At 38.1% G+C, this 72,089-nt stretch overlaps 1 protein-coding gene across 1 annotated transcript; it reads left to right on the top strand.

The window, feature by feature from the left end:
• Positions 1–20,008: 20,008 nt before the first annotated feature.
• On the top strand, positions 20,009–66,241 carry LOC131586067 (1-phosphatidylinositol 4,5-bisphosphate phosphodiesterase zeta-1-like). The gene is made up of 13 exons (XM_058852804.1): positions 20,009–20,163; positions 21,178–21,328; positions 25,639–25,873; positions 32,374–32,575; positions 34,139–34,283; positions 36,021–36,176; positions 43,392–43,619; positions 45,771–45,927; positions 47,854–47,970; positions 56,902–57,074; positions 59,973–60,105; positions 61,655–61,804; positions 65,230–66,241. Exons 1-13 carry the CDS (start codon positions 20,009–20,011, stop codon positions 65,313–65,315), a joined length of 2,088 nt encoding a protein of 695 aa, XP_058708787.1. The 3' UTR covers positions 65,316–66,241.
• The last annotated feature ends 5,848 nt before the right edge of the window (positions 66,242–72,089 follow it).

The raw sequence follows: 72,089 nt of genomic DNA, 5'->3' as shown, positions 1-72,089 counted from the left end.
TGGGATGGCCCTGCTGGAGCTGGGAGGTGGCACCAGATGACCACTGTGGGCCCTTCCAGCCTGACCCCTTCCATGATTCCATGAAACAAGAAGGGGTGGAGGAAAGTGAACAGTACTCACAAGTTCATTGTAAGTAGGGTCAGAGCCTCTTGGAGCTGTTCTTGTTTTCCTTCGACTGACCTCATAAGGATCTGGCAGAAGATAAAATTCAGCGTGTGCACTTGGGGCAGAGCCATCTGGGAGGTGCTGGAAAACAAGAAGGTCATAAATATGAGTGTCCATGTTCTAGCAAAGAAAACAAATAAAAAGTACCAAATGAAATCTGTGTTTTTAGCAGACATAAAAACATGTTGCATTTTCAGTATTCTCTGGGCTAAACTGGAGTGCCAGTGGAATAACAAGCATTAGTAGAATTCAGCTTAAAATGGAATCAGGAAAATAAAAATTAAATAACACAGAGACAAGGTAAAATTATCTGTCTTTAATATTTTCATTCTGATGGAAAAAATCCTTAAGCCTCAATCTACTCTAACTCATCTTAATCTGATACAAAGTCTGGCCTTTCCACTTTCCAGAGCAAGGCATAGGAACTGGATTTTAGATGGCAAGCTCCTACTGATTTTAACCCCCAAGTATCTGTGCTGATATTGGGGAGACCGATGGTTTCTAAGGGTGTTTTGTAAAACATATTGCTATAGAAGAGCCAGGAGCATTTCCTGCAGCAATATGGGCAGAACAGGATTCTTACAGCAGCCTTTCTGATCTCACCCATCACACAGCTGCAATCTCTAATTTTCCAGTTCAGGTTACTGAATGATATTCCAGATATTCCATCTTATACGGCAGCAACTCGAGATCAGAGACAATCTATTAACCAGGCTCAGTCATCAACACCAGCCAGTGCTGGTGGGTGGAGAATTTTCTGATAACTTCTGAGGAGCTGTAAAGTCATTCCTAAAGCAGATTACAATTACTCAGGAAACACATTCTATTACTTGAGGCTTCAAAAGAACACACAAGAAACATAAAAATTAAAAACTACGGAGCAGGCACGTGTCACTTAATGCTTGGCTTATAATTAAATACAAACCCTTGTGTTGGTTACACAGTATACAGTCAGAAAGCACAAAATGGAGTGTATCAAAATATCAATAATTTTGATCATATAATCAGCATTTTAGACAGGAAGTTTGCCTGTCAGCAGCCAAGCAATGCAGTGACATGATGCAAATGAGAATACAGGCAAAAAGAAGAGAACTTAAAACATTTGGAGCCAATGAACCCAAAGGATTATACAGGCACTTGCATTTCTATCTCCTGTTGTAGTTTTACACCTGGCTCAGGATGAAGAAATTTCTCAGATTTTGATTATTCACAGTATGTGTCTGGAAATGTGGGGCTTTCTACAGCATTACCAACATCATATCCCTGGGACAGAAGAAACTGCTGTCTCCTAGCAATAAATAATTTCTCTGTTGGGAAGGAAAACAGTGCTTGTGTGTGTGAACAACCAGTTCTTGCACAACAAACCTCTGGTTTTTGTTATCTGAAGTGATCCTTCAAGGCAAATGATGTGGTCTACTGCAAAGCTGATTCTTGCTACCATTAACATCATACAGCATCAAAGGATGCCCCACTCAAACCATTACATATTGTCAGCACTATGGGAGTGATTAATATTGCTATTGCTAAGTTCCCCAAAGCACATCTGATTTAAAATTCCCATGGGATTTAGATAGATGGGATTCAATAGCCAACATAAGAGAGCCATTAAAGGGCAATGGAACTAAAGGGTATTTTCCAATGTGGCCACATTGTTAATGCAGGATTTATAATTTACACTGTCCACTTGAAAACCCACCTCTGTTGATTTAGGACTGTACTAAAACTTCATTGAGGATTACAAGTAACAGTAAACAGAGCATCTCTTAAAAATCAGGAGGGAGAATGAAACACAGCCCTAAGTCCCAGTCCAAGGAACCAGGATCCTAAGTGCAATCTAGATCTGCACTTCTCAATGAATAGGTAAACATCACTGTAACTTGAAGGTCAACTGATTTTAGTTGTTTCAGACAAAGGAAGGAACCAGGCTGAGGTGACAGGCTCCAAAGGTAATGTAGTTTAACAGGACATGGGTGTCCAGAAGTGGATGTGATTAACTGAAAAGGAGTCAGGTAAAACTGTCACTGTGCTTTTGAACTGCTCTTTCTCATGTTACCTTGCCTTCAGCCAAATAACCTTCCTCTGTCAGCTGATTCCTCCCAAAATTTAAGGGAGGCACTTTGCAGCAGTGTTTTGGCTGTATGAGATGGACTGAAAACTACTTCCTCACTATCTCTTTGAATGTATTTAAATCTGTGTTCAAAGAGGTGAGTGGGAGGAGAGGGTCAAGAGAGAAAATTAAAAGAGAGAACATTTTAGAGATTCAGACGGGAAAACTCGACGGGGGAGCTGTTGCTCTGGATTATTTCAGAACTAAAATAAAGCCCCTTTTCATGAATAGTAGCAATCAGCAGTCAGACTGTTAGAGGTAACTTGATGTGCAGCCACCTGAATTCCAAGTAGACATTGTAGTTCTGATTATTGTTTCTTTTCTCCCCCACTTTAGAGGTGACATTTCCCTCCTTCCTCCTCCCTTGCTGAGGAAAGGCAAACAGGCTGCTCCAAATCCCACTATTGTCCCAGTTTTCCATCTGCAGAGGCACTGTTATGCCACCAAACAATCAAAAAAGCTCATATGATGAGTTTATGTCGGTTTCTCTTTTGATTGGCACAAGAGCTGAATTTCTCTTCTTGTGAAGAGCCTGTTTAACCATAGGATTTCTTGAGGCAAGACTTGCAATGGAAAGAGTTGTACTTTGCTAGACACTTCCTAGCAGGAACAAGGAGTGATAGTGGCAGTTTGACTGTAATAGTGCAAAAACAAGGCTTGGATTAACGTGGCAAAAAATCTCTTTTAAAATCATGAGTAGGTGGAATTTGAAGTAAACTGTTTTATTAAGACAACAGACATAGCAGGCAAAAAACCCCCAAGTTTTGGGCAAACTAATCCTCTCCTAGGGTTTCTGAGTTATAAATAAAGGAGAATGGAGAATAAAGGAAAAATGGAGGAAACATCAGAAATATTTTTCTTACTAAGGATTATGACTTCTGTCATATTACAGTATCACATTTAGTGATCACTTCTAACTCAGTCTGCCCTGGCTTATTTATAAATTTAGGTTAACATGAGGAATACCTGACCAAAACCACAGAATCCCAGATGGGGTCAGGCTGGAAGGGCCCACAGCGGTCATCTGGCCCCACTTCCCTGCTCCAGCAGGGTCATCCCAGAGCATATGGCACAGCATTGCATCCAGATGGTTCTGGAACATCTCCAGTGAGGGATTCTCCACACCCTCTCTGGGCAATCTGTTCCAGACTCTGGTCACCCACACAGGAAAGAAATTCTTCCTCATATTCAGGTGGAACTTCTCTCTTTGCAGCAAAGAGTACCTGCTCTGATAGTTCATGACAGAAACAGAGTAAGATTTCTAGCAGACTCATAAGTAGTTCTGAAATCCAGCAAATTCCCTCTTATTAAAAGTTTTTAAAAAATCAATTATTTTTGTCCATAGTCCAGGGCAGATGGAAAATCAAAGGGTACCTTGGGAAAGTAATTTTGCACTTTACAAAACCTTTATGGCTTGAATGGACTTGTGATCAAGGTAACAGAAAAATCCTAAAGTTTTAAAATGAATTCTATTTGTGTTTAATTCTGAAGTAATTTCATTAACCCAAAAATAAAGGCTTTTACTTCCTTAAGGAGAAGTTATTCCCAATTTAAATTACTGTCTTAAAACTTTCATTGTGTTAGTTTGCAAATAAATCCAAGCTATAAAAATCTGCAAGACTGTAAAGGTGTAACACCAAGCTCCCACCAAAAATGCCATAGGTTCTCTTGATATGCTTAGGGACAAAACTCCCACAAAACTGATGATTTTGATCTGCCAATAAAAAAACCTGAATTTAGAAGTTGGCTCAAATTGAATTTAGAAACTGACTGTATTTTCTTTCTTCAACAGCCAGGTGATGATTGAACTGTCTTCTCAGAGAATGACCAGCCTACTTGACCTTGATAATGACAGATGTTTTTTAAGGAACTCAGTTACAATTGCCTGTATTTATGTGAAAAAACGAATTTACTTTGGAAACATTATTTTCTTCTAAAGTCAGGCAGAAGGTGCTGAAAATCTTTAAGAATGAGGGAGAATGAGGGAGAGAAAATAATACTCTGGATTTGCTTCTTTTCATATGTCTAATTCAATACTGAAAACCTAAAATACAGAGCCTGCATCTGTTATGACTGTTCCATTTTCCACTCCAGTTTTATTTTCCAAAACCAAAAAATGTTGATATTTGCTTACAGAAATCCACACAGATAGGTTACATCCTATATAACTTAATTTTAAAAATAGTAGCTGTGGCTGGGATATAATGGATGAAATTCAATTAATTTTTCCACAAGAAATATTTTATCCTAATGACTTTTCTCCCATGATCATTACTAATGATCCTCAGCTCTCCTAACATAAGCATTCTTTGTTAGCATTACTATAGGCATAACTACTGAAAAATTTGCCACATATTCAACTATTAAGTGATTTAGCACCCAATATGAATATTGAGCCATACTCACATGATTTTTAAAATATGCATTTTAAGGATTATTTATTGTAAAACTTTTTAAAACTCACGTCTTCCTAAGCAACGTAAAATTTTCTTTTTAGGAGACTTTTGCCTCAAATTTAAACCATGTCATCAGTTTCTGTTAGTGTTAGACATGCAGATCACCTTTTGTCCTAGAGATTGATGGCTCCTGAACATTTGATAGTTCCAGCTGCTGTTCTCTTTTTCCCATTTTTCATTTTCAACAATTTTGACAGTAAAAACAAATGATCAACTTGTATTAACCAATGACATCTTTCCTCCTCTATAAATAACTACTTTTCTTCCCTGAAAAATTAATTTCCTTGACATTTTTAAATCTCAGTTTCTCTCTTCCTTTTCTTCAATGGAAAAAGAAATAATATATATCTATATAAAGATATATATATATATATATGGATATATATATCCAGACATTAGAAAGACTCCCATTTCAGCTCCTGTCCTCAAATAAAAATAATTCACTGTGTTCAGTAGTTCTCTTAGTCTTCCTATCCTTTACCATCCTTATGTTCTTCTCTTACATACACTGCTGTAAGACTTTATTTACATAGCGAAGAAAGGACTACAAAATATTTCTTAATTTTTAATATCAAGATATTCATACACCTTTTGAAAGCAAATCAATATAGTAAGTGGTTAGGAAAAAACCTTCAACAAGACAAAATATCTATATATTATATACAGACATTAGTTGGATTTGATTATTATCCAATAAAGGAGGATTAGGAAAAAAAATCCACAGAAGAAATCATCCTTGCACTGCAGCAACCTCTGTAAATTACTGGCTGCCTCTAGACTAAATTAAAACCAGTAAGGAACGTGGAAGAACCATCACTGCTGCTGCTTTTCACTTCCTCTGAGTCCCTGTGTAACTGAGCAGAGGAAGGCTAAACCCTGTCTGTCAAAGCTGCAGCTTAATTAGCAAATATAGCCTCTGCCTCAGGAAAAAGAGAACATCCTCTGGGCTACTTCTAAGCTTGCAGAGCTGAGAAATTAGTATTACAAAGCAAGAGGCTCCTTCAAAAGCAGGATATATAAACTTTAGGAAAAATGGGTGGTTATGGTTGCTTCCCAAATACTAATGTGGTACCAAGACCCTTCCTTCTTCTTCCTTTGAGCATATACCAAGGCATGAACACCTCTCTTCTACCCTGCTACTTTCATTTTCCTCTTGCAGAATAGACCCAAATTGCTTCGAAGAAAATTAAAAATAAAATCCCAATCGCAGTAATTCAATAATAATTACAAAAGAAGATAACCCACTCTGTCACTACGGTACACCCTGCACTGTCTGCTATCGGCAAGACAAAACTAGAAGGCAACTGGCCAAAAGTGATTGCAGAAATATGGCATTTTTCTTCCCCCAAACAACTGCCTTTTTTACCTAAAATTTGAAAATATTTAACTGCTTCTCTTCAGCAGCAGTTTCTTTTTTTGTTACATTTCCTGATCCAATTTTTTTTGGGTTATCTGGGTATCTGCATGAAGACAGAAGACACACTGACAGAGATCACTGCCATGGAGGTCAGTGGCAAGGCAACCAAAGAAGAAATTGCATTTATCTCAACTTAATGCAGGACAATAGAAATATTTTGCTGTCACGGAAATTCTGGAGAGCATTTTTTTGAGCAGGCATTTTCTACCTTTCAGAAATCTGACAGCGTCTGTGGAGCGAGCCTCCAGATGGCTTTGTCATTTACCATGCTAAAAATGTAAAGATGCTCTATGCACGTTATTGATGTGAATATCCAAATATAGCTTATGTCCAATACCTTCAGCATCCTCATCAACCTGCCCTCAGCAGAGTGGCCAGGACTGGAGCAGCCTGGCTGGAACAGCTGCTTATGCAGCATTCCTGAGGGGGAACAATTGTGCTGGCAAAAATAGGGTTAGAGCTGTCCTGAGACACAAAATTTCTAAAAAGTCAACCAACAATTTCCAAGGGGTCCTGGCTGTCAAATGGGGAAAAAGTAGCCCTGTCAAGGGGGAAACCAGCAAGAGGTTCACTCTGTCATATTGGGGACATCTCCTGGCTTGGCTTGGTTGAATTGCCCCCACATTGGTGCCTGGCCCCAGCTGGTTTGTGCTGATCCTGCTGCTTTGTATCATCACCAGTGACAAAATGTGTGTATGGAACCAGAAACTGGAGGGAAAATGGTCCATTCTGGGGTGACCACTGGAGGTTAGGCAAGATAATTCATGGTGTTCAAAACAGCTGTGGTCAGGCAGGTGATCCATCACAATGAGATGGAAATGTGATTCCAGCGCATCTCAGTTTCAAACTGAGCCCAAGGCACAGAGATACTGGGATTTTCAAAATGAGCAGGAATTATTTGTTAAATATTTTAAAAAAACAAATTTTTGGTTTTGTTTTTTTAATTTTTTTAAAGGAGATGGTTCTGGAAAATGGACTGGATCCCAAAAGACCCAGAGTTTTATAAGAATTATGCAAAATGCTTCTCATCTGCTTCAGTCATTTATAGAGGACAGCCCATCTACCTCTGCTTAAATGAATTATATAAAATGAAAGCTGGCCTAGGATACCCAGAAGCTCACATGGGTTTCTCTCCCTTTATTCAAGCCTTTATTTCTATGGTGCTCTGAAACCAGAAAGTTGAAGAAATGCACTGAAATGTATCTCTGATGACCCATTTAAAAAGAATAATTTATTGTCCTGATGATCCACAAAGAGATAAGGAGAGACACAACCCCAACTTGATATAATGTCAATAAAATATAAATATAAATATAAATATAAATATATATAAAATAATATAATGGAATGGAATGGGGAAGAGTCTGTACATCCACAGGATCTTCACTGATGCCTGGGACTCGATCACTGTGTGCTCCACGTGGCACCATGAGGGCATTAAAAAGTTACCAAGGCTGAAAAAAAGAATATAAAACAGAAGTGGGAATGTATGGAATAAACGTACAACTCCCAGTGAAAGAGCTGAGTGAGAATCACATAGATTTTTTTTTTCCTGAAAGAAAAGGCAATGTGTTTGCATTGCTATCTTTGAGACAATTAACTCCACTGGTTTGGGTTTTTTTCTAATAGGTGAGAGAAATCAAGAATCAAGGCTCAGTCATGCTCTATTATCCTGTGGATCAGCAATGTTGGTGCAGGGTGAAGAATGCAGAGAGTAGATTTCATAAAGAAGTCTTAGAAGCTTTTATTTCAGAATCACCACCAAGCCCATAAGGAAACTAAATTCCACTGCTTTCAGCCTTGTATTACTGCTGTGCTTGGAACATGTTACTTTCAGATGAACATTTAGTCACAAAGTCTATGACACTGGCTGAGATAAGAATGATCTTGTTTTGACCCTTAGAAACATAGATCCCAGAATTTCTTCTTTTGAATAAAACACAAAGGAGAACAAATACTTTAGACAAATCCCCGTTTCACTTTCTTTTTGAAATCACTCAGGATTAAGAGCACTGCTGCCTGTTAGAGGGCATGAAAATAAATTAGCCTTTGAGAAAAGAAACACAAGCAGAGGCTGTTGTTCTGTTTCTATCTCTCTGCCACATACAAATTCTTTTCTCTCCTTGCCTGGGCCCAGATAGTAAGTGAATATAAAAATGTGTAAAGAAACAGTGAGATTGTGATCTGTGTCTTCATTCTGCACTATTTTTCTTCTCAATTTCTTAATTAGTTACAAAAGTCTGTATGTGCCTATCTTTAATTTCTCCAACTGTACAATCTCTCTGCACTTTTCCTTCAATTATTCTACAGCATGCCATCTCCCTGTGTAAGAAAGCATTTCATTATATGAGGCTTGCAATTTCTGCTCCTTAATTAGCTCTCATTACTTCTACTTACACTCTTGCTCAATGTTCTAAATAATTCCTCTTGAACCTTCCTGTCTTCTCCCTTAAATATTTGCACAATTGACTCGTGTCCTTGTTAGTCTGTCCTTAACTAAGTTTTAGTAACAATAAATCACTCCTGAAGAATCAATCACTCCCCAGCAACCCTACTGAGAACTGTTCTTTGAACTTGTATTCTAGTTAAGAAAACATCCTGAGAGAAATAGTTTATTATCAAAGCCTTATAAAGATGAACTACTTCATTTCTGCCCCATGACACCAGGATCTGGCCTTTCTCATTGGCATCTCTTGTAGCAACCTCATGTCTCACCATGGGCTTGTTTTATCTTCCCATTTCTCTGGGATATAGATCTCTCCCTCCCTGAGGAAATATTTTTCATTTGTCTAAGCCGGTCGTAGGGTTCTGGAAATTATTTTTATTCTCTTGATCTTGCTCTGTCTGCACTATTATTTTTAATGTTTTCTTCATTTGCAACCAGTGGCAAATCTAATTTTTGTTCACCTTCATCTCCCAGATCACTCCTATCATTAAACAGAACTCACTGTTTGTTGTCTTGTCTTTTTTTTTTTTTTTTCTTATTCAACACATATCAACTATGTAGGGAATTACTTATTTAAAAATGAGCAGTTAGAATTTAGAGCTGAGGCAGTACTGTGACTGTGACAGATTAAAGTGTTTAACAAGAAATAATAACAGAACTTTCTGTACAACATATTTGTCAAACACCTTTCAAAACAAATATGTTTGAATCCAACAGTAATCCCTGTGCCACAAGAACAGACCTCATCTCTTTCCAATTTAAACTACTGCTGAGTTGTAGTACCCTTTGTTTAGAGGTGTTCAGCTAATTTTGAGTCTCAAGGAGAACATAGCTTATCAGAGCTAATTTCCTTTCACTTCAAAAGAATTTTCTATGAATATAAAATTAAATACAAATGCTTTATAAGCTATAGTTAGTATGAGAGCTTTTTTCCTATGGCTTTTTGTTTTGTTTTCCTGTGCCAGACTAAGGAGAACTTCACCTGAATGTTACCTCCCCTCTGTCAGCCAAGCTGCTGATTTAATTCTGCTACTGATACTCTCTGGATAACTTTGTTCAGCTCAAAGTGATATTTTTCCCACTTGTTTTCCATCCCTGCCTTGCCTACCTGTGCACCTCCATTCCCATCCCTGTTGGCTGCAGTAAGGAAAGCAGTACACATTCATAATATTCTGAAAGGATAATGTGGCTTTTTATTTCACTGGCAGGCACTGCGTTGTTGGCAGGTATTCTATATTTTCCATTTAAATCTATATCAGGATAATCATAAAGTGTAAAAGTTAGGGAGCCCATGAGAGGAACGATGGGAACCAGCTAAGACTGAACAACGATCTCCAACCCTTTCCCAGCTCAAGCTGAAAGAAATGCCAGAAAAGGCAGCAGAGAATCCACCTGTACTGTAGGTGGGAACATCCCTATAGCCCTGTGCTGCAGGCTTAGACTTCATCCCTTTGGATTGGGGAAAGACTGGCTTCCACCTTTCGTCCCAGCACATTTAAACCATCGCATCTCACAAACATTTTTGAAAGCAATTTGTACTCTCACGGCATAGGACACGAAATGGAAAGAGGCTGGATGTCTGTGTAAGCCTAAAGCTGATTACTCATTTGTCACCCACATATCAGCTATCCCAGAATCATTAATCACCAGGAGTGGTACATGACAGCTTCAGAGCTTTTATAAAAGGAAAGCTGGAAGTACTTTTGCACAGAACTGTAGGAGTTTCTTTTTCTTGCAGCAAATTTTCCCCCTGTAAAATTGGTTCTGAATTCATCGCCCACGCACGCTTTCCTGAATTCTAGTAATATTTTACATTTACTGGCATGACGTTCAGGATAACTTGGCTTTGTTTCTCCTCCCCTCTACCCCTGAGGAGTTACTCTGTCCACAAGAAGTAATGGGCAAAAATGTTTATCAGTGAGGATTGAAAGTTTAGCTGCTTATCTAGGAAAACAGGGCATGCCTGAAGTCATGGCAATGAAGTCAGTGGCAAAAACAGGCTTCCTCCTGAGCCAATGCTGAGCCACTGTTCCCTTTTCTTCTCCGTGAAGCAGGCAAGGAAATATGCTAGAAACCTCTCTCTGGATGTCAGCAATGGCTGTTTCTCTTGTCTCTGGTATTTTTTGAGGAGTGAGCAAGCCCAGCAGTAGGAAGCCTGGCTGTTTCTGCCTGTGAGGAGCTAAACCAGCCCATAGCCAGCCCTGTGTGAGACCTGGTGGGCTCTGGATAGCTCCCACTCTCTGTGTTGGTTAATGAAGGTGAACAGAACTGGACTTGTTCAAGTTCAAAACCTACATGTATTTCAGTGTTCAGAAATTCATCTCCACATCTGCACAAGCCTACATTTTTACAGTAGAGCAGCATTCCCCCTGTGTTCTGTTCCTGCCTACTGCTGCTTTTCTGGGTATTGTGCTGCCACAGTCGGACTATTCTTGTTCTAAGCTAACAAATTCTTTCAGAGGCAAAAAAAAACCTCCTCTGGGGCTCCTTTATATTCCTCCTAAGACCATTCAGTGCACTTTGCCAGGTACTGTGCTATTGTCTTTAAAAAATAAACCTGCCCTGTCTCACCCCTCCACCTGCCACATCCTCCATGACTCCAGAGGCAAAATCTCCAGGCCTCCAGGGTTTTCACCCCTACACAAATGTTTCCTTCTAGCCCAGCCTCACTTTATTAAGGCAATATTGACTGTAAACCCTATGCATAAAGTGCCCAGTGTTGCACTGTTTGTATTTGAGAGGAGCGAGCAGTGCCCCAATAAGCTGACTTCAAGTTATGTAATACACGCTTGGAAAATTGCATTTTATTGGCATCATGGCTTTTCTATATTTGAAAATGGAATTTAAAGTTATTTTCCTCAGCAATCGTGGTGATGCCATTCAAATCATAAGCAGAAGCAGTGAGCCATCTGACTTACAGAATCTCAGGATTCAAATGAACCTATGAATTACTGAGGGAAATCTTGAGACTGAAACATTTTTAGTATCTTCTAAATATCTGTTTAACAGAACTTGTCTTCATTGTGCACCCACAGCCTTAAACTGTAGGCAAACATTTAACATCTTAACATCTCTGTGTTCAAACAGTTTCCTTGGCTGCAAGTATTGCCTTAGTGAAAAAATACAGCTCTTACTTTGCAGAGGGTTAGATCAGATTAATGGTCCTTTCCAGTCACAAAATCCATAGGGCTGTTCTCCGTTGTTTGTCTTTGCAGAAATTTTGGTAGAGTTTCCCTCAGTCAGGACTGGCTTTTTTCACACATGACTGAAATGTTGCAGCAGTGAGGGAGAGGACACTCTGAAGCTGATCCAGGGGTGAGAGTTGTGCATCAGCAGCAAATCTGGCACGTGTGGATGTGACGGATCCAAAGGTTTTTTCTCTAGGACACCCCACGTGAATGGGCAAATTCCCTTCAGGGAATTCCCTCTACAAGGGACGTGGATCTCCCAACAGAGTCAGCAGAGGAGCCAAAGCCTTGGGTGTAAATACAAGGGCTTAGTTTACTGCGGTTGCAAGCCTGCGCTGTGGGCTCGTCACTTGACCGCTTGCTCTGACCGGTGTCTGGATCAGTGCCGCAAGTTGACTGACTCGAGGTTTCCAGGCTGCGGTGCCTTTTTGTTGGGCTTCGCCCTCTCCCTTTTCCAGGGACGGGTTTGTCCCCTCCCTTTCTCCGCCTTCCTTCCAGCGGGCTCTTTTCCTTACTAGGAGACACTCTAGAGCATGCTCTCCGGTTGGACCGTGAGCTCTCCTCCCCTTCACTCTCGGCGCTGTCCGCCCGCCTCCCCTTAGACTCCCGATCGCGTATGTCCGCGTGTGTTAGGCACCCTTCGCTCCGCCCCTTGCTCGTGTCCCCGGCGCCATTTCGCGGCGCATATGGCGGGGGCCTTTCCCCGACATCTCCAGGGCCCGCGGTGTCGGGTCCGCCCCGTGGCTCCGTGGCATCGGTACGCCCCGGCGGCAAAGTGTGTTCCGCGGCCAAACCTGCATTAGGACCGGGCAGGCGGGACGGCGACTTGGGTCGGCCGTCATCATTAGATGGCTCGTTAAAATCGGTGGGGTAATCAATACACGTGGTCTGAGTGGCAGCTCCTACCCCCACCCGTGGTGTAACCCTTAAACAGCTTTGAGCTGCCTTGCAAACTTTCTGCTCGTGAAGCGCTTTTCTCAGCGCTTGCGTAACTCTCACCCAGCTTTTAAGGCACTTGCTGGACTTAATGCGCAAGACGTCATTTGTGAGCGCCTCGGAACACCTATCCCAGCAATCTGGGAGAATAATATCTACGGGATCATCGGTAACACGATTCTAACAATCTGACAACCACGCATTCAAAATTCCTTGATTTTTTGCAGTCTATACCGCTCTGCTTATGCAGCTGCGAATCTACCTTGCTGATCGACTGCATCTCGGCGGTACGGGAGCGTCCTCCCCGCTGGAGTCGGTCCTGCCGCTCCAGCCGTCACTCAGCGTCCGGCGAGACTCCTGAACTCCGGCCGCTCGAACCCGCGTGTATCGGGGAGCGGTCCCGGGTTTCGGCACCACTTGTCGCCTCGGGGTGAGGCGTAGCGACCCGGTTCGTGGGTGACACGACGGCTGAACTTACAGGCCTGTCTGGCAAATCACGCGCTAACACCAATCTGGTGGACGGTGAAAAAGCCGTTATTTCCGGTGAGCTAGGTTTTTATAGCACCGAGATATGATGACGTAATCACCGTAGTATTATGGGTTATAGAACATTGTAGAAGGAGGGGCCCTATCTTCGCGTACAACGCGAGATCTTCCGATCGGCTTTCCCTGTCTATCCACAGCACCCTTTCCATAATGAAGTGAACTGAACCCTGGATTTTATGTTTGCACTACACAGCTATCTATGCTGTAATTTACTTTCATTTAATTAAATGACCAGAACTTCCTAAGAACACAGTTAGGAACCTACACATTTACAAAGATGGAAACAAGGAGAAACAAAGACTAATTCCAACACCTGCAAATTGTGTGCATCTCCACACCACCTGCTTGAAATCTCAATGATATCATCAGCATGGCAATCACTTTGATATGCCCCTCTCACCAATTAGAACTTTATCAGAAGTTTATCAAAGTCACTTAGATTTAGAAAGCTCAACACAAAAAATAAAGAGGGTCTTATGCTACATCCTGAAGGTAAAGTTTGTATAAATTGGGCCTGTCAGCAGAGGCTGATCTCACCTGTCAAAGTGACACACAGGACACAGAAAACAAGCCTCAGGACAGAGAAGTATTGAATGTTACAGACCAGAATGGAGATGCTTGAATTGCAAATGAGAAGCCAGAGTGGCCAGCAGAAAACAGTCAGAGCTATGTAAGCCTCATGTGCTTCATCCCACTAATTAAACCATCAGCCTCATTTTATTTCTGGCTGGTGCCCACATAAGCCCCTCAATCTGGCCCCATTTAGGAAAAGGATTGTAATCCAGTTTGGGATGGAGGTGGAATAGAGTATGCACTGAGAACCCACAATAGCTCATAACTGCTCTAATCCCCAGGCTAGACAAGTAAAGGCTCTCTTGCCACAGATATTGCTGGAGACGTGAGCCATGGGAATTCGAGAGCACATCTAGGCAGGGAATTCATTATGGAGCAGCTGACACGCTCCTGCACCGAGAGATCACACTTCACACACAGCCCCAGCTCCATCTCTGAAGTCACCCTCAGCAGCCAATTCCACCTGCAGGAATTCTGTGCTGCAGGAGCACTGCCAGCTTCCCCTCCCGTAGCCTGGCTCCAGGAGCACTCAACATTTACCTCTCAGCCTCCTGACAGTGTTACAAAGCTGAGCATCACACCTCCAAATGACATTGCTCCTTAAAATTCACCACTGCTCCCTCTGCTGAGCTCTTCCCTCTTCATAGACAGGCTGGACTAGAAAGCAATGTCTGGATAATCAACCCAGAGCTCCAGGCTGAGGTGCTGCAAAAAGTCATGCTGCTGCACCATGCCTTATGTCTGACTGCTATCAAAATGTGTCTGCTGAGAGGGCCAAAACAGTATCAAAATTGGTTTTCTTGGAAAAGGCCATTACCAGCCATTAAGGAAACCCAGTTTCTGTATCTGTCTCACACCTGTAACCATACTGAGTGAGCTCAAAGGGAAAAACCAATTGTTAAATCATGACAGAGCAGCACTATCACTACTTTGAGTTGAAATTAGTTCTCCCAGAAAGGCTGTTTGAAGATTAATGTTTTCACAGTACTCTGCAAATGCAAGGACTTACAGGTTACACATTCTGATAAAAATACTCACAAGGTTCCTCATGTGTTTCAGCATTATTGTCAGACGGCTGTTCTCATAGGATATGACCAATTGTACTCCAGGATTGTGACCAGCTGACTGAGGACCTAAAAAAGGCCAGACAGCTTGATTTTTTTTAGTTAACAACTTAGAGGAAGCAGATCTGTAAAATATTGAAATACATGTTAGCTAACATATTAAAACCTGCTCCATGCTTAAATCAGGGATGAAATTAAAAAACACAGATAAGGAGTGTGATGGAAGAAAGTGGTCTGACATGCAGTGCTCATTTTCCTTCCTGTTTGTTAACTGCCAGTGAGATTTTCTGTTTACTAATTGCCATCAGTCTGAAATTCAGTGGCAAATTAATGCTTGAGTGACAAATAATTGGGGTGGTTTTTTTTTGGCAGTCACTGATGACACTATTCACTATTGTTGCAGTTCTGTCTGGTCAAAAACACTGGATTTTATTTTTTTTTTCCTCCAGTTTCCAAGAGAAAGGGAAAAATAACAAAGGGAAAAAAGAGCAAGTTTCCTGACCAGCTCCAAAACAAGTTAGAGAAACAACATCACATATAAATTCCCTCTTCCTCTTTCTCTACTTTATGTATTCCAAGTTGGTTTTCATGCAACCCATTGCTTTCATAGATTTTTCTACTAAGATGCACTTTAGGAGTCTGATACAATTCCCACTGAAAAAAAGCTATTTTTCATTTTCCAAGCAAGAAGAATCAGTCTCATAACGTGGAAGAAATGACTAAGCAAATCCTGCTCCATCTTTCTGCTGGAGGCACTGAGGCAGCTGTCTTCAGTGCCAGAAAGATGTGTCCTTGAAGCTGGTAATGTGGTTTACCTGCCCTGCAGAGACAGCAGGGAATCACAGCAGGGAAAAGATGCCTTTTACCACTGTAAATCAGGTAATGGTGAGCAAAACCTCTCCTCAATATCCATCTGACCTCCTTATTTTGTGGTGTTTCACCTGAGCAGGGGATGAGGAGCTGGGCTTGAGCCATTTTGCACCACCTGGTCAGCGAGGACAGCCCAGACACTGCCCGTGTGAAGTTGCCTGGTTTTATTCAGGCAAATAGGGCTACATTTAACTAGACCAAAGCTGTATTACAACCACAATTTACCCAAAAAAGTAAGAACTCAATCCTGCAAGGCTTACAACACAACAAGGATGTCTCATGAGCTGGGCTCTGCTCTCCGTGCTCCCTGTTAAAACAGAGACCTGAGACAGAGAAGTGCTGCTCTCCATCCTGCACCTTGGGATCTGTCACTGACACAGCAGCCCTGAACCTGCTGCAGGGTGACATAACAACACAAGACAAGACAATAGAGTGGTAATTAATTCTTTAAATAGAAACACATCTTCTGAGAAGCAGAGGCAGTGGGAAAGGATGATGAGAACGTAAGAAGAGCCACCACGCGCCAGGGTCATGCACTGCCACAGGAGGCTTTTCAGGGAGTACCAGGACTGTTCCCCTGGGTAGCAGGAGGGTTCCCACCTGTCCCTTTCATCCTCAGCTGACACCTGGGCACTCCCTGTCCTGCTCTTGTCCTCTCCTCCCCACATGTGCCCCAGAGCTCTTACAGCCAGGGCGGTGGCAGCAAGAAATGCAACTCCCTCTGCTCAGCCTTTGCTCTGTGGCTCAGCACAGGAGGCAGCATGAGGCTGTTCTAATGAATAAGCCACACTGGGTGTATTTTTCTGAAGAAACCAAATGTGTAACCTCTGGAGCGAACAGAGACTAAAATAACTGCTCAGCAGACACAATGACAGTGGTGTCATGTACTACTGACAGCCAGAGAGCCGCTGTAATTGCCATTTATCCTGAGGAAGGGAACTCGAATGAATTAGAAATAACACAGTGTGTACATGCAGCTGCCATAATATAATTTTTCCAGGCAGCCTGGATACCAGCACTGCTGAGTTTATGATGCTTGGAATGGAATTTCAGAATATGAATCCATCTCCAATGCCTCCCCTGTAGAGACTACAAAAATACATTTTTAATCACATCCTAACTAGAGAAGGGCCCGAGACATTCTTGAAGAATTGAAATTTGTGTTCTGAAAAAAAGGTGTTCTGAACTCCTTACTGCAGTGGAAAACTTGAATTTTTGTTTTTGTTGTGTATATAAATATGCATATATTATACATGTCAATCCTTCATTAAATTTTAAAATACAGGGAACTGAAAAAAAAAATAAAAGAGAGGGATTCACAAGCAGCTATAAGAATGTGAATGGTTTTCAAAGCATTAGAGAGAACAGGAGGCAATTTCAGGAATAAAAATAATGAAAGTTGGCATATTCCCTATGCAACAAAAAATCACTTACAGACAAAAAAGGGAGCAGTTGCAACTAAGTCTCAAAGACATTCAGAGCCATAAAAATGTATAAATAAAAGTTCAGTGAAGTTTTCCATGGAGTTGTACACCTTTAGTTTCTTCTCATAACCTTTATTCTTTCTCAAATTTCCAAGTTCCAAAAATAAAAAAAAAATAAATAAAATAAATAAAATAAAATAAAATAAAATGAAATAAAATAAATCAAAGCCCATCCTGGAGAATGTAGAGGGAAAATTGGCAAAGCCTGTTTTGTAATTACCTTCTTCAAATTAATTTCATAGCATTGCTAAAAATGAGTAGGCATTTTCAGTGACATCAGAACATTTATTCTGCTGAAATTTCATCCTTCTGAGCAGCTTTTGTTACAAATTCTGGTTTCATAGATCCCCTCTTTTCTAGAGAAAGGAAATTGAAAGAAAATGAGAAGTTCATAAAGGTAGGCTGATAGACTGATACTACAATATTAAATGCTTTTTATTATTGCACTCTTTGCTACAGTTTTTCTATATAGAAACAGCATTTTAAAGTTGACAGAATTTAATTCTACAGAACAAAACAATGTATTGCAAAATCATATCTCATAAGGGATTGATCTGGTGGAATAAATCTTGAAACTGAAAGTCATTTAACTGTTCCATCTTTTTCATCATTCTTTGTTGTTCCTTATTATTTGTTCATGCTCAATATTTGTGAAAAAGTGATTTTTTTCCAATCCAGAATTTCTAGTGTTATATCTGTTTCTGTGAGCACTTACATCTATGGCCAAAATTTCTTCTATTTTCTGGTACTGCAGATATAAAGACATAAACTACACGCCCAATAAGCCATCTTCACTATAGCAACCCTGGATTGTGTAACATTTTTAATAAAATTACTCCTACTTTCAATAAAGAAATAATCACTTTTTCAACCAAATTTCATGTAAAGACAGCTACTTGTTCATTGAATGGTCTCCAGCAGGAAATAGGCACTAAAGGGTTGGATTGGTGTTGGATGGATCTCAGTAGCAGCTGTGGGGTGAAAAGAGAATGACCCAAAGGTAATGCAGCTCTCTTTGAAGAACGGAGGGAGCACAGAAAATGCTCTCTGTGCTCCATCTTTCTCTCTATTCAACTGCATTGGTTTCTCTGGGATATTTATTATCATATCCAGATACATAGAGAAAGGAACCTCCCAAATCAGAGGGCAGTAAGTATGCAAAATCTTCATTTGTCATCACAAGAGTAATCTGAAGATGCCTATTTTTACACAGTTTTTTCTCCTTGAAACCATATCAATGCATAGTTCTTTATGACATTTTAAAACCAAGACAATGAGAGCAATCATGGCCAGTCAGCAGTGAATCTATAAAGCCACAAATGAGTATTTACAAAAGGGTGTGTTTGACCCATGTGGCACTGCAATTCCCACCAGCTGTGATGAACAACAGCAAAATCTTATGCTTACAATGAAAACATCTAATATGTGCAAGAATAATGCTTGAATGTTTACACCTTTTTTTTTAAGGTGTAGTATTTACAGTAGTTCTTGCAATTAAACTTTGTTTCTGTTGAAACTCTAATTAAAAGTTATGTTTACAGAAAACAGCAAGGATGGTAGGCATTTGTAATAATCTGTGATAAATGTTAGGAAATAATCACTATCATAGTTTGAAAGTAAACCAAAATCACATGCATTCCTTTGACCTTTGTAATAAATACTGGGAGAGGGGAATGGCATTTCTTTATTCTATAATGCTGCAACACCCAGCCTACATCCCTGGTCAGTCCTGAAATATCTTCTGCACTAGCTATAAGAAATTTATTCCTCCAGTGTCCTGATCTTTTCTTTGTTCATGTATCTATATAAGGGATTCAGAGATATATGCACAAGCAAAGCCTGAAGGCTGAATTTACAAGGTTTCACTAGCAATAAAAAAAAAAAATCTAGATATAATGTCCCAATGTCTTTGCTGATCTTCCTTACTAGATTCCTTATAATCAATGCTTCATTTGGTGTGAAATTACAAAAATGAATATAATTTTGGTTAAAACTGCGAAGGAAAGTAAGAATTTGCTTGCTATCTCAGCTGGAGCACTCTGCTGCCTTTGACATTTTGACTATTCCTGGTAAAGTACTTAAAAAGTACATGAAGAAAGTGAAAAAAAAAAACCCAAACAAATTATTTCCAGTCACTGCAGACCTGAATTATTTTTAAAGTGGTGGTTGACTGATGGAAGACTCTGTACTCTCCTGAGTGATCCAGAAATAAATCAATTAAATAACTCCATTTTGTCTTTTTTCCCCCATTTTTTATTTAGGCCATTGTATCAAAGCTGGTATTTCAGTAAGCATTGAGGCACTTCAGCATAAAATCTGTGGCAAACTGCCTTTGGTCTGTCACATTTCGAGTCTCACTCAGGCTTGCTGACAGCTACACGGAAGCTGGCAACTTCGAAGCAGTTTGCCTGGGGAAGAATTCCTGTAAAACGAGTGGGAAATGGAGTCAGGGTGTAAGTCCAGCCTGATTTCCAAGGGCTGTCCCAGTGATTTGAAGGCTGATACTGGTGTGCCTCAAAGCAGGACATGGACAGCTGCTCTTGCCCAGGCTGGTTTTGAGGACAGAGAAGTTCCCAGCAGGAAAGTGGGAGCTTGGGTGGCCTCCCAGCACTTTGGGGTGGCATCCCACAACTCTCAACATCCACCATCACCCTGTGCCGTGAAGCCAGCTGGTTCCCCAAGGCCCAAAGAAGGGATTTCCCCCCAGGTCTCTGCAGTGGGTTGGTAGCACAGTGCTCCTGGTTATCTGGGGGAAGATGTTGTGCTGGCAGCCTCTGCCTCACCAGCTTGTCACCTCGGACCGGGACAGAGAGACCTCGGCCAAGCTGGCCAAGCTCCCCTGGAGGACATTGGCACGGCTGGCTGCAAAAGGCCTGCTCTGCCCCACACAGCTCCTGCCAGCAGACGTGCTGTGGGTGTGGGATATCCTAAGGGTGGGAGACAGGGGCAGGGCCTGGAGACGCTTTGTGCTGGAAGGAAAAGGCACAGGATGGTGGCAGGGTGGTGGAGCAATGGGTGGGAGACAGGGGCAGGGCCTGGGGACACTTTGTGCTGGAAGGAAAAGGCACAGGATGGTGGCAGGGTGGTGGAGCAATGGGTGGGAGACAGGGGCAGGGCCTGGGGACACTTTGTGCTGGAAGGAAAAGGCACAGGATGGTGGCAGGGTGGTGGAGCGGGGGCAGGAAGGGGCCTGTGCTGGGCGCCTGCAGTTTGTGACATCACCAGAGCAACACTGGAGCGACACTGGAAGGATGGGGGAGTGAACATTCCATGCCATTCTGTCAGGTCACAGTGGCATGAGGAGCCCACTGTGAGCCCAAGTGAGATCTCGGCTATGCCACTGCAGTGAGGGGCCTGGAGCAGGCGGTGCACAGCCACCATGGATGAGAACAGATATCCTTTTCTTCTTCTACCTTCTCCTCTTCCTCTGCTCTCCCTGCCCTGTGACAGCTGCCATTGGGATGCCCCTGACATGGCCCTTTCCCCTCAGGCCTGGGCACACAGGGGATGCCCTGGAGGGCCTGGGGCAGCCAGTCCTGTCAGCCAGGGCCGGTTGATAATGTTTGGGTGGGCACAGTGCTGGGAGCACTCGTTCCCTGGTGTTTCTTGGCACTCCCCACCATTCCCTGAGCCTGCTGAATCCCCTCGGCTTCCCCACGTTTCCCTCCTCTCACTGCAGCCCTTTTTGCACCCTGACCACCCCTTGATCACACCCTCCCTTCGGCCCTTCTGTCACTGCTCTCTGGGACTTTGAGGACAGAGCAGAAATCTCTTCCTGCACACCTTGGGGCCTGCTGCATTCTCAGAGGGCAGAATGCAAGGATGTTCTAGAGTATGAAGAAAGGGAAGCACAATCTTCTTAGGTTTAATGAAATTAAACTTTTCCCCCTCATCCCCTCCATTAAAAGGCAATTTAATTGGCCAGAATCTTCCTTAACCTGACGTCTCATACGTGGTTTTGGAATACAATTCAGAATGATTTCATGAATGGGAATGTTGATTTAGAGGGCTGCAGGAGGCTGCTTGAAAAAATGCAAATAAAATTTGATGAAGACCATTTAAAACATATTTTCAAGGTAAGGTGTATGTACATTAAGCAATGAATGGTTTAGAAGTTCAGTTACACACATCATATGTTTGCTGATTTTTTTCAAGTTAATTTTTTGGGAAATGTATTTCAAGCTAGTGTGGTGTGCAAAATCAGCAAAGAATTTTCCTCCTCCAGGTCTTTCATGTCTGTGTAAAATAGATAACCCAGGGTTTGAATTTGAATCATGAGCCTTTAGATTGGAAGGTATCTCTAAGATCACTGAGTCCAACCATTAATACATTGAAAAGTCCACCTCTGCAACTTGTCCCTAAGCACCACATCTGCAAGCATTTAAGTACTTTCAAGGAATGGTGACGCAGACACTTCCCTGGACAGCCTGTTCCAATGCTTGACAACACTTTCAGTGAAGAAATTTTTCCTAATAGCCTGGCACAACTTGAGTCCACTCCTGCTTGTCCTACTGCTTGTTACTCGGAGAGACTGACACCCACATAACTCTGTCTTTTCTCCACAACAAATTAGTGTAAGATGGAAAATATGTTGGTTTGGATTCCCAGGTGTTTTTTTGTAACATGTCTGCGCTTGAGAAAAGTTAAAGCATTCTGGTTTCATCCTATTCAGCTTCTCTGGTCAAGCTAATGAGCCCAGACATGTCTGTCTGATTCTGGACAGAGCCATGAGAGCAATCTTCTCAAAATCCTCTTTCCAGGAGGACAATTGGGATTTCTCTGAGCTGTCCAGGCTTTAGATCCAGCACACATTCATTCCTTTCTCCACTATACCTCTCCTGTAATATTTAAGAGGTGTGCCTGAATGGATGGGAATCGCTCTCTAACTCCCTGGGAATGGATTTGGCCTTGAGAGGTGGCAGTTTTAAAGATATTTCTGTGAAGATGACATGATACAGCTAGAAGCTGGACTTAAGTTCATTTAGTGTAGGCAAGCAAACTACTGCCAAGCAGATCTTGTCTCAGTGAGCAAATACTAACAAATGAGTACTGGATACATATTTTCTTCATGTAATGACTCAAAATATCTAAGATTTTCCCTTTACATCATTTCCCCCCCAAAAAACCCCATCTGTCTGGTAATGCTTTTTCCCTAAGGGAATGAAAACAAGTGTGTATATATATATAAATATATATATATATTTATATAAATACATGTATATTTACTTACTTTCACCTTTATAGATATGATTCTTTGGAGAATGTTGCAACCAGCTGGCAAATTTTGTCCTGATTTGGCAGAGACAATTAACTATGGCAAGTCAGAAAGGTCATAAGAAGGAAGGCACTAAGCTTTCCTCACCCTGTCTTCCTCTCTCATTGTTTGCCTTCTCAAGCCAAGGTAGAACCAGCAGCATGAGCTCAACCCTGGCTGAAGAGGCTTCCTGTGGTTTTTTGAACTTTTCACTGCATGGAGAAAGTTTCAAAGCTAGAGGATCTCTTGAGAACTTAAAGATATTTCTCGTTGTTTCCTCTATCTTCCCCCTACTTTAGTTTCTGGCAGGAATGTGAGAGATGGTCAGCTGTGGGAAGAGAAAAGGAGATTTGAGGGAAGTGACCTGCAAAGAAGAAGTCTGATCTAGTTGTATTTAACAACATATTATACCCAATAGCCTGATCTAGTTATTTATAGCAGTACTGTTAGGTGCCCTATGCTATTTGAGAAAGATTTACAGGGGTTCAGTAGTTTGGGGGGTTCAAATATTTCATCAGCGAAACAATATGTAAAAATCCAAAGCATTCTGGATGTTACTGACATCTTTGTAATTAACTGCACATCAGCAGTTAATCTAATGGTTCTACATAGCAAAATACATTTTATAGAAAGCTAATTTTAAGGAATAATCAGCTTTTTTCTTCTCTGTTCTCTTTGAGCTTATTTTACTGTAATACTCTTTTGAGCAGTATCAGAATTATGAACATTAAGGTTTTAAGGAATAATAAATTTTCATCTAATTTCTCTCAAGACTTTGTCTCTTCTTTTTCTGAACAGCAAAAATTTGATGTGCATTAATAAAAATAGGAATGATAAAAATCTACCCCAAAAATTTACAATATCTTTTTATAGTGACATGATTTTTATCACTTTAATTTGAAGAGTTCTTTTGTGTAGTATTATTGCCTGTATTTCACCAGGAGGCAGCTAAAATAGAAACTTTACTTTTTTGTCCAGCTTCTCTTTGTGCCAGTAACTAAGTGAACATCCTCCAAGTCCTGATAGACTGTTTATTTTCAAAAGAAGTTGGTATTTTCTTTTCCTGCTTAATGGTTATAAGCAAATTTGCAGCACTGTTAAGAACATTAAAAATTGGATGGAAGAAATCAACCTTAGATGGGGAATTTCTCAGCAGTAATGAAATGTGTATAATTAGCATTTGTACAGAAATATTTTCTTGCTGGTGATTTCTGTTAATAATGATCATTATTATTCTCTTTTGCAAACTCAAAGCAAACACTGAAGTACTCATTTGTAAGATTTTTTCACTAGAACTCCTCATGAAATTTAATTTTGTACTCGTTTCAGTTATTTAATATATTTTTACTCCTATTGTACTTATTCAGAAGTGCAGAAAGAACTTTACTGCATAGGAAGGAACTGGCACCAGATCTTTAAACTTTTGGCTTTCATGGTATGGCTTCAAAACCAATCTAATTTAGCAGTAATCCAATCTGTTGATCAAAGAGCAGCCAGAGCTCAAGTAAGCAATTTCCTGCTTCTAGACATTTCTGTGGAAGCCAAAGCAGCCATAGTAAGGGCCATGTTTGGATGTTTGGATGCTGGAACGTGGTGTCTTTGGCATCTCAGTTTAAGGAGCCAACAACTGAGAATTTTCATCAGTTTACAGTCATAAGCACTGAGGCAGTGGATTGCCATTTGTGGTTTTTGTGAGCAATTTTGTCAGAAGATTTCTCTTGATTTGGCAGGTTTTAAGCAAAAATCAGGCTAAAATGTTAGAAACATTTATATTTCTATATTGATATTAATTAATTAATCAGTACATAATTAACTAATATATAACATATATACAATATACAGCATATAGCATATACTATATTTTATATTATATATTAATAAATAATATTAATATACATAGTATATAGTATATAGTTTATATAATAGAATATATGTTATATATTATTATATATATGCTATTATATCTTAATATACGTATTACATATTATATCTTATTATGGTTATATTATATTATATTATATTATATTATATTATATTATATTATATTATATTATATTATATTAATGTTTTAATAAATTTATATTTATATTTATATTTATATTTATATTTATATTTATATTTATATTTATATTTATATTTATATTTATATTTATATAGAAATGCAATTTATATTTATATATTATATATATTATATTTATATTTTTATATATTATGTTTATATATATGCAAGACATATATTTATTTCTATGCTTATTTATATATATATGCAGTTACTTATTTTAAGTAGAAAATTTTAAAGGAAAAACAGAATTGTTAAACCTGTGAAAAATGTAAAAAGCAGAAATGGTAAAAAAGCATTATTCTTCTCAAATTCTTTTGTGGCCTTTTAACTTTTCTAGTGACTTTTATACTGAAACACAGAAATTAATTACTATGCTAACATTCTGTAAGCTGTATGAAAACAAGCTTACAATTCAAGAATTCTGAAAGTGTGAATAATTAATCTAAGTTCAACATTCTGGCTTGTTAAGATTAGAACATGGTGTCATAGGTTCTTACAAAATATCTTGTCTTCAAACTTGAATATTGTTTTGTTGTGAAACAATAAACTTCGTTTATTGAAGTGTTGAAAGGGTTGTATTTCTTGGTAATTTGGTCATCCTTATTTCATTTTTAAGATTACTGGTTGCTGATTTTGTGTGCAAATTTGACTGACAGTATTTACAATATGGTGTAAATAGCTGTTGGAGAGGTATTATACTAAATATATTTTCCACTTGATAAGTTTTATGCTGCACATTTATTTTAATGCATAGCATTTAAAAGATTTTCATCAATGTGTTTGAATATTAAAAATGCATTAAATCTAAATTTATTGCACTTATTTAGATGCTAATTGTGTCATATGGTCCATTTTACTTTACATAAAATATTTGTAGCACACAAAGTGTCATCTAAAAGTTGAGGAGTGTAATCTGATTGTAGTCACTGTTGCCTGAGGATTCTTCTATGATGCTCACTCTTATGGTCAGTTATAAAAGAGTGTTTGGTGCATAATTTGTATAATTGCATGTTGTTTCATTAATTTCTTTTTTTTTTTTTTAATAAATTTTGCTTGCTTTTTTCCCTCAGAAAACTATTGACAAACAGTCAGGAAATATTATTAGCATGGACGACTTCAGAGCAATTTATCGAGCTCTTGTACACAGGCCTGAATTTGAAGAACTATTCAAGGCTTACTCGACAGATGGCAAAATTCTACCTGACAGCCAGCTCCTTAAATTTCTTATAAAAGAACAATTTCAAACTGAAGCTAATGAAACAACTGCCTTAGAAATTATTATGAAGTATGAACCCATTGATGAAGGTATGTACAGTTTAACTATTTGATATCTAGCTCTTATTTCTCGTGCTTCTCTCAATGACTGTGTTGTCCTAAACCTCATATATTTATTTCTTTAAAAGCATGTCTTTTCATCTATTTATTATGTTTTCTTCCTGTGTTTTAATTTCTTTTTATGGTGCCCTCCTTTCTCTGCTCTGTTCTTTTTTCTGTCATTTCTTTATCTTTTTATTTCTAGTCCTTCTACAAATTCTGTTCTTCAGCACATTACAAACCATTTTCAATTTGTTTTTCTTAAAGTCCATATCTGCCATTTTTCTTCTCTGCTCGTTACACTGTCTTCTCTCCCTTGAGTCACTTAGTGAAAATTCAAGGCCTCAGACAAGACTTTTATGTCCTTCTGACTTCCTTGCAGGGGCACTGTGGAAAATTTTTGTAGGTGCCTGGTCACCTTTTGTGAATCACTAGAATGCTGAGATGAGGAGGGCTTCATAAATCTGTAACATGTTCTTCACCTATTTAAAGGTGCCTCAAGTTGGGGTGTAACACTTCTGCTGAGCGTCACTGATTTCAACTTGTGGCAAAATTTACAGCTAGGAAAAGGATAGAACTGCATTTTGCTGCAAGCTGTTACTTTATTCAGTGGAATATGTTCAATTCTTTCGTTTCCTTGGTTCCCAGTCGTTGAAAACGGGTGGAATTGATAAGTGGTTAAGAAAAACAAACCCAAGGGGAAAATATTTCTTCTGGGATAATAGCACTGGATTTTCTATGGTGACCTGTGGTGGAAGAAGAAAATGGAAAATGCCACTTTTTCAATGAGAAACAGAAGAACATTGGGTGTTTCATTTAGAGGCACTTACTGTCCAGTAATAAAAACATGTGACTCCTTATGCCTTTACTCTTTAAGGCTGCCTTTCAAATTTAACTGTATTTTATTAAACATATTCTGCTCTTTCAGAGGAGCTAATGTTTACTAATTGTTCAAATTACCAGCTTAAAAGGTTCCTTTTATTTTGTGTCACCTGTTTTGATGGGAAAGTTCAAATCTATAGCACAGTTAAACAATGAATAATCTTCAGTCCATTAGAAAACACCTTTATAAATATCAACTGAAGTTTCTATAGGTTTAATTTAATGTCTGGTTGAAATTTCAGATGCTGAGACAAATTCTTGTTTGTTTCTTCACCTGTGATAAATTTGTTTGTCTTGTTATTGGAAATAATCTCGCTGAACAAAATAACCTCTGTATTGTTCTTGCTCCTTTGAGTGAATTCATACTCCCACTCAAACATATTTATTGAAAAGTTCCAGTTATGATTGACATGAGAGATGATTCATATGGTATTGTGATAGACCATTTTGTGTAAGTGTCGTTCTGAATTTGCTACAGAACATTATTCATCAGGATGATCTGTTGGACTCATCTGTCACCCTTGCCCTCCCTGTGTCTTACAAAAAGGGAAAAGGCCAGGCTTTGACATTTGATTGACAGGTTTGCTAATAGTAATGACCATTCTCTCATAAATGTGATAGCACTGCTATGTCAAGATTAGGATGAAAACAATGACTACATTTGACATCTAATTTAAATAAATCCATTTATAGCATCCAGTGCATCCCTAACATTTCTGCAGAGAGATTTTCAAAGCTATTGAGCCAGATAACTTTGAATTTATTCTCTGTAGGTACTGTAGCTAGCTCAGGACAGTATGGAATAAACTAATCTTTCATTCTTGTTATACAATTTAGATGCCCAATGTCAAAATACTACACTAACAGGTTTTTTCACGTGTGCGCTAAAACCTTGCATTTTTGGTAGAAAGAGCCATTTCTATGGAATTGATCACAAAATATGTGATTCACACCTGACAGTTGTGTCTTACTAGCACCCCAATGAGAGTTTTATTCTTCCCAAACATTCCATTATCTTCCCGTTTTACTATTAGCTTTGAATAGAAGACTCAACTCATTAAATGAGATTAAAGAAAACATGCTAACTAAATAATTTTTTTTTAAGCTTGGTATATATGTCTTTTTTAAAAAAAATTCTGCTCATTTACATGGATAGGATTAGAGGCACAGTGAGGATAAGAAAGTGCATCCCAGTATTATTTACAATGTAGAGCCATTCAAGGACTCTATTCCTGCCTATTTTCCTGCTAGGCAATACAAAAACAGGGCAAAAATGCAATCCTGTCTTAAAAAAAACAGCTTGCTTTGTAAATAACAATATAAGCCTGGTGCATCTGTCAGACAAGGACTTTGAGTAATCCAGAATGTATTTGTGAAGCAAAAAAAAAACATTCGCAGTTTATTCCTAGTGCACACAGTCGTGAAGGTTTTTTTTGGATTTTTGATGTATGTGAGACAGAGCTGAATGTAGAGCACAAATTTGCAGAAGAGAGCATTTGATCCCATTGGCCAAGGTAAATCAAACTTAATAAAGGAGACATCTCTGCCAAACTCCCACAGATTTCATAAAAAATCATGTGAAGTAAGAAAGATGGCTTAAAAATCTCAACTAAGACAATGGCTGTGGCTGGATTTGAGAGACACAATATATCAGATTATGAAAAGATGTGTAAAGGTCTAGTCTCAGGGAAAAAAATCAAGACAAGGTGATTATGAGATATAAACCCTTAGAAAACTGAACTGCTGTTCAGATAGATACTTTATTCCAGCATGCACCAGCTGTAAGTGTGGGTAAGGGAGAAAAAGCCTCCCTAGAATATAAACTGAGACTAGAAAAGAATTAAGTGTATTATAACTTTAGTCAAGGAAATACTTCTCTCTTTACTGTTCCCTTAGAGCATGAATGTTTCATACTGATGTAGTCAAATTTCATAGTATGAAATTCCATCTGATGATGTTTCTGCCTTTTAATGACTGAAAGATTCCTCCTTCCATTATAGCAGAGTAAAACCCTTGTCTGTGATTGCAAGTATTTCTCATGAGTTCACCCCTAAAATTCCCAGCAAATGTATCTGTACCCACTCCACTCTCTCTGTCCCAAGTACCATAGACATTTAATTACTCATTTAGCTCTCTGGAAGCAAAGAGCACTCACATACATTTAAAAACATGGGAAACATCTCTCTCTCCACATTTCCTAGTCTCACATTCCGTTCAGGCTCTTCTCCTCCCCACTCCTGAGTCTCTATTTCAGTCCAGACACCTCTCCCAGACCCTGGCAGGGCTGCAGGTTGTACTCAGTCCCTTCAGGAGGAAATGGGTCTTGCAGGAGGCTCTGGCCAGTGCAGAGTGATTTCTTGCTTGTTTTGTCTGCCTCATTGTGGGTACTCTAAAGGCCTTCAGGGCAACAAACATCTTGTGATAGTTTTCCATTTTTTTCTTTCTGAAGAGAAACATTTTCAAAGAAATTCCAAGGTAAATAAGAAAAATGGAATGTAATAAACTCTGAAAATAATGTATAATGTAATCCAAGTTTTTCAAATACCCAGGTTCAAATATCCATAATTCCTCTCTGATATGACAGTATTTGTATATATGGCAGAGCTGGAGTTTACCCTAACAGGAGGAATGAGAAAAATAATTTTATCTTAAATCAGATTTTAAAAAACCCCAAACAATATAAAGGAATATTGTTAATAAAATGAATTGTACACTATCCAAAAGAGGAGGGCAAGACAAAAGAAATCATTGAACTTTGTGAACAAAAAGAGGCAAGGAGAAGGCAGAAATCTTTTCTTGCCTTCCCTTTCTACAACAAATGGATATGTGTGTGCACACTAACTACTGCTAAAAGGTCCTAATGGAGAAAAAGACTGAGGTTCCTCCAGGGGAGGAATGTAAGGTCTTGATGAAAGTCTTTTCACTGTGGAATAGTTATGGAGATGAATTCCCATTTCCTTTAATGTAGAAGCAGAAAATGTCTGTAAGTGGTCAGAAAATAGCATGGCTGGGCTATTCCTCAGAAATGTAAGCTCTGTAAAAATACAAAGATTTTTAGTCTGTTGATTGGAGACATGAGCTGAATGTTTTACTGAAGTCTATGAGCTTACATCTTGACTAACAAAACAATGTTAGATGTTCATTTTTTGGGGATTATGGTCATTAGCATATTTGCTTGAACATTAATTTCTCTTGAGAATATTGCAGTTAACTTTTGTCGATGACAAGAACAGCCAGGAAAACATCATAAATAATTCAGAAAAAAAGCAAGACTGAAAAGCCAGTATTTTTTCACTAATTTAATAAATAAATGCAGAAAAGGTAGAACATAAAAGATGTACACACACACACACACAAATAGTTACTAGCTCTACTTGTAATTGCTCAGAGAAATCTATAGACCATGAAAAATAAAATAATCCAAAATGAAATCCAGACAGCTCATGTAATTCATTAGAGGCAAAACATACAGGATGAGTGTATTCTGTTTTGAGTAATGTGAAAAAATTCAAAATGTTTTTTAAAGATCCAGACAGTAGAAATTTAATCCAGTTGTTACAAGTATAGAACAATATACCACGTGCATGTGGATAAATCTATAGGATTCACTTTTCAAGAGTCATCAAGGCTGCAAGAAGTCATCCTGCAAATCTCTCAGCTAAAAGAAGACCAAAGAAATTCCCGATGCAATAAGTACAGTCGGTTCTGTAATATTATTAATATTATTAATCTGAGTAAGATAGTCAAAAATATGGATGGAACAGGGTAGGACCTTCTTAAATGATGTAATCAGGTCAGTGAAGACAGGTTGACAAATCCAAGTTCTTAGAAAATTGTAACAAGCTTGACTAATACAAGTCAAAGGTTACTTTTGAAAACAGGGGGGAAATGAATGATGAATTGAAAGACTGGAAAAGATCAAATGTAATATTTGTTTTAGAAAGGGAACATCTAAAGAACTAGTCACTGTCAGTGACTAGAAAAAAAAAAGGAGAAAATAATAAATACGTAAACCCTTCTAAGACGGTAAAAGTGAGTTGCAGTTTGTCAGGACATTCCATGAAGAAATAGTATCCTGTTTTCTCCTATGAAAGATTAACAATACAGATGGATAGCAGAAAAACGAAAATTATCAGAAATCTGAAACAGAAAATGCCCTGGATTGGATTTTTTTTTGAAGAAAGGAGTGGAAAGTGGGAAGTGCCAAAGCAGTGTTCATAAGAGAAAAAGTGTGAAAAAAGAGGAGAGGAATAATACCAAACAGAACAAATATTTTGGACAGCAAGGAAGTTTCAGGGTAAATTTCTGTTTCCTAATTATGAAAAATTTCCTAACAAATTTATTTAGCTGTTGAAATGGTTTTATTGGGTTGTCTGTGGATTCTTCATCAATGGAAGACTGGAAGAATAAGTTCAGAAAGACTTCTGTTAGGAATAAGTTGTTGGGTGAATGTATGTTTGATGTCTGGATGCCCTTCTGTTTTTCTTTATCATTGTAAGATTGCAAGTTTTCTAGTTCAAAGACCTGTGTAATTGAGAAACAATTATTTTCTGTAAATTCTCATCCAGGTGTAAAACTTCCAGTCTGTCACACACCAAAGATGGATAATTGCAATTCTAACTTGTACATTCTGATTCTTATAGCTGCAGTAAGAATTACCAGGGCAGAAAAGGGGGTTTTCCTACTGGTATTTCCAGTCCCCAAGTTTGTATACATCGACTTCTAAACTATTATTAACATAAAATAATCTTGGATTATTTACTTATTGTTAACTACTAGCCTAACGGTGACAATAAAATTATTTTAGAGTAAGAACTGAGCAAAATCCCTCACTAATTCAAACTATATTTTGAAGCAAATCTAACTGTTGAGATTATATCATTTGTAAAATGACTGCATTACAAACATGACATTGAGAGCAGTAGCTGGCAGTGTAATGGCTCTGTTTGCCATTAAATCAGTCAAAACCAAAACAAATGGGATGACTATCACTGGTATGGACTCAATTAGTTCATTTTGTTATAAATATAGTAGTGTAATAGGCTTGATTTGCAATTCATCTGTGTAGACAGTTATTTCTTTGGTTACAATGCTATTTTTATTTCAAATATTTCTAAACATGATTTGATCAATATTTATTTGGAATTTTCCACCCCTGGCAAAGACATTTGGTGCTAGAAGTCATAGTTTCTGCAAGATTATATTGAGAATTTCTGACTTTTTAGAGAACAATCCTGGTTCTTTTAAAAGAGAAGATTCCCTTAACACGTTGTCTGGCATGTTACTTTCCAAAGTAAATGACAAATATTTTATTTATATTTAATTAGGACTACTGAAAATTCTTCTTAGTGCTGTCCATAGAAGAATAAAAGTGTCAAAACACATTTTTTTCCTCTCAGAAGTTTGAACCACAGCAATTCAGCTCCAGAGTCACACGTATCTGATGTTTGTGTTGTTTATACATTTGGTATGAATTTTAAAATTGCAGGAAAGCTTTGTGCTGTATAACCTTTAGCAGTGTTCAGAATTGGCTATTAAAAATTTCAGAAAGTGCATCAGAGTGGCTTCACAACAGAGATTTATTTTTTTTTCCTTTTGTTTTTGTTCAGTGAGGAAGAAAAGGCAGTTGTCATTTGAAGGATTTATAAGATACATGAACTCAGACGAATGTTCAATATTTAAAAGCCAGCACAAGACCGTCTATCAAGATATGAACCAGCCATTATGTGACTATTTTATTTCATCTTCTCACAACACCTACTTGATAGCTGACCAGCTAATGGGACCCAGTCACTTATGGGGCTATACCAGGTATATAGACATAATTTTTAATATTTTAAACTTTCTTTGGCTTTTTTTTTTTTTTTTTAATTAATGCTAAGTCACATACAATCCTACTTGGAAATAAGGGACAAAGCCATCAAAGATACAAGTTGAAATGAGAGTGGTATTTTATTTTGTGTGTACACTTTTCAATATATTTGCCAAACCATCTGTTCATAGTCTGGAAGCAATCTATTTTTTTCACTTACATCTCAGAAAATCAACCTTGCAGCAAATGGAATCTATAGTATATTGTACAGTACACGATTAAATCAGTTTTTAATCTCAACGTGCCATGCAAAAAATAAATAACTCCCTGAAAGAAATGTAAAATTCCTGGGCAAGCTGTGATCTGTTCAATGTAGAAGATGTGTGTTGGAGTATGTCTGTGTCAAGGATATCTGTGTTCAGTGCATGTTGCAGTGTGGGCAGGTTAGAAACAACAAAAACAACAAAACATGGGCATTCAAGTAGGCAGCAGGGAGAGGAACCTGTGCAGTGTGTGACTCCAAGAGGATGATGACCAGGATGCCTTATTGCCAAGACAGGGAAGAAAGAAATTAATTGTGTAGTAAATGCAACTCTGAGAGGGCAGGATGTATTAAGAATTAGGAGGAGATGTGTCCAGAATTATTTGTACTACTTTAATGAAGAGAAAGCAGCAGGAATCATCATCTATCTGAACACTTTGTAATTTTTTTTTTGGTTGCTCTCTTGATGTTCTTTAGTGACTTGCAACCATCAGAAACAGTACTGAATTTCTAACAGTATTTAAAATTCCATTATGTTAATGCTGCCTTGCTGAAAGTAATTGCAAAGAAGGTATAACCCCCTCTCTCTTTATCTCCTGTATGTGTGAGGAAAATGCTAAAATCAGCTAAAGGCATATTTGACATATTGTTAATGTGTGAAAAGCAGGATGTAAAAGACAGCTTGGTAATTAAGTAAAACAGTTTATAAGAAATGTTTCAGTTAGTTGCAAGTCAAATATTAGAAACCTAAGAATTTAAGGGATGACACTAACATATTCAGATTAAAGCAGTAAAGTCAGGGTGTCTCAGAAACTTTAGCACTCTTAGAAATGTGGTCTGGGGAGAGGAACTGTTTTATGTAAAGACCAAGTGCAACCTGATTCTCCAAGTACTATAGATTTTTAAATATAGTGATTCTCAAAATTCTAAGCAAGTTTGGAATAGTAGCACAAAATAGCATTGAAAATATTTATTCTTTTATTTTAAGTGGCAATTTGCCTTTGTTCTAAAATTCCTTTATTGAAATCTTTGATTTTTAGCCTTTTAAGGAAGATAATGCAGGTAATCCCATATTCTTTAAAGGTCTAATAAAGTTTATTAAATAACACACACCTAAAACAGGCAGAAACAGAAAGTATGTCTGTCTCATATAATTCTGTAGGATTTCTATTTATGGTGAAAATGAGGTGTTTTTTCTGTAATTAATCCCTGTGCTTGTAATTAGAAACACAGCAACTTGTATAAAAAAGTTTGCTATCTTTCTTTTGGCTGCAAAATTGTTTCTCTTGTTCTTCTGAAGTGCTCTGTTAAAAGGATGCCGTTGCCTGGAGATTGACTGCTGGGATGGCACCAACAATGAACCTATTGTGTATCATGGTCACACTTTAACAAGCAAAATTCCATTTCGCTCTGTAATTCATGTGATTGACAAGTATGCATTTATGGTACGTACAGATCTGTGTGTGTATACATGAGTTGGTTAGAATGGGATGGTGGCTTTAACTAAGTGGGGACATGGCTCTTGTAAATTCTCCAGGGTAAAAAAATGCAACTGAGCAATGGGTATTTTAAAAATTAATTGCAGAGCAATTGTGCTATTTGTTCTTAATGTAGTTTAAAATCTAGTTAAAGGAATCATAATCATTTTTCCTGATAATGAATATAAACCAAACTTAGTGCAAAGGATTCAGGTGATCTCACTCAGCTTGTTAGGTGGAATTCTCACCTGACATAATTTAAACAAGGACTGAATCTATATTGAAGACCTAGTTCAGATTTTTTCTGATGTTTTCCTCCTTCTTTATATCCCTTAAAGGTTTTTTTGTCACTTACTCTTCTGCTGCTATGAGTCTGTCTTGTATCCTCTGTGTGAATTTATAAAATAGACAAAAATATTAGATAATAGATGAGTTTGAGACTTTGTTTTCCATTTCCTCTCTTTTGATTTTGAATGTTGACACTGATAAATGTTAGCAGCTACTGATGTTTTTTGGTCAGGTGACCCATCAGAGCAAAGTTCCTTTTACCTATCTCTAGAAAAACACTGAAATCTGGAGAGTTTTTGCACCGTCTCAGGCTTTTGTATAAGCTTCTGGTGAAACTCCTGCTCAAAGGAAGTGCTGAATGACTATTAAGATAAATCTCAGAATCAGGCCAGCATTATGTGTGTGAATATATACATCCACGATCATAAATTTATGTGGATTTTCATGCATATGTATTTATAGCCTTCTCAGTGTTAATCAAAGCTGCGGTTTTTTTCTGTTTTCTATATAAAACTTAATTAATCTCTGATTTTAAAAGTGAAATTAAAAACATGATTTTATTCCACTGTTTTTCAAAACCCACTGGATAAAACTTGCCTCTTCTTGCTAACACACAGCATATTGTGCTTAACTCTAATTCAAACTTCAGTTCTCAAGCCCAAGTGCCAATGAGATGATAAAATCACAACAGGTCATGGTTGGTACCAGCTGTCCATGCAGGCTGAGCTTTTCTTCTCTTAAAAGTCAATAGCAAGTGCTCAGGAGACAAATGTAAAGACAGGAAAAACATAAAATGGTGTTTTCCTTATTGACAATTTAGGCTCTGCCTGAGCAAAGATTTCATTCAGACTATATTTTTGGTATCCACCAGTATTATTGGCAACTTATGAGATTTACTTATAAGTCTAGATGGATGCATTTCTTTTGAGTTCTTCTCTAATTTTTACTAATTTTCTCTTTTTCACCTTTTAGCTTTAATTTTTACTCAATTACCCTTGCTTGAGTAGTGTGATGAGAAAAGTGTATACTGTCCCTAGAAAAGTTTGTGGTATTATCAAAAATAAAAAATATCCATAGCTTGTTCATGTAAAGGAAATAATTTCTGAACAAGCTTTGGGGAGACTATCAGAGTCTTGATAGACTATTTGAAAAGCAGTCCTTTTTTCATATATGTCTAGCTCTGTTTTAACTTTCTGAAGGTGCATTTCTTTTTTCTTCTTCAATCGTGCTTTCTTTTTTCCACAAATGTTACGTGTTTTATTGTGTTACTAACCTGGAACAAGTGATCTATATTCTGAAGTTTTTGAAAATGAATGTAAATACAGATGGCCAAGGGGACTTTTGTAAGATATTTTGGAAAAGCAATTATTCATATTTTTATTTATTAATAATAAAATCCTAAAATTATATTTCCAGTCATCTGCCTATCCAGTTATACTGTCTCTGGAGAACCACTGCAGCCCTAAACAGCAGGAAGTAATGGCAGACTGCTTGAAAAGTATTCTAGGTGACAAACTTCTCACTACACCAATTGGTGGTGCAGTAGATATGACTGAACTGCCTTCTCCTGAGGTAATAAGTTTTCATTTTTCTCTGTGAAAGAAATGGAAATGATGGTGGGGTTCTTCATTATTTTTTTTTTTCAGTCCTCTGGGACTGAATTTATGGATCACATCTGTGTCAGAAATAGACTTCAGGTAGTAACAAAAATATTTAAACTGCACCAAAAAAACACATGGAAATACATCTGTTATTTGCTGATTTATTTTTTTGTTGCTTAAATTGAAGGAAATTCCTGAAATTTAAACATGTTATTGAAATGGAAACCTGAGCCTACATTTTTTGTCAATAACAGTGATGATGGAGGTTTTTTTTGGTCCTCTGCTACTGCAAAGCCATTCTCTTTCTCAGTGTGTTTCTCCCTCAGACAGCGTTTCTCAGCGGATGGCCCGAGACCCCTGGGACATGAAGTCAGAAAAGGCAATTAGATGGGTGTTGAAAATTTTATTGCAAACTAAAACAAATACATTTCCTTTGTTCCAGTCTTTGCACATAATTTTCTTTCAAGGACAAAAACTTTTTTCAAGTCTTTTGTAGCACAAATACGTGCACACATACAAAATACTTATTTCAGCTTCTCGCTGTTGCCAGTATAGCCATATTTTATTCCTTGTGTTTTTACAGTAGCTAAAAAAATGCAAATGAAAATGTGGGAAGGAAGCACTGTCATAAGGAAAAACAACACACAAAAGGTGTTTAAAATAATTTTTTAAGGATTTCTCAAGGAAAAATATTTTTGAAGTGATCTGTGCAAGAAGATGTGCTGAAGTATTACCGTACTCTTATATTTCCATGACAATGTTGTAATATTTAATGTTCATGTTTCTCCACCCTTTTTTTTTTTATTGTAGCAATATATTTTTTTGCATCATGGTTTCCAACATAATTTTGAAGCCTTGAAAACTGTTTTTTCAATTAGGAAAAAATCTAAACTCTATCAAACAGGAGGGCTTGTTGTAAAGCTTCTCAAATCACGGCTGGATTCAGTGTAGGAGATGTGCAAGGATCATATGTCCTCTGAAGCAAGCACAAAATCAGTGAAATGGAATCACTGAATCACACACTTAAAAATATTAATTTCTATGATATATGTCCCTTACCATATGGTTACTGTGATACAGGGAGTTCATACTTCATATTTCCACAGCTTAGAGTTTTCATGAGTCAGCTCTGTAGAGTTTTGCCTGAAAATGGATTGCTGGGTCTATGTATGGAAATGCTGTCAGCTGAGATTAATTCTCCTGAGCTTTTAACATATTAAAGTATTGTGAGACATATTTCCCATCTGTGCAAGGTGTAAGGATTACCTAAATAACGCCACTGTCGTCACCTGATTACAAAAGTTTTAATTCAGAAAATTATTATCTTGAGAATGAACACAAATGAGGATCTTCTCTGTTTCTCCTAGGTTTTCTGATCATGCATGTAAGAAAAGTCAGTAGGACTTTACTTAGCAATGGAAATATGTAGCTATGACTGAATTTGTAAATTCAGTTATAAGCTTGACTTTGGCTGGCATCTTTTTGAAGAGCCAAAAAAGGAGTTTAGTGACATCACATCTTTAAAGCTTGGGACCTTGTGCATTTTCAAGGCCTGGGTAAATTCATTGTCATTTGAGAAAACCAAATTCTGAATTTAGTCTTCAGACTGCTTTACTCAAGCTGTGCAAAAGAGATGTTACAGAACCACAAATGATGAATTTGAAATGCTCTTTGTTGGAAGGATCCTCAGTTAGTGTGAAAAAGAAAAAAGCTGTCACCTATATAAGTTGTTGGTCCACTTTTTTCAAGATGGAGCATTAGCAAGAAAAGGGAAAAAGCCACCTCAGTGTTCTTCAAGATCAGAATTGAATGGTTATTTTGTGTGTACATGAAGTGGGAAATCACATAGTTTCTCCAAACACTTCAAAGAAACATTAGACAACTACAGGTTCCTTTTAGGTTTTGGAGTTTTGGAGGCTTCCATCGAAATAATTTTCTTTTATATGGTCAATCTTCTGCTTCTTTCTTTAAGTAGGTCTTGAACTATACCTTTGTCAACTGAGATGATTGTGTGTGTGTGGAAGGAGGTTAAAATGAGGAACACGCCCACTCTTAGGTGGTTCCTTGGACCACCTTGCAATGATGTCTCCTACCATTGTAATTCTAAGTGAAAATCACATGGAGGCGCAGGAAATAAAAGCGGAGGATCACTGAACACTTCCTCTCTCTGCTTTTCCCAACACTTGCTTCATCTGAAAAACAAACCCCAGAAAATTTCAGGACTAAAGGTTTTTTAATTCTTTGCCTTCAGTCATATATTCACACTTCCATCTGACTATATTGATATTATTAATTCCCTGCAATTCCTGTATTCTGTGGCATCTCAGCACACAATTCCTCCTCTACATATGGAGGAAGGAGAAGACTTTTGCACTACTTCTTTCTTTCCCACAAACTTTATCCCATGAGAAACTGAGGCTGCTTTTAAGCTTCACCTGTCCCATCTCTTTCCCAAGAAGATGTTTTGCCACCCAAAGCGACAGACCTGATACAATTCTCTGCTCCCAGTCTTGGCCATCATGGTGCTTCTAAAGAGACTTCATGAACTCCCTCTAATCTTCACTGGAATAACAGGTCCTTTGAGTCAGGTCCTGCATTAAATTAGATTTGACATCAGTGACGGGCGCCAGACATCTCTGCTGGTTGTACCAGCACTCCTGGTGATGTGCTGATAGAAAGTGAAGGAATGAAGTGCCTTATGCAGCAATTTGTAGATGAACTTAGAAAATATCAGGATGCTAGAAGAGATAAGGTTTTACTTACCCTGCTGTGTTCTTCCTCTCAAGAGATCTGACAGCAATTGAAAGGAGCATGTGGGCATCCAATATAACACAGAAAAGAATGTAAGCACATTGATGCTTTGATGAAAGTTTGTTCCTCAATTATTTTGCATTGTAGAGCATTGAACTGCCTTACACTGCTGACAGGATAGATATATCAGATAGTTAGGAATCTTTTATTATTTGCAGGTTTCCTGTCACAAAGCTGGAATGAGATATTGCTGTGTGATTAACTGAAAGTGAAGTGGCAACTACTGTGATTTTACAAGTTCTCTTTAATGTTTACCACACAGCTGCAAGATCAATTACTGCATTGTGATGTCTCAGAAGCATTTCTGGCCAGGATTGCCAAGGCTTCCCTATGGTTGTTAAACCTGTGGTGTCCAAATAAAAGGATCTGTTTAATGAGATCCTTGAGAAAGATCAATAGAAGGTCTCCAGTACAACTTCATGGGCTATGGATATTTTAAATTCTGCTATTATGGGGAAAACCAGCTAACTCCATAAGCCAGGACTCATCCTTCACACTTTTCTTCACCTTTATCTACTCAGTATAAAAAGGAGAGCTTTCTCTACACAGTGAGTGTTTTCAGTGAGAAATTCAAGATTAAGCACATCTAATTCTGTTGCTTCATTTATGAGATTAATTCCTATTTATTTTGACCAACACATTCACATATGCAAATGTCTTGACCAAGTCTTTGCATCAGAAATACTTTTGTTTCTTAGCAAGTCAAAATGTTTCTAGTCACTCTTATGCCTTTTGATCAGTCTATGGCATCTATTCTTTACAAAAAATATGAAAAAAAAAAAAAAAAGAATGTGGTATGTCTTGGTGATGACCTCAAAAATAATAATAAAAAAATCCATACTGTTTCTCATAAAATTTCAGGAATCTCTAGGCTGTAGTGAGTACATACAGAAGACTCATCTAATTCCTTCACTATTTTTAGGCATTGCACTCTTGAGGGAACATGATTTTCCCAGAAATGTGGTAAACATGTGACAGTCATTATCTGTTAATAGCTTCTTTGCATTGTAAAGCAACTTCAGGAGATAACTAAAAACAAGACATTGCCATATTTTATATCATTACCCAGGTAGGTCTTGGGTCAATGGCTTATTTGGTGTATAAAAGTCATGTGGTTTGTTTGGTAAGGCATCGTCTTGGATCATTGAACTTTGGTAAGGAATCTGTGCAATGAAGACTCTGAGCCAACCTGTAACCATCTCATCTTTCTGTGCAATCATCTGGACTTATTTCCAATGCATGCAGAGATTTAGTTGCCCATGTAGAATATAGTTTCAGCTATAGCACAGCTATTTATCCTTAAGTAGACTTAAGGTAAGTAGACTTACCTGAAGTCTACTACAGAGCACAACACAGAAATGGAATTTTCAGGGTAGGGTGCTTCTCACTGGGTAAATGTGTTGTAGGAAAACTTGCTATGAGGTAGCTAAAATGCTGCTCCTGATATAATTAATATTTGTTTGCCTAGAGCTCAGACCTTGCTGGTGGTATTGATTAAAAATATCTGTATAATAAGTATACAGTATTGATATAAAGTATCTGTAGATGATAACTGTGATTTATAAGGCTGCCACAAAGACATCCATTCACACTTCACTAAGTGTGATTCGTTAAAGATAGCTGGTGTTGGGTTTTTTTAACAGTTGTACTTAACAAATCTTGTCATTGTCTCAAAACCTTTCCCTGTGTCAGACTTCACAGGAGGTGTTGTATCTTAACCCTATATCAGTATTTAAGGCAGCAGTATCATTCTTGAAATAGAATATTATGTAAAACTCAGAAGAGATTTTAACTTTGTTACTTAGCAAGATTTTCAAGGCTTGATATTCCTCTAACTGAGCACCTACAGCTGGTCAGGAGAGAAGAAGGGAGAACAACAAGCTCAATTTAAACAGGAGAAGCTATTCTGTCTTTAATACTTCTGTCTCAAATCCAGGGTTTGTTCCTTACATTTCTGGGCACTGAATTTTCACATTAATTGTAGTCATCAATAGGTGGGTTTGCCCGATCCAAAGTGCTTGTGATTTTTATCTTGGAAACTTGGCATTACTTCAGCTGATTTGTGTTATACATCCCATTAACCAGAATGCACAAGAAAAAGGTTTTGTTCATTTAATTATGTAAATATTTGTTCTAGTTGATTGCACTTCGAGGTTTTTGCTTATGCCAGTCTTGAAGTCCCACTATGCTCTAGGGAGGTCCTATGATGTTTTACATATTTGAATTTTTTAGTATGCTTGCAGTTTTTATAGAAGTAAACAGCAAATGTATTTTTAACATATTTTGCCTTTCATAATAAAACTAGAAAGGAGAAGTTATAGTGAATGCTCAGACTTTCAGCTCATTAAAAGGCTTTTCAGCTCTCTTAGAAGACCTGGACATGTAGAGAAAAAGGTGTCACATGTTTAGCAGTGCTGATTACCAATTAAAGAACTCAGATTTCACACAGTCACTGAATTTGTAACCATACATTTGTTATAAGTTTTTTTGAAGATGTGTGAAGTTCAGACAAAAGCCTATGCCATTTTTTCACTCTGTGTTTCACTTTCAGTGATTGGGGGTAACTATTATTGTCATTTGCTTCTGGCCAAAAAATAGCAAATTCTCTGGAGTATTTTTGTAACTGTTTCTGAAAAGAACCATGATTTTAGAATGTTACCTTTGTAGAAAACAAAGCAAACCTTAAAAAACTTCTCCTACCTCAGGATGTTTATGTTTTTGCTAACAGCTCGCAAACAGAATTTTAGAGACTGATTGACATCATGACCCATTTTTATATCATTACACACACACACACTATTGTCTTTTTTTACTTAAAGTTATGTTTGCATATAGGAGGCAGTAATGTAACCATAGATAGTTTTTTCTTCCCTTGTATACCAGGTCTTTTTTTATTTTATTTTATTTTTTTTTATTTGTAGAATGAAGTCTTCCCATGAATAACAAAATACAAGATCAAAAGTGGATAGAATTGCTTTTAGATACTGGGAAATGTGAACATGCAAAGCAAAATTCAGAACTCTTAAAAAACATGAGTAGCATTAATCATATTAAAACTCTTCTAAAAATACCAGAGAAAAATAAAAAAAAGAGTGCATTAATAAGAAATGAAGGCAATGTTAAAGGGCATCCTTATCCTGAGTCACCAGTGCAGAGAGACTAATCAAACCTTCCAGCAGCATGGCATTGATAGATATTGGGCATAGGATGTCTCATTCCACTGGCACCCTGGCAAACTACCAACACGAGATCTGAAGCGATAGGGGGATTATGAGCAATGGAGCTTGCAATGGAAATAAATGGAATGTCTCTATCCTTGCCTATGGCTCTGGTTTCTACTAAAAAACTTTGGCTTTATATATTTCTGTTATCCATACCTTTCATATTTACTTCGTGGATACCTTAAAACACAGCATTTCAGTTACCTTTCATTTATTGTGAATTTTTTTGTTCCCTCTTCCCGCCACACTCCCAGTAGTGTAATCTTCCTTTCCACTAGAGCATAGGAAATTCAAAGAACATTTTTGTGGATCACTTTATTCAAGAGTGACAGTAAGTCCTGTTACTCCCTGACAGCTCCTGTGCACAGATGTACTGCTGCATAATAGAAGCTTTACTATTAATATAGTTTTGTAAATTGAAGTGAAATATATACTCATAGGATTCTGTTCCATAGATGAAAGCCATGCTGTTAGAATCAATATAATTCAATGATGTTTTTCTCCCTCTACATTACATATTATGGAGGTTGATACACGTCTATTTAAAAATAGAGAAACTGCTTAGGCAAAATCACCAAACTTTTGTTTCCCTGGCCAGGTAAGACCAGCATAAGGTTCTACTGTAAAATAACACAAGTTATAAACAAAAGTTTTCATTTGGTACACCAGAGAGATATGCACAAAGGCATTAATCAAATAACAAATTTCCTGCAGGCTTAGTGATAGATGAAAACATTCCAAATGAATAGCAGACACATCTTTAAGTGTGTATATACACATAGAAGTACATTTAGGCTTAAAATAGAAGTAAAAAAATAAGTAAAAAAATATACCTTCTATGTCTTGCCTGGCTATCACTTTTGGCTCTTACTTAGCTTTCTACTTTTATCTTTTCATAGTTTCAGCATCTGGGTTCCTGTGGAAGAGAGCCTTTTTTCCTGTCATGGTGTTAGATAGGCTCATTCTGTTGTGTACATTGATCCCCAGATTCTGTTTGGTTTCTTTGGCTTTGGCTTCTGCCTCACTCTATTTTAATTCATTTTGCAACCTCACATCATTATATTTAATAAACAACTTTGAAGATTGGTTAAATAACACCAAGAGATGAAAACCTAAGTAATTCTAGTTACTATTGTTCAACCTCTTTTCTATAGGCATTAAAATTCAAAGTTCTGATAAAAAATAAAAAAGTTGGAACAATTGAGGAAGGTCTGCTCAGGATGGATGCTGAATATGGTGGTGAGACAGAGGAACTGAGTGACTCTGAATCTGAGTCTGAGGATGACGACGCACATGACACGTTACCTCTTCAGCCATCAAGGAGTCCCACCAGAAGAAGAAGAGATCATAGACTTTCACCCCCACCTCAAAAAAAACCAAAGGTAACTTTTGCTGCAATTGAATATAGAGAACACACAGATTTTTTTTTTTAAAGAAACTCGATTATCTTAAAATAGAGACTAAACTGAAAAGTTGTTATAAATAAGTTATTTTAAAATAATTTATATTTTAAATTTAATTTAAAATTTAAAGAGAAAACTTTAAAATTACTAAGATCAGTGCATTTGGAAATTACATTTTTTAGCTCGAGGTTTCAGAGTTTTCCTACTCTTATAAGAAAAGTCAGACTGGACCACATTTTAGTACCCAACTCAAAATCAACCCCTTCCTGTGCTCCCATCTTGAACTTCAACATTTTCCTCTCTCAAAACTTGTGCTTGTCCCAGGCTCTCGGTCCCACAGTAGATTTAAGATGTGTTTTGTTGGTGCCATGGCTCTCCTGGAACTATGTATAGAGAACACTTACAGCAGTACCTGATGACAACAGGCAGAGTTAACCATTTCTTCCCCAGGTCTTCCAGTCTATTTTTAAGATAGATAAAGTCTCCTATTTTCTTCAGTTCTGGATTTTTTTGCATTAAATTAGGTGCACATTCCTGGTTGTGCTGGAACATTTTTCAGCACCTGGAGCTGAAGAGGTGTTTTTAGATTTATCATGCAGAGACTTAACTTTATTTCTGAAAAAAGTGTAAAAATTTGGTGTTTGAAAGTCAAATTGAACTTAGTTTTTTTAACCAACTATAACTCTCTACCACGGAAAATCTGTTGCTTCATCAAGGTTGAAACTGCCTTGTTCAGCTTTTTTAGGATGTCAGGCAGCACCTGGTGTACCCAGTCACTCTTGCACATCATGCTCTGATTGCCTGAATGTGGCTAAACCAGCAGTGCTCCTCAGAGCCCAGCACTCTCGCTGAGAAGCAGTGTCTCTTTTTTTTTATATGATTTGAAAGTTTTTTTCTTCTTTCTCATTCCAACTGACATGGAGAAATAGTAAGGAAAAATTCTGAGGAAGGATGGACTCTGACCAGGAAGGACCAGCTCTCTAGACAATAGGTTTCAAGAATATTTGTAGGACCATGTAACGGACTAGAATGAATTCCACAGACTCTTAAACAGCAGCAACAAAAAGGATCTGCTCATGTTTCCCAGGCAGAAGAGAAAGTGGTTTCCAGGGTCCCACTCTGTTGGAATATTTGCCTTGATGTCCCACTGTATTGCTTTATGGGAGGGTGGGAGAGCATTTGAATCCACAGCCAAGATACCCCAGTGATGCTGCTGGCTTTGCCTGCCTCCAGAGTTGTATTTTTCAGGATTTCCATGGCAGTAGACTCCTGGTGTCCTCATGGGACATAGCCCCAGAATAATTAATGCACTTGAACGTTGCATAGTTTAAGAGCCATGAGCAGGTAATCTCTATTATTTTGTGGGATGAGAATTTGCCTTCAAAAGCTTTAATGGAATGTAAACATGATTAGCATCAGCAGCTCTCTGATCTGAGATCAGCAGTGCTCTGAGCCCCCAATTAGCTCAGAAGTTATGCTGAGGAAAATGAAGTGGTCACACAGTGCTTCTCTGTAAGAGAGAAGATCCTGGTAAAATTTCAGTCACTTTGGCTTATTTTGGTAATTGAGCAAGACTAAATTAAGATTTTGGTGAGAGAACTTTCAACCTTAATCAAGAAGAAAAGAGTTTTCCTAACTTCAGGGCAATGCTTAAAGGAATAGGCCTTTGATTAATTTTCTTGGCGCAATGTAATATTTTCCTGTTATTCTACATTTTATAGATGAGTTTATTCTGTTGGTCTTTTCTAGTACTTTATATATTTATGAATAGAAAGTTGGAGGTATATTTTTAAGGAGCAACATTAAAAGCCATGAAAAATTATATTATTTGCAAACCACTCTTAGGAGCAGGAAAACTGTAAAGCTATTGAGAAGAACATTCTGCTAGGAAGGATCTCTCCACTCACCCTATGATTGCTGTGATAAACGTGGGCACAATAACCTCAGTTTTCTCTCAGCAGATCAGATCTCACTATTAAAGGTCATATTTATTAGATTCATTAACTGTGACATATTTTTTCATGCTTTATGCATCCAAAATGATTGTTTCTCTGAATTATTAATATTAATAATAATGAAATACTCATCATTGTGACTTTTTTATTCCATTATTCATCTGATGATGTTTAGGTGAGAAAGGGAAAGATTGCCCTTGCATTGTCAGACCTCGTGGTTTATACCAAATCTCAGAAGTTTGTGAGCTTTGAGCATTCCCTGCAGCATCAGCAGTGTTATGAAAATAATTCAGTTGGAGAGAGTGCAGCACGAAAACTTTTAAGATCTTCAGGTAATTTCTTTTGAGTCAATCAGTTAAAAGTTACATTGGTGCTATGATTGCTTCACTGCTTAGGCATTGAAGGGTTAAAATTTTATGAAACACCTGCTGTCTGATTTTATTTGGTTCTTTGTATAACACTGTTTTAGATATGTACTTTGCATAATATTTTTATTTCTGTTGGCTTTGGGAGGAAAACTGAAATTCAACTTTGCTTTAATTCCGTGTATTTTTATAAGAACAAATATTAACACAGTCTAAAAAATGTACGTCTGCCTTTCGATTCATTGTTTTCTGCATCAAGTAATTTAGGAATTGCAGTCAGCACTTGAAAAAGCGTGGAATAAATTTCACCACCTCCCTCCCCACCCCCATGTCTGGGCTGAGAACTGAGCGGAGTTGGCTCGGCAGTCGCCTGGCTTTGGTGACAAGTGCAGATAAGAGAGTCCTCATTAATGGGATGGATAAACCCCAGAGCAGGCAGCTTGCTCCACTGGAGCAGACCTTCCATCCCAGCCAAACTGAATTATCCAAACCATTCTGGGCTGGAGCAGCTCCATTTGGTGCAGCCTCTGCTGTTTGAGCTCCAGCTGCCTGCAGAGAGCCCCGAGGGAGCGTTAAAAGCAGAGATCACCGAGCATGACAGTGACAATGACAATGAAGGCTGCCACATGCCCACTCACTTTGTGGAGGTGATTCAGTGGCTGGCTGTTGCTAAAGGACACAAAATGATTCACATGAACACTTTCCAGTGGTAGAACAGGAAAGAAGGAACTTTATTTTCTGACCCCAGTATTTATAGATTCTCAACAATGACCAGGGATTGGATAATTAAGTTACACCTTCCCAAGCACACTGGTCGTGTGAAACGTCCATCAAAAGATGTTTCTTAGAAGGAATGTGATAAACAACTTCTGTTTATAGAACTTCCATGGGAAAGTAACTAAAGCTATGAAAACATTATCAGGTTTTAGTTTTCAGGGCAACAGCTGGCGAGGTGAATGATGCTGAACAGTGTCACAAAGTAGGATTTTCCAGCCACTGAGTCCTCTCTCTGGTTCCTCCAGCACTCTAGGAGATAGAAAAGTAGCTCTAGAACCTCTCCTCCCCCTCAATAAAACCACCCCCAAACAACAAAGCAAACCAAACTCTACCAAACAAAACCGCTAAACAAACAAAACATGAGGTGAGAGGAAAATGGAGATCAGAGAGATGACCCTGGAAATGTAGATTTTTGTTTAATCACTAAAAAGGAATCGTGCAGATAGAAGTCATCTGAAGTTTCCCACATCCCTGCAGTCAATGCTTACATATGAGAAAGGAGGGAACACTGCCAGCAGAAGGAAAAACAATGTACATGATAGTTATCTTCTGAGGCTTATATAACAAGAATTTCAGTGGCTTTTGAAAACGTGCTCTTCCCTGGTCCTAATATTATTTAGCCATTTTATTTAAACCTCCAAACAACAAACAAGCCAAGATCATCTAAAGATGATTTTTTTTCCTTTTTTTTTCATTTTGAGCTATTATAGAAGGGGGAAACTTTTGTGCAGTTTCCTGTGTCTCAGTTTCCCATGAGAATACAGTAGGCTTTAGTGTAGAAATCATAAGGTTACCCTGCAAAAAGGTGAAGAAACAGAATATTTCAGGGAAGGGATGGTTTTTGGATAATGAACTTCTTACAAAGGAATATATATTTCTTTATACAGGAATACTGTCAGATTCAAATACACACAAAATATTAAGGTTTAAAAATTAATTATTAAATGAACAAATGAATATATTTCAAAATAAAATGATGTTAAAATAGAATAAATTGGCATAATATTGTGTAAAAATATTGCTGGATCAAATTACTGTATTTTTATTATTTGTTCAAATAGGATTTCTTTAATAACAAAGGTTTTCTTACCAAGATTTTATCCTTCTGTTTATCAGCTAAAGAGTTTATTTCACATACTACAAGATTTATTACAAGAATTTACCCCAAGGGAACAAGAATGAGCTCGTCAAATTATAATCCTCAGGAGTTCTGGAATGTAGGGTGTCAGATGGGTATGTATCCTTGCAGAAACTATTGCATTCTAGGCTTTACAGATAAAGGAGTTTCTTGCTTCCTATAGTATTCTGGTGTTATGTAGGTTACGTAATTTTCCCCCAGTGGCATTATTTTAATTTTTGTTGTATAAAATTTTCCTTCAACCCACATATTCCACCAGTTTTTTCTCACTAGTAATTGTAAATATCACTTTGTGTTAAATAGCTGTTTCCTATGCCAGATATTCCATTTATTCTATTTTATTAATCTCTTTAAACTACCTCTTTGAATTGGATATTAAGAAAATCACTAATAACAAGCTCAGCATTTTTAAGTTTCCGTTACTCAGCAATGCAAGTTTCTTCTGAAGGGTCTGTGGGTTTTCAGTGGCACTCTGTGACTTGCTTAGGTGCAGATGTGAGCACAACAATTGATAGTAGTGCCAAAAATTCCCAGAACAGGATATGCTACACAAGGCAGCACTCAAACATTCCTGGTCAGCACAACATCCAGAGACAGCTGGGAGCTGCTGGGAGTCTCCAGTCTTTATTCAGATGAACATACATGTAGAATTTTAATTTCCAGTACAAAACATATTCGTTTCCTGGGCAACAAAAAAAAGTGCTAACTTCTGCTTCTTCATTGAAAGTTATTTATTTGAATTTTTTCAAAATAAGCATGGCATGACTTCTGTACCCAGCAGGCTTTGGAAAACCTCTCACCTGTAAGCATTTTGTCCTTTTTAATGGCTTTAGAGACAATTTTACCTTCACGTGTTTATTCTTCAGTTTAAAAGATTCTCAGTTCCAGAACATATTTCTATGTTTGCCTGCTAAATTTTCTTCAGCCCTAGGTAAAGTAGAGCAGAATAGTTTTTGTACCCAGGTATATATTCTGTCTTTGAGTCTTTGCCAAGGCCACCTGAGGGAGACTGTGGGGTGAGCAGGGCACTTTGCCTTAGGCTCTCGGTTTTGAGAGGTGAGAGGTGTGGATTCACCTTGTTATGTTGAAATACACACTCATCCAAGGACAGGCACAGATTTCATTCTGTCTGTAGGGCCCTGGAGCTTATGTCACCCTTGTTCCAGGCTTCCTTTTCCACTTGTTTCCTTTCTCAGCTCTCCATATATCTTCTGTGACAAGTTACTTTCTCCATCCTGACTGTTATTTTACATAACTACATAAGGAGTACAAAAATTACTATTTAGTATAAATTTGACTTGCTTCTATGTCCTCATAAATGCTTATTTGCAGTACAGATTTGGACTTGTGCTGGACTATCCAAGTATCTTCTCATCACCATACTGTGTGAAATTGGTTTGATTATGTTGTGTCCTTGTGGTTCATCCACACTTAGTGCCATGTCTGGATTATTTACCTGGGGTGCTGCCCTCCCTGTGTGCTATCATTGCTATCTAAACTATACATTGCCATTAAAAACTAGGAAGTTTGTTTCATTCTTAGAGAAAGCACTCGCCAGAGGTCCTTAATTTAAAATTGAATTAATCTCCCAGTCTTATCATACTGCAATTTACTAGTTTTCTTTCTAGCCTGTGAATCTCCACACTTATCTCTGCAAAGGATAACCATTTGTTAGATCACAGACAGCGCCAAAATCTTTCAAAATTACTACACTGGCTGTTTACTCAGAGTGTGCCTTAATGAGAAGTCAGTCTAACCATTTATATGCAAAACATATGACTTTTGGTGCATAGGGGGTTTGGGCCCCTTCCTGGAAGAATTAAAAATCTGCAGGAAGTGGTTAGATTTGCCCTCTTGGTCACTTCATTTGCATCTTCACTTAAAAACCCCTCTATTTTTCACATGGGAATAGGCTGATTAAAAACAATTCTCCACATACATTATTTCCAAGCTATGTTAGATCTATTTATTCCCTAATCTGCTTTAGATAGCTGTTTGGCAGAAATATAGCAGCTCTTCACAATGCAACTCCCAAAGTGAGGGTATCTCAGTGAATCTTCTGCTGATGTCCTTTCACTGATTTAACACAGACTTTTGATTTTTATATCTGTCCCATGTCTGTATAATTCACACACCCCTCCTGTCTGCCTGCCTTTGTGCTTTACACCCCATGCACAGAAGTGAATCCTCTAGATCCCTTTTGCAATTCCCTGAAACTCTTCAAAGGACTCTTGGATTTCTCTTTGCCACCTATTCCCCTTCTTAACTCCCTTCTCCTCCCCACACCTGCAAGCTTACATTCCTTTAACATCCATAACCTTTCTGGCTGGGCAAAGAAAATATATTAGGTTTTGTTCAAACCTACACATAACACTGCCTTCCAGGCCTCTGCATCTTGTAATTATGAGAACTGAGTTACTCCTTCACTTCCCTTAGTGATTGACTCAAAACAGTGCTTTCTTCTGTACCTTGCCAGCAATTTTCTCTGAATTGCTTGGAACATATTAACTTGGAGCAGCCTGGCACTCAGCTAAAGCAGGATGAAATGGTCCAACAGGCTCAAGACTTTTTGGGGCTGAGGACAAGACATGTAATTGTGTAAACCTAATTTCCAGAGGAAGGCAAGTTAAAAAGCTCAGTAAAAAGTACAGAGTTTCCACAAAATAGCTTTTGGATATCACTGTGTACTCCCTGTCCATTCTCTGAAAATTGAGACTCATAAGAACAGGAGGTTTTGGGAAAAAAGAGGTCTTATGGAGAAAAACCCTCACTTTTCATAGTCTGTGAAAATTAGTATGCCTCCTGCATACAACTGCAGTGAGGCACTGGAAAGAACTGGTTTGATGTATCCATGTCTCCTTTTTATTTAGGAAATAAAATGAAATGGAAAGATTTATGCAGGGAAATAAAATTCAGGACATTTATTTAAATAAACTGATATCAGTTGTTTTATATAGACTGAAAAAAACAACAAAAATCCAAAATGAAAGAAAGCCTTGGTGAAAATCATAATAAAAAAAGACTTAAATAACCTTTTGAATGTGGCATTTGGAAATGTTCTACATGTACCAAAGCACTCTGCAGGAATGACCAAAACATGCCATAACTTACAGGAGAAAACCATGGTGTTGTAGGTAGAGAATTTTATTTCAGAATATCTCATATGTGCTTTTTGGGGTGTGCATAAATTTATATGCTGCTGTGAAAGTTGTACTTGTATGATGGGTTTTTTACTTTCTGTAGGTTTTATTTTGGACTGTGACACTGAAATGCAGCTTGGCAATTTTGTCACATCTGTTTTGTGGTTCAGTCTTGTGTGCAATAATATGACAAAATATGGTAAAAAATGATGCATGAAAAGAGGAGTGATAAGGAGCTCTCTAACTAGTTCTGATTTTAACCTCTGAAGCAACCAAGGGAAAAGAAACCAACTAATTTTGATCTTGGTATGCCTCACCTGTGGAAATTAAAATGACTCAAACCTGACCCTGCTTGGGTTCTGTGTCAATAACTATATTATTGCTCTCTTCTACTGGTTTTAATAGTCCAGAAATGCCTCCTTAGGAAGTGAAACCTAGAGGACTAATTTTTTTTTTAATGTTTTCCCTTGAATTTCACTGATTTAGTCTTCACAAAGAGTGAAGTGGTACTGCTAATTCAGGTGTAGACACCTGCAAGATAGGTGGGATAATATGATTCAACATCTGAAGCTCTCCAAATGCACTCAACTTTCCTTTGGAATGGCTCCAAATGCTGGGAGTGGTTTTGAATGAAGGTTTTATGTCTCTTCTGCAGAAATGCTTCTACTGCCAGGTTTATGAAAAAGCTCTTGGGCTATTCTGCTTCTTTTTAGGCAGTTTTTGGTGTGTGTCATAGATACTGGAATTTCACTGTAAAGCAAAGAAACACTGAAATTCCATTTTATCAGTTTTTCCAGCTGTCTTCACTGCAGACAACCAATAGAATAGTAAATAATTTATGTGAAGTCTAATAAATTTTAAAGGAAGATGGGAAAAAATTGCAGGAACACAATTGTTTCTGAAGTAGTTGCTGATCTTGTTCTAAAACTTGTCAGTGACTCCAGACTAAAACAGGAGAGGGAAGCTGATAATATTCACTTTTCTGCCAAGAATCACAAGTTAAGTAAATTTTAAAAATTATTTTGGAAACATTTCAGGTGTAAAATTGGTCAAATGACAACCAAAAATACTCAGACTTACACTGAAGTGTGACTTTCAGACTGACACATTAATTAGACAGCAAAAATCAATTTAGATTTTCAGATCTGATAATTTATCAGAAATGCTTTAGGTACTTTTCCCATGAGAATCTCACAAGAGAGGATCTCTACTTAAACCCTTTGCAGATTTACTTGGACAATGGAGGACTCTTAATCACCTGACATCTCTTTTCCAGTAGGACCACTTGTAATGAAGTAGGAGCAATGTCAGCAGTTATGAACTGTGTGACTGGATTCTTCACATTTCTAATGACAGTGTCTTTAGAGCCACAGTATTAAACTGGCCCAAAGACCATACAAAAAAGACTGACTGCACATTTTAAGGATGTTATGTCATGCAGTTATGCATTTATTCAGCTCTCAGAGGAGCAGTCCCTCTTCCTACGGCAGAATCCCTCACGTTGTAAGCCATAAATCAAGCTTCTGTAGAGTGAAAACAACCATTTCAAAATGTGTAGGTGAAAAATAAAGCCAGAAGTTATCATTAAGATTAATATAATTTGGAGTCTGTTAGGGAAGAGAAAAAATACAGTTTTACTGATTTTTTTTTTTTTGCCAGGAAGAGAGGTGATACTTTTTATGCCAAAATGTATATTGTCCATATAAGCTTGCTCTGTGTTGTAGGAAAATCAATCATTATATATTTTATTTTTTTTCTGGTAGAAAAAAAAGAGGTTTTTTTTCTTTATTTTTGGTCTAGTAGACCAAAGTCCTTGCTCATAAAGTTTGTGTGGGGTCTCACCTCTTCACGGGTTTATTCTCTTTCACTTTGAAGCTCTTCCCCCCTGTCCTGTTATGCCCCTGTAAATAGTCTCGCTCCATCTTTCCTGGACTTCTGAAATATTTCTGTAAATTTGGGCAGTGATGGATTGAGTGCAGCTGTGACCTGCATGTGAGAAGAAAGCCTAGACAGTCTGTGCCCAGCTTGGAGTGCTGGTGTGGAATGAAAGCAGTGGCTTCAAATCCAATCACATTGATCATCTCATAACCAATGGCAACATTCCAGAGCATTAGGATACGCTCCTGTTTGCAATAGCATTTCCCAGGCTGGGTGGAATTCAGCTCAGATTTGGGATATCTGAGGCACAGATTTTCGTTGCATTCATTGTGAGTGGCCCACTTTAAGAGCACAGACAACTGGAAAGAGCTGAGAGCAAGACAAGAAGGCTGATAAAAGTGTGATCTATTACATCTCTTTAGATTCAAATGAGTGAGGTAAACCATGGGGATAGGAACATTGGCACTGTGAGTGCTTTCTGAATATGAGTTTTTTTGAAAGGGCATAAAATTGATACATTTTGAGATGCATTTTTAAATGGCATAAAATGCAATTAAGTAACCCATTTCAAGAAAAAATGGTGACAAATGTGTCCTTATCTATTTTAAAATCTTCCCATTTAAATGGGAAAATGCATTAAACCTTATGGTTGTGATGTAGCTGATAGAACCAGCAAGCAAAGAACAAAAAATAAAAAATTACAATTTAAAAGTCCCACTGGGAATATTAATGAGAGGCAGGATCAAAAGATGTGCAGTTTTCCTCAATGCCTTCAAATCACAGTCACAATTCTCATTTTGGTTTTACAAAGCTTTTGCTTTTAGTCCACAAATCAATTATGTCTTGAATGGTGGCACCTATAGAAGGTGCTGTGTATGAATATTTAGAGTGTCTTTAGTTCTGCAATTAGTGGTGGAACTGACTTCAGTTAACTGCTTGTGATACAGAGGTTTGGGGTCAAAAATAATATTCTTCTGTGTATTATGGATTGGCTCATCTTTTTGGAGCTAGTCTATTTCCTAACCTCAATTTGCCATATGAAGTTATTTACACCTGGGGCTTACTGGGACTGCCATGGCAGCTTTGGTACTTTGCAAGATGATTTGAGTATTCAATACTCTGATCTGAAGGGGATTTAGCCTCATGGTTCTAGGAATAGTTAAATCTGTTTTAGGTGCAGGAATCACAGTGAAGAATTGCTTTGCTCAGGTTGTTCCCCAAGCCCATGTTTTGCTGTGCTGCTTTGATTTTGATGTCAATATTAAAATTCTTCTGGTGCTTAATGAAAGGACTGAGGAGAAAATTTAATGTACACCGTGTTCAACTTCAGATGCCTTTACTTCCCCATGAAAACCATGCATTAAGATTATGTACTGCTCAGATGGTTTCATTGCAAGCTCATTTGGGTTTCTTTCCAAAATAAACTGTCAGTTTAAATCTCTCTTCATACATGCATTATATTTATACTGTTTCATAAAACAAAAGTACAAAGAATATTATTGAACAGTTCTGCTCTTGAATTCACCAAAGCTAAAATGAAACACTGGGTAGAAGTTCAGGATTGTTTGCAGAAAGATATTGCTCAGCCCAAGCTGCTGGGCATAGCTTTTAGTTTATGATCCTTGCCATTTCTCAAGAAGTGTTAGGGCTATACTGCACCTGTTTAAAAAGAAAAATTGTACATCAATGCACCATAAAGTAGTGCCCTGGGAGGCTCCAAGCAGCTATGAGCCCTGTAAACAGTTTTAGTAGAGGTTTGCATCTCAGAGAATATGACACAAAATCTCACATTTGCTTAATCACCTTAAAACTTGCAATACAAAGAAACCAGTAAGTAAATTAAAACTACTGTTCCATGCGTTTTTTAACTTGTTCTTAAGGTCAAATTAAATTAAGTGAAAACACAGTGCTGATGTTTAGAGATATCAACCCATAATAACATTGCCCTTCACTTGTGTTGCAAAAGTAATTTTCCTAATGTGATAAAATATAAAGTATTCTCGTTTGCTTGTTGCTGTTGTTACATCAGATTTTCCTGCTTAGTCGCCTATAAAGCTTGGTAAATTTAGCAATAGTCTCATTATGTGCAATCATGTAATTTGGTTCATCATGTGGAAGCTGCTATTTGAAGCTGACTGTTCGATGTGCCTAATTTCAGTTGCACTTTTAAACCCACGTATCCTGAAAGTGTGGCCTAGGACTCACCTGAGGACTGAGAGATCCTGGCTTATCTGTAGTTCAGACTTCCAGGGGCCACAGGGTTGCAGCTCCTGTAGCATCCTCTGCACAGCTTGATTCAGTGCATTAAAATATACAAGCATCATATAGCACCAAATTTGGGGCTGTTTCTGGATGATGGGTTGAGTCATAAAGAGAAAATTTTGAACCGCTACCAAAACCATACCAAGAAAATACCAACCCTGTTTAAAAAAGGCAATGGTGGGCAATGGGCAATATGAACACTCTGAAGTTTGGTTTCTGTTGTTAAAGGTAAAACAAAATTCCTGTGTATATTAACATAAAATCATGTCTTTACATTAACACTTAGATCAAAGCAGGAGTGCATGTTGTGTTTTGTTTTGGAGGCTTTTTTCATTTTGTTTGAGGTTTTTCTAGACAAGGTTTCCAGTTATTCCTACTTGCTGCATGTTGGTTCATGATGCAGAGCAATTTTAGCTAGCACAGATGGGATTTCTTTCAGATTAAACAGATGATGCACTCTGGGAGCACTTCATGTATTCCACCCATTCATTGGTTTTGAGACTACGGAACCAGAGCTCTTCAGAAGTAACCCCACCAAAAACATGTGTTTATATATCATATTATAAATATCAGGTCCATTGTACCAGCTGCTTCATTCCTATTTGTGTTGTTTGCTTGAGAATATTTTAAAATGATCATCAAAGCAGTGAAGGAATGAGTAATTTTTGCAGTGAAAACAATTTTGTGTGTTTTCCACTTGCAATAAGGATTTTTGCATTATGTCAAATGTTCATTCAATACATTCATATTATCTCCCAGGAAAATGTAATAAGGTCCTCTTTATGAATTATTATGGGTCACTTGAACTGCTTAAAGTCTTCTTTTTTCATTCCTACCAAACCATCCTTTTAAGTAAATGACTTCTTATCATTCTCTGTTTAACACATGTCATGGGTTCATAATGTCATAATTCATTGCTGATTTGACTTCTGCATTTTCTATTTGGAATGTGACAAGAAGCTCCAATGCACTGGAATAGGGGGAAATTTCATTAAACAGGTCTATTTCAATGTTGGCTTTATCTCATGAATTACAATATCCTGTTGATGAGAAGTGTGATATTTTATTATTGGTGCTGCAGCAAACTGAAAATGTTTTGAACTGCCAAGGAAAGGAAAAAATCTGTCAGGTGTATTCTTAGAATAATCACCAGTACTTGAGGATTAAGCTCCAAGAGAGTGTGTGCTCACATAAATTTAAGAACACTTTTAAAATTGCTTCTAGTTCTATAAATTTATATGTATTTTCACTGAGTATTCTAACTAAACTAAAGCTTCTTAATCTTCTGGGTGAGATGTTTTTGTGATGAATTCTGCACCATAACTAAGGTTAGATACAATCCTGAGGTTTTGACTTCTGCACCAGATCTTTGATAGCAGGTTTGGAGTGCAGGGTCTTGCTGCTGTAGAGAAACTAGGATGTGAATTCAGTTCTTGCAGAGAGAAGGATCTCTTATTTCATATTCTCCAAGGTCTAATTTAGAAAGAAAAGGGAAGAGAGGTATAGCAATGTAAAAAAGATCTATAGATTAGTTCTTAAAAGAGGGTGCAGTTCTAAAGAGTGTACTGTTTTTGTGCACAAATAATTCGTTATTGAGTATCACTTAATTTAAGGGAAATAACAGGATCCTACATATGAATTGAAAGATGTAGATATCTTAAGCTCATTTGAAATTTTTTTTAACTTTTTTTTATAAAATGTTATCAAATCTAATTCACTAAAATCAATACTGATATAATTTTACAGTGGCCTTAAACTTCCAAACACCGGGAACACAAATGGAATTGCAAGATGGAAAATTCCTGGACAATGGTGGTTGTGGCTATGTGCTGAAACCTGTATTCTTGAGGGATTGCAATACCACATTTACACCCCGAAATGTGGGAGGATACAGCAAACCAATGTCTCTGTCAATAAGGGTAAGATGACTGAAGTGTTGTTTTGTTCCATGAAAATGGGAAAGCAAATTTTATGTATTTCAGATGCAATTATTATCTATTTTTTTTCCCCATTTTATTCCTATTCCTGTTTGTTGGGAACTAATGTTTTCAACAAGATGGTAAAACTCTCACAGAGTATCAACTGCTGCTTGGGTGCTTTCCCATCTGTATTTCACTTATGCTTGCTAAAAATATGTAGGGGTTCAGAGCCTCCAGGAGACTGTAAAAATACATGATTTTTAATGATGCTGTACAAATAAATATAAATAATGTAGCTGAAAAAGGGGCCAGACAATTGTGCATGTGGAAGCTGAACTGAAAGCACAGAATTCAAATGTGCACTTTGGGTGTTATTTCTTTCACTATCAATAATACCACCTGTACTATTATAATGTTAATTGACAAATGGAAATTTTTAAAGATAAGATAGGAAGCTTTATGCTTCTTTTAAGTCTCATTATCTTTCTATGCATATATAAAAGACTATTTATAATCCTTAAATGGTATAAATAAGGGTGAAAGGAGGGATGAATTAATAAGTCTTTGAATTATTTCTACTTCTCCCAAATTATAATGTGATTGACTTCCCAAAAATACTTGAAATGCATGCCATTTACAAATAAATGATTAGATAAGGCCTTTATTTTGAGGTCAAGTAGATTTGTTATAATTGTTCACTAATTAGAAAAGTCCCTTTTCCCAATGAAAAAGTAATATTTCTGATTACACAGAATACCACTTGCATAAATGCTATTTAATTAGCATATAATTAGTGTGTAATTGCTATTTTGTTTCTTTCAGAGTAATAAATAGCAGAGATAAAACAATAGTTAGTGACAATTATAAAATACTTACATAATGCACGCACCTAATCAAGAACATTCTAGTGTCCTGACAGTGAGCATACCAATTGTGAATAGACATTGCTGGATGATTTCAGGCAGCCAGGCAAATACATCACTTATTTTAGCCCTAATTTGTATGAAGCTGGAATTAGGATGAGGAGAAACCCTGAATTGTAATGCAGGAGACAGGCAAAACCATTGTCAATGCAGAGGAAGTGTCTGAGTTTGGAAGGAGCTGGAGAAGAGAAAGGCTGTGTTTAAGATTGAGGACTTTAGACTGAGACTTCAGGCTGGATAGTGCGGGCTGCAGAGAGGCAATGGCATCCCACTGGCTGAGGGAATGAAGGGCACAGAGAGCCCCATTCATAGCCAGCAGCAAAATCCAGGAAATTGTGGTTGAAGACAAAAGCAATTTGGAGCAGGAGTCAAAGGAAAAGCAGCTTCTGCTGAAAAAGTTACTAACCAGATGAATGCAGAAATGACAACAGAAAGCAAAGATAGAAAACATCTAAAGGGCAAATCTCTCTGAACGAATGAATGAATGAACGAATGAAGAATAGAAAAATCACATAGGGCCTGATGTTACTGAATTCCTTATCCTTAACCCAATGTGCCACAATTCCCATCAAGAGGCATAGAGCCTTTGAAGCAGAAATAGGGATGTTCAAGGTGCTTCCTAAATTTTTACATCACTCTGTATCTCTGCTTCACCTTGGATGTCAAAAATTGATTTGATTTATGGATTTGGGTCATGGTGTGCTTGAAAGAACTCACTCTTTTCCCATGCCAGGGGAGGCTTAGGCTAGGTCTAGCAGTGGGTCATGCAGGCCTTGGCAATGGCCCTCAGGAAATGGCAAGGAATCTCCCATGTCCTTAGTGGGCAGCCCATCAGTGATTGCAAAGATTCCTGGTGAAGGCAGCAGCTATTCCTTAGGAAGAAAGAGCATCAGTGTTTGCCAAGCCACTGCTCTTCAGTATTTCAGGCTAGAACTTCTCTGGGGGCAAGGTGCTACAAGCACTGGAAAATATCAAAGCAAAGTGTGGGATTTGTGGGTTTTGATTTTTGGGGTGGTTGACAGGGGAATAAGAATCTCTTATGATGCTTAGGCCTGAGACCAGGATTGGGAGTCATATCTTTCACCTGTGCTTTCAGGCTTGTATATCTCTCTCAATACATGTTATATACTAATTCCTAAAAGGCTGATTACTGCACAGATGTTGACTCTTTCCTAGCTACCCTGAAATATAGATAAAAAGCAGACAAAGTTGTGACTTTCATAAATCCTGTCTTAGTCTGGGTGCCAGATTACAGGGCAGTCTGAGACAAAATTTCCTGTTTTTGGAAATTTTGGTCAAAACACATCAGGAAGCTCACTGAATGAAGAGTTTTTATCTAATACTAAGGAACACTGTGCAAGAGATGAGGCACAGGTGAGGCAGTCTGCTACATACCCTGTAGCACAATGCTGATGTCACGGTGGGTCTTGATGCTGATCCACTCCACACAGATTGGAATTCATGAGCTCGATAGCAGAAAATGTAAAAATCACTGTAGGCTGATTCCAATAGGATTATTTTGTACAGTAGCAAAATATAATTTTTATGTATAGCTATTGAATAAAAAAACCTGAAAATTATTGTTTAAAATATTATTTCAGTTATTTATTTATCTATATATTTATTTATTTATAAAGAGGGTGGTGAAACACTGGCACAGGCAGCCCAGAGAGGTTATGTGTATCCCATCCCTCTAACCATTCAAGGTCAGTTTGGACTGGGCTCAGACCAATCTGATCTAGTTAAAACATGCTCCTATACCACAATATTTCTAAAAAAAAAAAATATATATATATATAAGTAAATTAGATAGGAAGCACCATATTCTTGATTCCACTGTGTTTATTACACCAGTTTATGACTGGCATATACTTAAAGTAATTTCTTTTGAAAGCTATTTCTATTATGGTGACTATATGGCTGTGGTGAATTAGTTCGTTCTTACAGTTATTTCAATATAACTTTAATTTTCCAGCTGATCAGTGGCCATCAGTTACCACCCAGCAGCATCTCTAGGACCAACAAAGCTGACCCCACAGTGCAGATAGAAATCTATGGTGTACCAGAGGACCAAACAAGAAAGAAATCTAGTATTGTAAGAAGCAATGGTGAGCATCAGTCTGCTCCTCGAGGCTGTGAACAAAGCACAACAACATTTTATAAGGAAACACCAACTTTGCATCCCAAGGAGTTATAGAAAATGCAATTATTTCTCTCTAGACTAGGATTTCCTGGCACAAAATCTGTAGCAGAAGTTCATGCTGTGTGTGCCATGTTTCTAGACTGATAGATTAAGGAAGCACAAACACACAGCTGGGAGCACTCCCCCTTTCTAAAGGAAGGTGGAATTTTTTTTTTTTGCACACTGCTGTGGGCTCATCCTGGACAGCAGCTCAGCTCCAAAGAGCTGCTTGCTTGTTCTCCTCTAGTTGGATGGGAAGAGGGCTGGAAAGGCCAAAATGAGAAAACCCTCGGGTAGAGAAGAAGACAGTTTGATAGATAAAGCAAAAGCTGCCCACACAAGCAAAGCAAAATAAGGAATTCATTCACCACTTCCCATGGGCAGGCAGGTGTAGAGCCATTCCCAGGGAAACAAGGCTTCATTTTGGAGCTCTGAGGTTACTTGGGAAGACAGACACTGCAATTCTGAATGCCCTCTCTTCCTCCTTCCCCCCAGCTGTGAGCATGACACCATTTGTAAGGAACATCCCCTTGGCCAGCTGGGGTCAGCTGTACCACTTGTGCCTCCTCCCAACTTCCTGGGTACCCCCAGCCCCCTCACTGGGATGGGGAGGCTGCTCTGCAGTGAGAAAGACAGAAATCTCGACACTGTGGAAGCCCTGTTCAGCAATAGCTCAAACACTGGGGTGTAGTCAGTGCTGTTTGAGTCAAAAATCCAAAATGCAGCACCATAGGGGTTGACATGAAGAAAGTTAACCCTATCCCAGCCTTAACCACTTAACTTAACTTAATGACGAGGTTTTCTTAAGAAATTGCTGTAACTTCATCACTCGTCTCATTTGAAGTCTCTGGTAGGAGTAATCCCTTAATTGCTTGACAGGTGAAGTGTGTACTCTTTGTAGCTGTCTGTGAGCACTCCCTTATCTTTATAATACAGATCTTCTTGATGTCTCAGACTACAAGCTTTCTGTGATCTCATTTTGTCTGTGCCTCTGTCTTCTATGCTTCCTTTTTCTTTTTTATAGATAGCTGCTGTTTAAAATCAGCCCCTGAATTTCTTTTCCCTGTATGAACATTGCTAAAGACCAGGCAAACCCCTCCTGTTCCACATTCTCTTTTTGTATTTCTGGTCAAGTGAACGTTCTACTACCTGAATTTATTCATTTCCAACACTGTGAAAGGAGAAACTTTGACAAAAGCATGAAACTGGTATGGCTATAGGAAAATTTAAGCTGAGCAGAAGTTCTTAACCTGGCTATCCTTGTCTCATTTTTCTCTCTTTTAAGGGATGACACCAACTATCTTAGGCTTTTGCCCCACTACAGTCAGTGGGAGTTTAGTTATTTGTTTAAATGGGCACAGATACCTAGGGTAAAAGAAACTCTTTACCAGTTCAAACTAGTGATAGCAGCTTAGTTATAGAGTAGAAAAAAAAGAAATCATATTTTAATCCTGTTTCTTTTCTCCTTTAATTAGCTTTGAGCCCTAAATGGAATGAAACATTCTCTTTTAACATCCAAGTTCCAGAACTGGCAATGATACGCTTCTGCGTTCAGGATGAGATTTCTCTGTGTAACAACGAATTCCTTGGCCAGTACACTTTACCTGTGATGAGCCTGAATACAGGTAATATTTTTATGTCAACCACCTATAACAGCTCAAAAAAATCTGCAACATTCCAGGCTTTTTTTGTTACTGTAGCATTGAGAGACTTCAGCACTATGTTTATTTTCTAGAGCACGATTTTGTAACAAAATGAATAAATGGCACTCTCTGTTTTTGAAATAAACATATTCTCTGAATGCAAATCCATGATGTTGAAATCAGAACAATATTAATGGCAGGTGATTCTTCCCACTGCAGTGTTCCATTCTAGATGGAAACTGCCCAGGTGGTATTTTAATTCATTGCAAGAAGTGAGACTAGTCAGAGCTGCTATGAAGACAGTGGTTTTGTGCACTTAGATAAGTTCAAAACCCAATACCAAATTAAAACAAAATCAACCACCAAAACCCCCTCAGGTAACCTATCTGCAACTTTTCAGAGTGGAGCACAATGGTTAAAAATAGGGCAAAATATTCATGGTATTTTTCTTGCTGGAGTTTCTTTTGTTAAGCCAGTAGAGTTCCTGGAACTTTTGTAATGAAAAGGCTGCTCATAAAGAGCAGACACAGAAGCCAATAGGCCAAGGAGAAAGGCTTATGTAAAATGGCTGTTTACTACACTGGCTTTCCAAAGCCATTTCTGACAAAACAAACAGCTTTTATTAGTGAATAAAGACGGCAAGGCAAAACACTGGAGCTGGCAACAGGCACCACACCTTTTTTATTAAGCTTAACAGGATTTTAAATGGTGCATTTTTTTTCCCTCATGTTTGGAAGTCATAAAGCTGCTTGTGATTCTTAGTTGAGGCTGAGGAGTTATACAAGAAAAATGACATTACTCTTAGAGCTCAGTTGTTTTTCTACAACATGAATTTTTACACTGATAACCTTTTCGTTTCCTTTTATTTGTATACTTCAGGATAATGAAAGAACACTCAACCTAACAATTCGCAATATCTGAGACAAATTCAAATATCAGGCACTGCTGCTTACAAGTACTTGCAAAATTATTGATTGAGGCTTTTTTAGATACAAATTTTCAGTGAGGCTTAATGTCTTTATAATTTTGGTTACAAATGAGGGATTCATATTTTGGAAAAGTAAGAGCAGTAGATTTCTGAGGAAACATTTTCAGTGCAATAATTAAAATTCTAGGGAGTGAGTCTAGGTACAAAAATTATAAATGATGCCAAACAAATTACCCCAATCCCCACTTAACACAATATAAAAAAAGTAATTTGCTATCAGAATGCCCAGAGGCCATAAATAAAATGCTTCTAAGAGGTAAAGTGATAAATAATTTCAAAATTTATTACAAGCATTCATTGCAATGCTTAACATTGAGATCTCTGAAAGCAGGTCTGGAACGATGGTTTTGCTTTAGGTACCCAAGTACTCTCTAAACAGTGAAATAGGAAAATAATGTTCTTGCAGAGGGAGTCACAACAAGCAGAAGACAAGGCAAGAACTGCCTAATATGCTGGAGAGTGAGCATGGATTTCAGTCTTAGTCTTCAGCATTCCAATTGCTTAAATCTGTACTACAGGACTGTCCCCAGGTCCCTAGGATTCATATCCCTGAGGTTTCCCTGAGGGCAAGTTGCTTCCAAAAGCTGAGCAGTGCTTACATCTTTTATTTTCTTTGACAGCCAGAGGGGCAAAGTTGTGCCATTTCCTCCCTCCTCTGCATTTTCTTTTGAAAGGATTCAAATCTATATCCACACTGCCTTCCTTTCCCCAGCAGCAGACTCCCAACTACCTGTAGACTCCACTGGGGAGGAATGCTCGCTGTCCAGCTGCAGCAGAATTTGATTTTCCATGTAGTGATTCTGTAGCTATACTCAGAGGGGCTGAAATTGAGAAAAATTCTCTACCTGGGTGGTTAAAGGCAAATAGGAGGGGGGAGTCCTCTCTTACAGTCCCTGTGCCAATGAATCTGCCATGGTGAATACTAATACAGGACAGGAACTCAATTTTTAACTCTATTATCATGGGATCCAAGAGTAGTTAATCATTTAATGCAAATTGGGGCAATTTCAATAACAAAAAAGAAGTTTTACTTCTCTCAGGAAACTTTGTAGAATCTTCTGTAGGTAGGGGCTAGAACACAAGTCTTCAGAAATTAGTCTTAGTCTTTGAAGTGTATCTTCGGATAAGAAATCAACCAAGCCTTCCACATATTGTGTGCATGCCTTAAAAACTGATCTCAAATGTAAATTGCCTACAACCAGCTTTAATATTTGCTGCCTAGAATCTGAACCTTAAATACCAGAGGAACTTATGTGTAGTGTGACAGAACAAGGGGAAATGGCTCAAGCTGTGCCAGGGAAGGTTCAGTTGGACATCAGGGAGAATTTTGTCACTGGTAGGGTTGTCCATTATTAGAAAGAGCTGCTCAGACAGGAGGTGGAACCACCATCTCTGAAGGTGCTCAAGAAACAATTGGATGTGGCACTCAGTGCCATGCCCTGGTTCACAAGGAGGTGTTCAGTCAAAGGCTGGACTTGATGATCTTAGAGCTCTTTTCCAATCTAAACAATTCTATGATTCTGTATGAAAGAAGCAAGAAATTCCAAACCCAGGTAAATGTGGCTCCCAAAGACTCCACAGGCATCCACACACACCTAAAGAGGGATTTTGAAAACTACTGTTCAGAACATGGATACTTCTACAAAACAGACTTACTTAAATAGCTGGAATTATTTACATATATACATAGAAAAAATACAGAATTTTTTTTAACCATAAGTGACATTGTCACTTGTTATTAAATAAGGGACATTTAGTCATATAAAGCAGTACAGGCCGGGATTTTTAAGAAAAAGTTGTTTTGTTTTCTAAGCAGGTAAGTGAATTATGTTTGAAATTGAGAACTATGGCTTTTCCAAATGCTTCAACAACCAGATGAACACATAGTTTCATGATGGCATGACTTATCTCTGATAAAGTGAATTACTCATATGAAATTAACATTTAAGAAGTCATGGTAGGAAGTCTTACACTTCACTTTTTTCTGCCTCAGCTGCACAGTGCATGGCTGCTGCAGCACCGTTCTGTAGGTGCTATCACTGCTGATTCACAAGTTCTTTCATTTGCTCTCAAAACAATGTGTGCAGCACATAACCTGGGATGTTACAATGTAAGTTTGCCCATGTTTAAATATCACTGGGCTGAAAGTCTTCCATTTGAAAAAATATCACATCCTGCAAAACACTGGGCTTTTTCACTCTGACACCAAAAATACCAGAATTGAAATACTATATATATATATAAATGAGAAAAACCAGCACAAATGATATTCAGTTCTAGTATAATTTCATTTTATTTTAAAGAGCTACTTACAGAATCATAAATTATGCCTTGTTTGCATTGGTGATCATAAAAACACTCCATCATAATATTTGTGCTTGTGGTTAATACACTAATAAAGGTGTCATTATATTTACAGGTTACCGTAACATTCCATTGATATCCAAAGAAGGCATCAAGCTGGAACCTGCATCACTCTTTATTCATGTTTCATATTATCGATGATATTCTGCAGAAGAAATCATTAAAATAACATCTGTGGCTTTGCAACAGCCCCAGTGGCCTGATTCCCAGAGAGGCACATTCACAATGATTTTGTGAAGCCAGAGGGAATATTATGGAGGGGGTATCCCAAATAAGGGCTGCTGTCCTTGGCCCTACTGCTGTTTTTCTGTAGGAGAAGACTGGGTCTGAGAAAACCTAAGGAGCCTTGAGGTGCACAGGTCCATGGGACGTGATGAGAAACATCCACAGGTCCTGAGGAAACTGGCCTGAGCCGCGATCCCTCACTTGGGAAGTCAGGGCAGGTTGGGGAAGTTCCCACTGATGGAAAAAGTGGAAACATAGCCCACATCTGCTATCAAAATCAGCGTTGAGGGAGGTGATTTTACCCTCCTAGTCTGCTCTCAGGAGGTCCCACTTGGGAAGTTGCATTTAGCTTTGGGGCCTCCAACACAAGAAAGAGGTTGATCTTTTGGAGAGAGTCTAGAGGAGGGTCATGAAAATGATCATAATTAGCATCTGTGAACTTAAAGGAACCACTCATGTTAATTATTTAATATATAAATATATATTTATAGCTCTAAGTCTATTCAATGCATGTATTGACTTGAACCCCTTATGCAGCATAGGACTGCAATGTGGGAAGACTGCTGAACAAATATCTGTGGCATCATGAGCTTAAATAAATCCCCCCTGAAAGCTCACACTCAATATAATCTCTTTATTCATGAACATCAGCTTCTCCCTCCTCTCTTCACACAAATGACCAGTTATATCTGCCTCTTGGATGTCAGAATAAAAGAAACAATGATACATATTGTTGACAAATTAATGTCCTGGATTAAATGTGACATTGTATCAAAACTTCTAACATTCTTTAAAAAACCCAAAGTATTGATTGGATAAGATTTAATGTGAAATTTGCTGGACATCTGCAGGGAAATGTATTGTCAGGGAACCATCCCATGGTCCTCTGGTGAACTCATCACATGCAATGATGATAAATTACATCATTACCAGCATTGTTTCAACACCATCAGTGGAATTAATGGGCAAAGAATGCGGCCCCACACACTGAGAATTTAGTATTTTTACTGTACTATTTAATATTAACAAAACCAAGCCCTTCATTGCTGTCATAAGAACTTCTGCATATTGCTACAAGTCCTTAGCACGTGATTCCTTAAACTCACGCTGTCAGGAATCTGTGGCAGGAACATGGTAGCACATTTAAGACAACAGCATTATGAAATGTTAGGATATGTGCTCAGCAGATGACTGCCTATTCTCAAGGGCAACTGAGACAAAATGTACCGTGGGAAATGGGATAAAGAAACATTAGTGAGTGGGCAAATAATTGAATCATCTCGGAGAGCATTTAAATTACACTGTTTCCCAGGGAGTACCACTTTTCTTCATTGAACTGGACACTGCTCAGCTGAATGTTAACAGCTCCCACAAATGTTCCTTTGCTTTTCACAACAAGCTTCAGTACACGGCCTTGGAGCTCTGGGACTCTGTCATATACAATCTGCAATAATATATAGTGAAATAGAAAAAAAAATACAAGTTTGTTAATCTATTTGACAGGCAAAGCACTTCAAATAGGATGATGATTAATCCAACTTTGTGATAATTGCTTTAAACTTCCATCCAGAATAGTAAGCTATTAACCATGAGCCAAATTCACTTAACTTAGTGAATTTACCTCAGAAATACATTTGACCTTATCTAGTTTATATAAAGAGATTCTACCTTAGAATCACGAGCTTAAGCTCATGAAATCTGATTACCATTTTAAAATAAATTTGAAACCTGTCTTGAACAATGCTTGAGAAAAAAAAAAAATCAGTATTCATAATTTTCCCTGTGAAAACTGGGAAAGATTGGACCCAGTTGAGCAAATGGAAGTTACTAAATTTAGATATATCTGATACTCCAGATGTGCTGTTGATACTTCTCCAAATAAATGAGATGGTAGTTTAGCATGTCTTAAACAATTATTAATGTCTATAGATTTAAAATAGCTTTTAAATTACCTTAATATTGTGAGAACACACAGGGATAAAGTATGAAATTATAATGGTGTAGTTTCTGAATTTTAAAAAAACCCCAAATAATCTGGAGCAATAGCCTAACAAGAATAAATTGCACTTAGAACAAATTCCCATGCTTCAGTCCCTGCATTAATCAAAAACTGTTGAGCAAACTGCATGTGGGCTGATAAAAATATGAAGGAAAATGCTCTCAGAGCGGGCCTGAAAGGTAAGTTTGCTTAAGAGAAGCTCATTTAATCTAAAATTGGTATGGCTGGAAATGTTTTTGCTATTTCACTTGCAGTGGAAAAATGCTTTAAATTTTAATCTCTCTATGCCATTTAAAAAGCAAACGTGGCGACATTCTCTCACTTCAGGAGAATGGAAAACTGAAACTGCCTTAAAGTCATTTGCCTGCTTGGATTTTCCATGGAATCTGAATGCAGGCTGTTACCTATGGCACTGCTGAGGGAAAGGAGAGGCAGACTGAGCCCCTCTGGCTTGGACCTCTGTGGGCTGGACTGATAAACCCTCTCTGTATTTCCACTTGCAATTGCATTCATGGAATGGACAGGACACCAGGCGATCCTCACAGAAAGCACCAACAGGACACCAAGAAAGGTCTTACCAGGGGGTTAAAATTCCCTTTTCCATTTAGAAGCCTTTGGAAATAATAGATTGGGATGGCTGTCATGAAATTTGCACCTGGTGCTTTTTGGTTTTCATGTTTACTGTGCCTAATTTGCCAGACTGTCCATGAATTACAGATTCCACAGCTTCTCTTTTCCTCACCAAAATAAAAGTGAGATGATGAAGAAAATCTGAAAAGCAAGGACAGGCACAGTAAGCAGAATATAATTTAGAGTAAGTCTGTGATCTGATGCTGAGGTGATGCTAATGCTATCAAAGAAAGCTGCCTTGTTTCTTTGCCAATGTATTAAAGGTACCAGCTGTTGCTTTAAATCACCAAAACCTACACATATCAGCTGTAAATGTTAAGAAACTGAACTGGGGTAATGAGCAACTTTCAATCTTTGGCCAAAAATAGGCTTTCATCTTTGAGCAATGACAGACTTTTGCAGTGCAGGGTAGGTGGTTTTCAAATTCTCCCAGTAAACTGTTTCTAAAATGGTATTGCAAATTCAGCTGGAGTAAGGATTATTATCAGGATGTAGGGACAGAAGAAAGGTCTGGAGAAAGCTGAATAAGGGTGTGGATAAAACAAATGACACGTTCCAGAATTTGGGAACAGTTAAATCCTGAAATGATTGTGCTGTGAGAATATTTGCCTGCCTTTTACACAGACAGATCCGATGGAGGTGAGTTATATGTGGCCATGCAGCAAATCAGTGGGACAGTTAGGGCTGGAATTCAACTATTGCTGGCTGCAAAAAGAGAAACACTGTTGACCTACAGGAGTCTAATGACATTTTAATCACAAATGAGGGACAGTTGCTTCTCCATAGGTAGCCATGGCACAGTTCCTAGATTTGGTAATTAATCCAAGGCAGTTTTGATGCATGGTGCTGGAGGGAGCAGCCGTGGCTCCTGGTGCAGTTCCCCTCCTCCCCTTTCATCAGACTGGCTGGGGCTGCTCTGCCTTCCTTTTCTCTTTACACTGCATTCCACTTTTCTGTGTTCCTTCTCCTCTTCTCTACCACCATTTCTTAATGCAATATAACATTAACTGCTATGAGTGCCACAAATTCCAAAATCCAAACACAGGCACAAGAGAAAAGAAGGATTTGTTTGCTAAAAGCAGCTCCACAACATTTGCTGTAACTCATTTTATTGTCAGCCCTCCTGGACTTTCACATCTTCACTCTCACACCCGAGTAAAAATCAAACATAAAAAGCAGTTTTGCAAGGTTGATAATTTGCTGTAGGCAGTCATAAGCAATAGAAGTACAAAACTAGAATCAAAAATACCCAAGAGAAGCACATTTCAGATTTTTCTCAGTCTGGAACAAAGAAGGAAATTAATATACAGCTTCCTTCCAGCCATTTGGCTTTAATAAAAACTTATGAACTCATAAAAAAGGCTACTACATTTCTGTACACGGTGTTTTGGACAGCAACTAACTTAAGAGACAGCTGACTTATATTTTTAGTAGTTTTGCTTCCCTGGGGCGGCTTCTGCCTCAGTCTACCAGCCTTGGACAAAAAAATGCATCCAGAATGACATCACATATGGAGCAGCAGAGCTGCTAAAGCACAGGCATCGGGTTGGAAGGGGCCAAGTTCAGTGGAACCATATGTCCCCACTGTGATTAGCACTTCCCAGTGAAAAAGATTGAGCATCTGGGAAGAAGGCTCTCCGTTTTGATTAAGGACATTAAAGTTTTCACGGGATTTCTTTTAACAGCAGCGGAATACTCGTGAACCACAATTAAATCTCCTCCCAGTGACTAGTGACTAACTGCAGACGGGATTTTGGATTTCCTTGCATTCAAAGGTTTCTAAGAGCAATTTGAAAGATAATTGTCTTCCAGTGTTGCTGGCTGGCTCTTATCTGTTGTCCATTTTGGATACCTTACAATGAATGTAATGATATAATCATATTATGTTTGTTTGCTTTAAATATCTTTCAAATGTAAAGGAATTTCTTTAGACAGATTAATTAGATTTATTCCACTCTGATAGCGAAAAAAGAAGGAAAGAACAGAAAAAATAAAGCCTAGTTTCTTGTTATTCCACTGCAGTACTGTAGGGAGGGAAATTTGTCTCAGCTGTGAGCAGCAATACTACTCAGGGAGCCTTCTTACAGAACGCTGGAAGTCATCAGTGTAAGCAGGCAACTTTTGTAATTAACAGATGTGGGAAAAGAGAAATATTACAACTCCAGGACTGAGAAACGAAGAGATAAGCACTGAGACTCTGCTGACTAACCTAACCTTCATCATATCTTATCTATGAAACAGGGTGGAGTGGTAATATTTTCCACACCTTCTACTTTATAGCCTGCTGAAAGAGCATTTGTAAATTGCTTTGAGATCTTTAGGAGATTTGTTACATGTAATAATTATAATCTCCAATCCCACCTACTGTTTCAATCTCATCTGCCCTTACAAATGAACACAGTTTATACCACTTCCCATTCTGCCATAAATGCTTCTCCATACAAATGTTTCCTTTCACCCCAGAGGCATGAGCACTTCAGTGGTGTGTGAAAGAATCATATATAGCTGTGAACTAATGGCATTTTAACATGAAAAGAACCTGGCTATTCATTCTTGTGTTATCATTTAGGACAGTGACAGCCAATTTTCAAATGTTAATTTGAATAACAGCATCCATTCAATTAATACTTTTCATGCTATTGTGCATATCTTCATTCAGAACTGCTGGGTTATGGTGCAATGATGCTTGATCTCATTTGGCTAACGTGTAACTGTGGTTATGGGGTAAGACAGGGCACTGTGAAAAATCCAACTGTTTTCCTGAACAGAGAGACATAAAAGACGCTGTTTCACTTCTGAGAAAGATGCAAAGCAGACAGTCATCACCATTTGTGGTTCTCCTTATGGTACATTCCTTCTTCTTGGTCACCCTCATTGCAATGGCTCTAAAAATGTTGTATTGTTGTTTTGTTTCAAGAGAGGGCAAAGCAAATAGAACAAATTGCACCTGTGTGGGTTGTAGGTGACCTGCTGGGAAGGAGCTCTGCAGAGAAGGACCTGGGGGTTCTGGTGGACAATATGAGCCTGCAGTGTGCCCTCATGGCCAAAAAGGGACCCTGGGGTGCATCAAGAAAAGCATTGACAGGAGGTTGAGGGAGGTGACCCTGCCTTTTTACTCAGCCCTAGTGAGGCACATCTGGAGTGCTGTGTTCAGTTCCAAGCTCAGCAGATGAAGAAAAGCAGGGAACCACTGGAGTGAGTCCAGTGAAGGGCTATGGAGATGGTGAGGGGACTGGGGCATCCCTCTCAAGAGAAAACTCTGAGTGAGCTGGGCTCACCCTGGAAAAGAGACAGCTGAGAGGGGACCTCATCCATGTCTGTCAGCATCTGCAGGAAGAGGTCAGGGAATGTACCAGGATCTGCTCCATGAGGCCCAGAAATGGGACAAGAGGCAACAGGAGGAACAGATACCCAGGAAGTTCCACCTGAATGGGAGGAAGAACTTCCTTGTGCAGTGATTGAGCACTGGAGCAGATTGCCCAGAGAGGCTGTGGAGAATCCCTCACCGGTGATATCCCAGAACCATCTGGACACAATCCTGTGCCACGTGCTCTGGGATGGCCCTGCTGGAGCTGGGAGGTGGCACCAGATGACCACTGTGGGCCCTTCCAGCCTGACCCATTCCATGATTCCATGAAACAAGAAGGGGTGGAAGAAAGTGAATGGTACTCACAAGTTCATTGTAAGTAGGGTCAGAGCCTCTTGGAGCTGTTCTTGTTTTCCTTCGACTGACCTCATAAGGATCTGGCAGAAGATAAAATTCAGCGTGTGCACTTGGGGCAGAGCCATCTGGGAGGTGCTGGAAAACAAGAAGGTCATAAATATGAGTGTCCATGTTCTAGCAAAGAAAACAAATAAAAAGTACCAAATGAAATCTGTGTTTTTAGCAGACATAAAAACATGTTGCATTTTCAGTATTCTCTGGGCTAAACTGGAGTGCCAGTGGAATAACAAGCATTAGTAGAATTCAGCTTAAAATGGAATCAGGAAAATAAAAATTAAATAACACAGAGACAAGGTAAAATTATCTGTCTTTAATATTTTCATTCTGATGGAAAAAA

The sequence above is a fragment of the Poecile atricapillus genome, chromosome 18, assembly GCF_030490865.1.
Source record: "Poecile atricapillus isolate bPoeAtr1 chromosome 18, bPoeAtr1.hap1, whole genome shotgun sequence".
Taxonomy (NCBI): Eukaryota; Metazoa; Chordata; class Aves; order Passeriformes; family Paridae; genus Poecile; species Poecile atricapillus.
This window is presented reverse-complemented; position numbering and strand designations above follow the sequence as displayed.

Coding starts and splice junctions, on each gene's coding strand:
- LOC131586067 (XM_058852804.1), top strand. CDS start 20,009: ATGTTGTGCTGGCAGCCTCTGCCTCACCAGCTTGTCACCTCGGACCGG. Junction 20,164..21,177: donor CTCCTGCCAGCAGACGTGCT/GTGGGTGTGGGA, acceptor TTAATTGGCCAG/AATCTTCCTTAACCTGACGT. Junction 25,874..32,373: donor GTATGAACCCATTGATGAAG/GTATGTACAGTT, acceptor GTTTTTGTTCAG/TGAGGAAGAAAAGGCAGTTG.